The sequence below is a fragment of the Pseudochaenichthys georgianus genome, chromosome 13, assembly GCF_902827115.2.
Source record: "Pseudochaenichthys georgianus chromosome 13, fPseGeo1.2, whole genome shotgun sequence".
NCBI lineage: Eukaryota > Metazoa > Chordata > Actinopteri > Perciformes > Channichthyidae > Pseudochaenichthys > Pseudochaenichthys georgianus.
Genome location: NC_047515.1, coordinates 4918885 through 4990973, shown reverse-complemented (window position 1 = coordinate 4990973; position 72089 = coordinate 4918885). Strand labels below are relative to the sequence as shown.

The 72089-nt window shown below is 41.5% G+C and overlaps 2 protein-coding genes across 2 annotated transcripts; one reads left to right on the top strand and one right to left on the bottom strand.

Annotated features, from left to right (window-relative positions):
- The first annotated feature begins 23463 nt into the window (after positions 1–23463).
- On the top strand, positions 23464–39162 carry kcnj13 (potassium inwardly rectifying channel subfamily J member 13). The gene is made up of 3 exons (XM_034097947.2): positions 23464–23695; positions 30510–31066; positions 35278–39162. The coding sequence occupies exons 2-3, from the start codon at positions 30550–30552 to the stop codon at positions 35850–35852; spliced, it is 1092 nt and encodes a 363-aa protein (XP_033953838.1). The 5' UTR covers positions 23464–23695; positions 30510–30549; the 3' UTR covers positions 35853–39162.
- Positions 39163–42042: 2880 nt separating this feature from the next.
- On the bottom strand, positions 42043–68336 carry efhd1 (EF-hand domain family, member D1). The gene is made up of 4 exons (XM_034098130.2): positions 67947–68336; positions 53346–53493; positions 48054–48188; positions 42043–47928 (listed from the first exon to the last, which is right to left on the bottom strand). Exons 1-4 carry the CDS (start codon positions 68228–68230, stop codon positions 47794–47796), a joined length of 702 nt encoding a protein of 233 aa, XP_033954021.1. The 5' UTR covers positions 68231–68336; the 3' UTR covers positions 42043–47793.
- Between the last annotated feature and the right edge of the window lie 3753 nt (positions 68337–72089).

Sequence of the window (72089 nt, the reverse complement as noted above, 5' to 3'; positions counted from 1 at the left end):
CCCAATTCTGGCTTTATTGCATTGGCTTCCAGTTCGGTTCAGAATAGATTTTAAACTCCTTTTATTTGTTGCCCTAAATGGGCTGGCTCCTGCCTATATAGCCGAACTCCTCCATCGCTACACCCCAGGCAGAGCCTTAAGGTCGGCTGATCAGCTGTTGTTGATAGTGCCTAAGACCAGGCTTAAAACCCGAGGGCATCAAGCTTTCGCAGCGGCTGGCCCCAGGCTCTGGAATACTTTGCCCCTCCATGTGAGGTCGGCCCAGACCCTGGAGGGTTTTAAATCAACACTTAAAACTCACTTTTTCTCTTTGGCTTTTGTTTAATTATCTATTTATTCATTTATTTATTCATTTAGTTATTTATTTATTAATTTAGTTCTTTATTTTAATATTTATAACATAACATAGGATTTCACAAAGTATTTTTAAAATAGTTTATACATTATTCAAATATAGGAATAGTAGATAGGATTACTTAAAATATAGTACCTTATATTTCATATTTTTTCCCTTTAGACCCTTGCGGTTTATTCTTAAAAATCCTTACCCTTACCCACCCCCCATTTTCCCTCTGCTGGTCTATGGCCTTGTAGAGGGTAACGGGGTACAGAGTCGCTTAGATAAGCGGGGGAGTGCATCTGACGAAGAGATAGGTTGTTGTGCTCCCTCTCTCTGTTTCTTATCCTATATCTAATAGAACTGCTCGGGTCTTGATTGAGTGGGGAAGTTCATGAGATCTTTCTAGAGGGTTATCAAGAATAACTTTTATCCAATGACCTTTCCCCTCTCTGTCTGTGTCTGTGTATTCTCTTGTTTCGATTAACCCAGCCAAATCGTTTTTCTTGTTTTGTATCTATATCTACGCCGGGATCCGGAGTCGAGGCTGATCCTCTTGCTGCAGTCCTGTGTCTTGGGTCCTCTATCCTGAGTTCTGGATTAAGTCGTGGAATTCGGGTCGTGGCTGAACCTGTCTCTGCGGTCCTGCCTTGGGTCTCGTCATGCTGCTTCCCTGATGGCTTCCACAGGATTGTAGCTGACATCCTCGTGGATTTATCTTCTTATTACAGACACATGCATTTCCTAACATTCGGTCTATATGCTGTAAAATGTATTATCTTTTCGATTTACACACGGCATCTATTGCACGTCTGTCCGTCCTGGGAGAGGGATCCCTCCTCTGTTGCTCTCCCTGAGGTTTCTCCCATGTTCCCCTTAAACTGTGGGTTTTCTCTGGAAGTGTTTCCTTGTACGATGTGAGGGTCTAAGGATAGAGGGTGTTGTTTTTCACATACTGATATTCTGAACAATCTGTGCTGTTGTATTTGCTGTAAAGTGTCTCTACTGTAGGCTATTTGTATTTTATGTACAGCACTTTGGCTCGACCAAAAATCGTTTATAAATGTGCTATATAAATAAAAATTGATTTGATTTGATATTCAAATAACAGTAAAACTATGAAAATTCATTCTGCATAATGGTTTATTAGAATACTTAAGAAAAATTAAGAAAGGATAGTCTCAACCAACTAATGCCACCGCATTATTCTAAACTGTGATTGGCTGATTGGTCAAGGCTTGTGATCAAGTTAGACAGGCGTTAAAGCCATGGATGTATTAAGAGAACTGTACACAGCGTCAGAGGCGGGGCTTGTTCATTCCTATGAGAGTTGCTCAGTGGCGCATGAAGCCAACATGGCCTGCCTCTTGAGAGACCAAAATGTCACAAAAGTACCTGTAGGGGAGAGTGGGGTAAGAGGAGCCAGTAGGTAAGTTGACCCACCCCTAGGGAACTGTGCACATTGTTTGTCATATGACCATACATTCAGGAAGCACCCATCATAAAGATTGACAGAAGACATCCTGAAATAAAGATTGTTGTTGTTGTTGTCATTTGACTATCGAATGTTTCCTTGGCTAGAAGACAACATACCTGTACAGTAGGTGAACATTTACTAAACGTACCCCACTCTCCGCTATGTGGCAAAAGTACCCGTATGTGGGCTCATAGAGAATGTTCAGTTGAGTTTTCCTTAAGACCTGCTCCGATCTCACGCTTTCGGCTCAGTCAGATGAATCGAGAGAAAAAATAGCTCTCGATTCAGCTTTTAGCACATTTTTCAACTGTTAGACAGTAATAATTCAAATAAGGGCTATAATTGTTCATACTGGGTAGTTGATTTAGCTAAAAAGAAATAATCCGCTGATTTAAAGACATCTCTTTCCCAATGTAAGTCAATGGGAAAACGTTTTTATGGGCCCAGTGACCTCACGGACTGATACGGAAGTTATATTATCGCCGTTTGGCCACTATGAAAATGCGGTTGTTGAAGCAAATTTACGTAGTGGCCAAATGGCGGCAATACCACTTCCATGTCAGTCTGTGACGTCATTGGCCCAAAAAATACTTTTTAATATTGACTTACATTGGGAAAGACAACACTGTATCCAGTTCTCTGTATACTGTACATCCATGCCTAATTTATTTATTTATTAAACCCAGTTTAGTAAGAAAGTGTACTGCAGAGTTTGTGGTAAATATTGGTGGGTTCATTACTCTAAGCGAAACATTGAGCTGTATGAAACCTGTAGTCAGCACAATTACTATGTTCCTTTAGTGAACCATGCTGAAATGTGAACATACAGTATATATGGCCATTTTGACATTTACTGATACAGAAGTAGCTTGTCAATATGAGTTTGTGGGTCATTGTAAGATTCCCATAACAACAAAATGACTTTGGTCTTAGGTTTTCAGAACAAATGCACATTTCATTTATATTATTTTTGATGTGTAAACCTAACTTTTTGCTTTGACATAATCAGGCAATGATAACGTGTAACTGAAAGCAAGGCTCAGTGAGACAGTTTGATATATGGAAAAATAATAGCAGGGTTAACCTTAAACACTGTATGAGAAAATGCACGTGGCCGCAAACATACAGTTTAATAATAATATTTATCAAGAAAATATTTTTGGAAAAGGGCAGTTTTTTCTGTGACAAAACCATATTCTACAGGAATAAATAGGGGCCTCACAGGTTTTACAAGTGAGTAGTCATGTTACCAAAATAGTCTGGATACGTGTTCGGGTTTTTCCTATTTGACATGCATATAGTTTTATTTTGCCTCAAGCTTTGTTGACTGTCTCCCTCAAAGGAAACAAAGTTCAATGTGTTTTGTAGACGAATGCTGCTGTTTCTATTAAACTTATTTCATTCTGAAGGGGGTTATTCTAGCCAGGACTATATTTCTACTCTAGTTTGTGTGTGGGTGGCTTTAAACAGCACTCATTCTATCCCTGACCCAGCTTGCTTTCATCAGCGTCTGCTCCATGCCGATAGGCTTGCTAAACCCCTGACCACTTATCAGCAAATCAATAATGTCTTTTTAAAAATAAACTGCCCAGTGCAGTTTTCCACCAATCAATGAAGCTCAGCCTTACTCCCACAGCATTGGTTGACACTGATACTCAACAGACACAGCAGACATTTGCCATGCTTCAATCCAACTGTTTAGAAAACCAGGCACAAACATTTATCATGGAGCAAACAAAGAAATGTCAACTCAATGTTGTTTTAAATAATACAAATTCACTGGAAAAAGTCTTCAATCAATGAGTGGCTTGGAAAAACTATGGTGACACATAATTGGAGACCCAGGGCTAAAATAACCCACTAATGCCCCTTTCACACCAACGCAGTTCCCGCTCCGTGCTAGAGCTTTTCTGGTTGGGAACCGGTTTTTCTTTTGAGCCCCCGTTTTGTTCACACCGCCCAGAGCCCGACTGGTGCTGCCTCTGCTGCGTCATGACGTTACCGTTTACGTTGCTGATTTTCTCCCCAACGGCGTCGGGTCGATGACCGTGTTGCTTTTAATCATACGAAGCCAGATTAAATTAAATAACTACTTCTCAACCCTTGTACTTTTCTCTAGAGTGCCGTGGTTCATTGATCATATGTGATTCAGCGGCATTTACCGACCGCTGCAGTGCTGCCCGCTGTTTGGCATCACAACGCTGTTATGAAAGTTTCTCTGGTATAACAAACATTCCACTGTAGCGCCGGTACGTTAATGGGAAACCCTACATGTTTGAGCACCCTCTAGGAAACGTCAAGCAGCACCCCCAAAAGAAAATCTCTGGCCGCGGCACATGACGGTTTTGTGTGCCCTCCCATGAAAATCATATGCCCTCTCTGTAGATTTGTTCTGGCGCCAGGTCTGTATATAAACATCTAAGTTTTTCGTTCCCCGCCACTTTTGTACATATAAAAACGCCACTGGATCTTACATTAAAAATTACATTAGAAAACTGTATATTTCCCTTTTCCTAAACAATGAAATAAGAAAAAAAGAAACACATTTTGTTGTCAGTTGCCGAGCAACAGTGTTCACGTAACGTACAACACTTGAAAGCCAATTATTATCATAGATGTGCCGCAAATAGGACTACCAAATTAATTTAAAGGAAGTAACGCTAACGTTACGTTAATAGTACCATTTAAAATAAAAAACTTACTTGGGGTCCTTAACTTTGCTCCATGTTGGACAGCGATCCTCCAGACTGTTTTTCTGTTCCAGCACACGGCCTCCTGTCGGTGTGCTACGGCTACTATTAACGTAGCTATTATAGTAAGGTGCTGGTATATATATATTGATTTTTAATCAGATTAATCACAGCTTAAAAATGTATTAATCACGATTAATCACCATTCGAACTATGTCCAAAATATGCCATTTCTTTATGTATATTGTTGTGGGAATGGAAAGATAAATGAAAGAAGGCGGATATATCCATTTAACATACAGTATCTATGTTTATTATAAAATTGTTCTGCATGTCAAAATGAAAGACAACCCACACACCTATCAATCATCAAACCGTGGGGTCTTAATTCATTACGTGTTGATTTCTATCAACGGGGAGTACTTCAGGAAAGTCGACAGGGGGGGGGGCTAGTGGAGTACTTCGTGACCACAGAGTGTGAAAGTTGTGATCAGCTGTTTTAGCGCAGTTCTCCAGTGAAGGGGGGAGTCTCCCTCCGCAGCCGGTTGGCGTAGTTTTGGCACAGTTCCGTTGTACAGACCGACGTTAACAGCAGCCCTGTCTGTGCACACGGAGACCGACTCTGTCGTCCGGTGATCTAACCGCCTTCTGGAAAAGCTCCACAGGTACGTCAGATTACGCACATAACCTGCGTACCAGTTATGTGCACCCCTGAACCAGAGCCATATTATTACTATTATATGGCTCTGCCCTGTACTACAGCAAACGTATTCTCCGTCGGGACTTCCTGCAACAACACCACGCCGTTATCAAAGATGTTCTATTGAGAAGACGATCACTACGTGACAAAAGTTTTCAAAACCGTGGCTACTGAAATCAATCTTACTAACTGCTGTCTGTGCAATTTACTCCGCGCGAGTTGGCAGACTTTATTTTGCTTACTTTAACATCATTTTTCATGGTGGGGCTAAGCCATTTCTTGGTATGGGTGTAGCCTACCCCAGCCATACCCTGGCGCTGCCACTGGTGGCACGTATGGGGCGGGCCATTCTGCACATGCGTTAAATGCGTTAAATATTTTAACGCAATTAATTAAAAAAATTAATTACCGCCGTTAACGCGATAATTTTGACAGCACTAATATATATATATATATATATATATATATATATATTAGGGCTGTCAAGTTAAATTAACGCCACTAATTATTTTAACGGGATTAACGCATGTGTATATTTTGTCCTCGGCCGCCCCGTAGTTTCAGAGTGCATCGAGTTTAAAATATCATCTACAAGCTGATGCTGACAGCCCCGATCCTGCCGCCCGCTTGCGGCAGACGACACTTCCACGCTCACCGGCAGGCACCGACTGGCCATCGGGAGGACCGGGAGGGTGTGTGTATGTGTGGTGAGAGCGAGCGAGAGAGATAACGGGCACACCTTATGTGTATTGTTGTTGTTAGCATCTGGTGCTAGCTAGCTGCGCTAACGGATATAAGGAGCTGTTTAAATGAAAACAGAGGAGCGACATTTCGCCGACAACTGCGCCAAGCACTTTACTTTATGCAGGTAGCCAGACAGTGGGACATTGCACGAAAAGTCAGCACACTCAGCATGGATAGTGCCCGCAACATGATTGCAGCGTCCAGGCAGCTCCCGTTCGAGCATATGCCTGAGTTCACACTTCCCGATTCCCGATTTTCGCGGGAGATTCCCGAGTTCATAGCCCTCTCCCAGTTTCCTCCCGGGATCATATTTCTCCCGCATTTCTCCCGATTTCTGACAAAATCAGATTTACACACGACTGTTTCCACTCTGACTTTATTACAGCTACACCATTGTTTGGTTTCCATGGTAGCGCGTCTCTTTAGTAGGGTGCGCAACTAGATAGTCACAGAAAAACAGAACAAGAATGGACAACTCGACCCTCTGTTGAGTTGCACATAGCTCCAACGATCCATCACAGTGTCTCTCTACACACACACACACACACACACACACACACACACACACACACACACACACACACACACACACACACACAAACTTTGTATTTTATTATTGTATTGTATGAGAGGTTGAATTGAGGCGGACATTTTTAATGTTCAGAGGTTGTTGTGTTTAATATTCATGAGAATATTTGTCATTGATCAAATGATAATAAACAAACATTTGCATAGAGCATATTTGTCCACTTATATGTTGATAAGAGTATTATCCCTCTAAGGAACATTTAGAACAGATAGAAAATGTGCGATTAAATTGCGATTAATCGCGATTAACTATGGACAATCATGCGATTAATCGCGATTACATATTTTAATCGACTGACAGCCCTAATATATATATATATATTTATATATATATATACTGTGCTTTTTTTGGACTATTCGACGCTCCCTTTGTCCTCTGCCTGTTCGTCTTGTTTCATGTGCAGTCAGAGAGCAGGAGTTTGAGGCCAAGAACCTTGTTGTTATTTAGCCCTATGTATTTGCAATTAGCTTTTGCTATGTTTTGCCCTTAAGAGTGATTATTTTGTTCTTCTTTAAGTAAAGACTTTTAGATTTTTGAACTTTGAGTCATTGCATTTGAGACCAAGTATTTGTGTCGCGTCCCCAACATATGTACTTACATCTTTCTCTAATGGCATTGCCAACAATGTGTGAATGAGTGAGTATGTTGATCACTGCTGATGAGCAGGAGGTATGAACATGTCAGTGAATTGGTGAATGCCAGCTCCTGCTCAAAGACTAGAAAAGCACTATATAAATGCATTTACCATATACTGTAGTATTCAACCATGTTCCTGGATGTATTTTAGGACACAGATTTGCTTCTTGTAATTTTAAGAAGCAAAGTTCTTGATAGTAGCTGGTAGGAAAACGCATTTCAGCACTTTTTCTTCAAACAGAAAGACCAGGGGGGCGGGGTGTGCACATTAATATGATAGGAGAGAATTTGAGGCCAGAAAGATGATGAAAAATAAAGCAACCCAACTTCCTGCTGGCTTAGTGGACTCAGGAGCAAACCACACCATTCCAGTCTTTCCCGTCATTTCCTCTGTCTCCTCTCTCCCACTCAAACACACACAGCTGCATTTTTTTTCTCCGACAAATACATTTCCAGTCATTACCAGGATCAGGAGCAGATGCCTTTTTTCCCCAAGTTTGTTATTTTCTTTGAAATGTTTGAATGTGATCCAACACAACAAGTAATTATTAAATGCCTCGAATAACACAGAATTTTTGAATCTTTTTTCTCTATCCTGGTAATCTCGAAATCATGAAACACTCAATAAATGATTACTTCGATGAATTCAGTGAATAGCTTTTTTTGGAACATCCAGACCTCGTCTCCATGTGGATTTCAGCTCTAAAAACACTCAACAGCAGAGTTTCTAAGCGTCATTCAGGACAGGAAGTACATCTTGGGGGTCTGAAATCCCACCAAGCTGCCTAAAGTACGGAGCCCTGGAGGGTTCGCAGAGAGAAAAATAAATGAAACGAGGCCACGCTTTATTAATTTGTGCTCACGATATACTTTCTCGTTCGCACAAGATACTTTCTTATGGTTAGAAACTGCCCGATTATTACGCCATATTATTAGTTTTATGAAAAAGATGTCCGGTCGCCAGGGTGTGTGTGTGTGTGTGTATGTTTGTGTGTGTGTCTGTGTGTGTGTGTATGTGTGGGCATTTGTTTTCAGAAGATATTATGATAGTGGCGTTCGTTCCGGTGCACTCCGACAGCATTTAGCACTAGCCTACGAGATTAAGATTAAACAAACTTCTTTCACATGGGAATACACATAGATGTGTGTAAATTACTGTTCATGGTAATTTGAAAACAAATGCGGGTGTCGGACACACACATACACCAAACACACACACACACACACACACACACACACACACACACCATGTAGCATTTCACGTTCCCATAGCAACAACAACTTCCTGTCAACAGCGTAAACTCGCCTTCAAAATAAAAGCATCTAAATAAAACAGAAAGTTAACCTAAATTACATGTAAGACATATACAACTGCAACGAAAGTAAGAGGTGTGTGTGTGTGTGTGTGTGTGTGTGTGTGTGTGTGTGTGTGTGTGTGTGTGTGTGTGTGTGTGTGTGTGTGTGTGTGTGTGTGTGTGTGTGTGTGTGTGTGTGTGTGTGTGTGTGTGTGTGTGTGTGTGTGTGTGTGTGTGTGTGTGTGTGTGTGTGTGTGTGTGTGTGTGTGTGTGTGTGTGTGTGTGTGTGTGTGTGTGTGTGTGTGTGTGTGTGTGTGTGTGAGAGTGTGTGTGTGAGAGAGAGAGAAACGTAGCAGCCTCGATCTCTATTCAGCTGTTCTGAAGGTAAACACAGTGAAGGCGCAGCAGGTGTGGTTTCAATGTACAACAGAGTGTACAAATGCTCTGTAGTCTCACGGTTATTGTTATTGTGCAATATTTAGCAGATTTAACATATATTGTTTTACAAATCAATGTGCATCACCCACAGGCTAAACTCCCCTTCAAAACAGCACATTTCTCAATCATGACCAAATGTCCGGCTGCAGCTTGTTCAGCGATATAAAGAACCAGTGTCTAGATCAGAGGAAAGAGCCAGTGATCAAATTACCCAGCATTCATTAGAATCAGCAATGAGGGTTCTCCTTTTACAGTGGAGCGGGAAGAAAAGTCAGAAAGAGTCATGGAGTAAAGAGTTAGGCCTGTTGCACCTAAGCACACTCTCAATAACAGTAATATTCTTTAATACAGTGCACAACTAATGTAAATAATATCCTGCTTTTATATTGGGTTAACTGAATATTGGCCCGTCAATAGTGTTTTATTTGTCAGACAGTTTATTGATATGTTATCTTCAAGGTCATCTGTATATTTGTTACTCTCTAATGCTGTTTTATTTCTATTTCTATTTTGAGATGTTTCTATTTTCGAATTGTTTATTTACTCTTTTAATTTCAAATTATGTGAAATGCCTTGTTTTGCTTTATGCTGCTGCAACAAAAATAATTCCCAATTTGGGATCAATAAAGTAAATGTTATCTTGTCTTTTCTTATAATGCAGTAATTCTAACGCAATGCAAACACCGCAGCTACACACACGTTCAGATTCAGTCTCCACAGGTGGGGTTGGAGACAAATGGAGAGGGCATGCATGAGCCAGGCTCAGTTCAATAGGGTTCGGAAATGTCAAAGCAACGTTTGTCTATGAAACGCATTCCAACACCAGAGGGGAAGCAGACCGGGGGATGTGTCTTGGTCTAGTCTGGCGTTACTGTGACCTCAGTGACACTGCAATGTGAGCTTAACATATTAGAAGTACGATGCATTCCATAGGTTATCATAGGATAGTGTGGGACTATGAGGGGTGAACTGAATTTCTGCTGATTACATGTTTTCAATGTTGTGCCGTATATATGCAGCTTCAGTGGGCCCCCCACGAATTGTAATGTAGGGTGCTTTTCCATAAGGAGAGAGAAGTACATGAAGTAACGATAAGTGTTCATTATAACTAATGGTATGTGATAATAATGTATCTGTTGCTTTAGACTCTACGAGGAGGTTGGTTGAGGAGTATGTGCCCTCGGGAGCAGTTATTCTGTAGATGTGGAGAGCTGATAAGAACAGCTGATAAGAGTGACATCCACAGACAAAGGCAGCAGGAAATTCTGATTAAGCATGCCTGAGAGGAGTGAATGGCAGGGTGTATGAGAAATAAACTATAGGCCTAAGCATTAAATAGAAGCCTTCCTGACTGAAGAATGGCCAACAGTAACAAAAACAAAAACAAAACAGACAGAAGAAATACACTTGAAGAAACGACACAGTAAATAGGATAGATCCAGAAATGCAAACTTCAAAACGGTAAGGAAAGAAAACACACGCTGTGATATTATAACAGGAAGCCCGCTGGCTTTCTAGTGTCCTTAATAGATGGAGTCAGTTTGGCTGTAGTTCAGCCCCTCGTAGAAAAAGTGGGCTGGAGAACAATTATCACAGAGTAGAAAGAAGAAAATAGCCAATAAAAGTAGACATTGATACGGCTTTTTCCAATTGACATACAGTAGGAAAGAGACTTCTGTAAATCAGGGGATATTCTTTTTAACAAACTGCCCAGTACAAACACTTGCATAGCCCTAATTTAAATCATGTCATCCTATTAAAAAGACTAGAGCTTTGAATTGGCATGAAGGGAACCGCTTTAAGCTGGTTAAGGTCCTACCTTAAAGGTGTACGATCCTTGTTCCGAATAATCCAACTTCCCGGAAATGTATTTTTAGTGTCTGTCTACGCCGGGAGCTTTAGTCGTGGCTGTCCCTGTCACTGTGGTCCCGCCTGACGCTCACCTTACTACTTCTTTGATGGCTCCCACAGGATTGTTGACATCCACCTGGAGCCATCTTCTTATTTATAGAAACATGTATTTTCAAGCATTTGGACGACCTATGTTGTAAATGTATTATCTTTTCAATTTACACACGACACATCCATTGCACATCCGTCCGTCCTGGGAGGTTTCTTCCATTTCCCCCCATTAACTGTGGGGTTTCTTTGGAAGTGTTGACTTGTCCGATGTGAGGGTCTAAGGACAGAGGGTGGTGTATTCATATTCTGTACACACTGTAAAGTCCACTGAGACTCATGTAAAATGTGTGATATTGGGCTAAATAAATAACCTTTCATTGATTGATCATAATGTGTATCCAGTCCTATTCATACATCCACTCTTTCATGTTCCTCGACAGATGCAGGGCAAGACACGATATGAAGTTTGCTTGGGCCTTAAGGAGTTGTACAATGTATTCACTGACAACATTCCCTGCCTAGATAAAGCCAAGCATGGCGCTGCCAAGTAATTAGAGGGCCATTGAACCATTGAACCCAGCCTGGTATCAATGTCGTACAGTGATACAACAATAACACCTTATCTGCAACAAGGTGCTCTCATCCAAAAAAATATATTTGTTTTAACAATGATTGGTACATTTTTCTTAAAGGCACAGACAGATTATTGTCCTGCAGAAAGGAGCACTATAGCCTCCTTTGATACTGTTAATTTTGGTGATGGCAGTGGACCTGAATAGCCTGTGTCTTTTATGTCCTTTGGACCTACTGAACAATGAGTCGAGACAGTGGCCAAATGCAACACGCTAAATAATTCAGCGACGGACCAGCATGACATGAGCTGTACCTGCTCAGCTGAAGCTCTGAAGTGTCATTAGCACCACAGAGGATCGTATTACTGCCAGCCTCAGCAGCCTGGCGTCTCCACTGATTGGGGGATATGCATATGTGATGCCACTGCAACCACTCCTGTTCCTGTGAGGCAAGGTGGGGTGGGATAGTGGTGAAACCAACTGGTTTACAGCGGGCAGAGTCATATGCACTGATCCTTTGGTTCTGAAGTGTGTGTGCATCTCACTTGCACACACACTATGTATGAAGCATGTGTGTTCTTACTGAAGGGTGAAGTCAGAAACAGTGACCTGGAACCCCACCACTGGGTTTGCAGATAGCTTGTGCCCTTGTGTCCAAGCAGTACTGCCACACCATATGTGGAAGGTGGAGAGGGCATGTTTGACAGACCCCCCTCTTCCTCTGCTGCAGCCAGGACAGCCTCTGACTGCCTTCACCCATCCAGGACACACACAGGTTAGAAACGCACACACGGATGTGAATTGTTAAGAGAGCTCAGGTCACTAACCAGGTGGATAGAAACAAAACAAACAACTAACTGCATAATCAACCTGATGGGTGCGGCAGGTGAACTGTCTTCTTGACCTTCATGTCCACACACACACACACACACACACACACACACACACACACACACACACACACACACACACACACACACACACACACACACACACACACACACACACACACACACACACACACACACACACACACACACACACACACATACCATGTATACATCACTTCAGGGGACATTACATTGACTGACATGCATTTCCTGGAGACTTATCCTAACCTTAACCATAACCAACACATGCCTAACCCTTAACCTTAACCTTACCCTAACCCTAATCCTAAACGTAACCAAGTCTTCACCCTAAAATTAATGATTCCCCTCCAATGTGTCCCCATAAGGGAAGCCAGTCCCCACACGTGACTATGTAAACAGATGTAGGTCCCCACAAGTATAGTAATGCTAGACCACACACACACACACACACACACACACACACACACACACACACACACACACGCACGCACACGCACACACACACACACACACACACACACACACACACACACACACACACACACACCTCCAAGTAGCAGAAAAGTAGCTTCTCAGTTTCATTGCTGTTCCTTGCCTCGTAACACTTGCTTTCCCTCTGCAGAAATCAATAACCAGAGTCTGCTCCTCTCTCTGGTGGTTGAGGTAACTCAGTGGAACGAGGTGAGGCTGTCCCTGAGGCCTGGTTCAAAATAATAAGGATGTTTCTATTTAGTATAAAGTTGGAGCTCGAGGACTTTACAGTAAGTGCTGAGACTGAACCTGTGAAACAAGGAGAAAAGTGGAACAAGCTCTCCACAAACACATACAGCCTGCAAACAACGTTTTGCCTTAGACTTCCGCCAATCGTAGACCAGGCTGAACTATTTAGAGCCCCGGTGAATGTTCAACACATTACCTGCTCCCTCTTTAAAGGGGCCCTATTATACTCATGTTCAGGTATTTGTATTTGTATGCCTCTCCTGTGACATGTCTCCATGCTTTACTGCCTGTGCTGTGGCACCTCTTTTCACCCTCTGTCTGAAACCAGAGCCCAGTCTGCTCTGATTGGTTAGCTGAAAAGCTCTGTTGTGATTGGGCAACCGATTAGAGATGTCCCGACTCTTAGCCTCACATACAATGTGTTGGAGCGCTTACCAAAAGAAGTGCAATTGATACATAGTGATGTCACTATGTTCCGAAAGTAAACAATGGAGACCAGGGGCGAGTTTACATGTTACATGACCATTTACATGTTCAAAAACCTATAGAACACACTACAGGAAAGGGTTTGAATGTCAATCCTCCAGCCACCAGGCATTTTGTGAGAATAATATTAAACATGTATTAAATTGACAGATGCTAACAAGTTTTCATTTGACAGTGTATGCTACAGCGTTATCAGTAGACCAGGGAGGAAGTGGTTTGAAAAATTGGCAAATTGAGCCTGAAAATATAATCTACTGATAAAAAAGTGGTGCAGAAATTAGTCCCAAACCTTCAAAGTCAATGTTTTTTTTCAAAATGGCGGTTGCTAACAAGCGGCTGAATGAGGCTACAACATACTCCAACACTGCACCACTCCATAGGAAGACACATTAGGCTCATCTGGCTTCACGGCAGCTTTGTAAGACCCTTTTAAGACCTCAACAAAGAAAAATGTAATGTTTCACATCATCAACGCATGCACTTCCGCTTGTAATCAATACGAACAGTAATATGGATCGTTTCTCCATACAGCTATGTATGTGTGAAATGTGAAAATATTAAATTACCATCAACAATGTTGAATCTTCTTTTTCAAACGTGTCTTTATCTTAAATATGCCACCATTGTTCCATATTAAGTGTCTTTGGGTTCAAGAAAAGCGCTATAGAAATAAAATGTATTATTAGTGCGAATGCTGTTTACAGCATTCCACTATAGTACTTCAAAACTTTATTCTTCCCCTTAAACTTATTATTTCAGCCAATACTTTGGCACTCCATAACTTCAGCCTGTTCAGGAATCGATGGGAAACCTTCAACTTTTTCAAAATATTTCATACTTTTTGAAATATTCAGCTTTTTAAACTCTTTTTTTTACATTGAAGTCAATGGGAAGAGCCTTAAAATCAGCCAATACTTTAGCTCTCCATAACTTCAGCTTACTTTCAGCTACAGAAACCATTCAAATATTAAACTATTCAGCCTTTTCAGCAATTGATAAGAAACCTTCAACTTTTTCAAAAATATTTCATACTTTTTGAAATATTCAGCTTTTTAATTCTCAAAATGCTCAAAATTCTCCCCCAAAAATATTTTAAACTTGCCATACTTCCCAAACCCTACACTCCTCAGACATATTTTTTCATGGAAAACGTAGGAAAACCTCTCCTAGGTTCAGTGGCGGTTCTAGACCAGTTTGACTGGGGGGGCCACTGGGGGGCCAGTTATTTTCTGAGGGTGGCACAATAAATGCAGGACGAAAAAGAGAACTAGACAGTATGAAGTAATTGCGCATAAGAAAACAATGCAATACAGATATTGGTATTTGTTTCAGTACACTTATTTATTTCAGATATATCTTATAGTTATTACTGTTAGCTTCAGCTTAAGTTATAGTACCATATTTGCACTAACACCATATCATATTTATATAAAAATAAAGGCAATGAACAGTTACATCTCTACTTTATATAAGGGTGTCTGCATCCCAGGCTGTTGTTTCCTTCCCAAAATCTCACATTACAAACAAAAATTGCGGTTTTTGGCAAACCGATCAACAAGTTTACGCAACAAGAGTACCAGAAAATATACATTTTTAAATCCACAGAAAAGGATTTAATGTAAAAGTCTACAAATCTTAAATGTTGACTTTAAATGAAATAAAATACATGGATATAGATAGAAAACATAGATTTCAGATGTATTATTTCTAGGGCTGTCAGTCGATTAAAATATTTAATCGCGATTAATCGCATGATTGTCCATAGTTAATCGCGATTAATCGCAAATTAATCGCACATTTTTTATCTGTTCTAAATGTACCTTAGAGGAATATTTTTCTAGTTTTTAATACTCTTATCAACATATGAGTGGACAAATATGCTTTATGCTAATGTTTATTATCATTTGAACAATGACAAATATTCTCATGAATATTAAACACAACAACCTCTGAACATTACAAATATTCGCCTCAATTCAACCTGGAACCTCTCATACAATACAGTGTGTGTGTGTGTGTGTGTGTGTGTGTGTGTGTGTGTGTGTGTGTGTGTGTGTGTGTGTGTGTGTGTGTGTGTGTGTGTGTGTGTGTGTGTGTGTGTGTGTGTGTGTGTGTGTGTGTGTGTGTGTGTGTGTGTGTGTGTGTGTGTGTGTGTGTGTGTGTGTGTGTGTGTGTGTGTGTGTGTGTGTGTGTGTGTGTGTGTGTGTGTGTGTGTGTGAGATCGTTGGAGCTATGTGCAACTCAAGGCATATGCTCGAACGGGAGCTGCCTGGACGCTGTGATCATGTTGCTGCAATCATGTTGCTGCAATCATGAGTGTGCTGACTTCTCGTACAATGTCCCGCTGTCTGCTTCCTGCATAAAGTCAAGTGCTCGGCGCAGTTGTGTGGAAAGGGCGCTCCTCTGTTTTCATTTAAACAGCTCCTTATATCCGTTAGCGCAGCTAGCTAGCACCAGATGCTAACAACAACAATAGCCGCGTTCACACTGCGGTACGGTAATGCACGTAAGGTCTCTCTCTCGCTCGCTCGGGCCACACACACACACCCTCCCGGTCCTCCCGATGGCCAGTCGGTGCCTGCCGGTGAGCGTGGAAGTGTGGTCTGCCACAAGCGGGCGGCAGGAGCGGGGCTGTCAACAGCATCAGCTTGTAGATGGTATTTTAAACTCGATGCGCTCTGAAACTACGGGGCGGCCGAGGAAAAAAAAAACACATGCGTTAATCGCGTTAAAATAATTAGTGGCGTTAATTTTTTTTTGCGTTAACGCGTTATTAACGCGTTAACTTGACAGCCCTAATTATTTCCCATAAGCACAGATACGTAGGCTATTTAACAAACATGAAGACTGAATACAGAATGCACACCTGTTCTGCACGCGCACTAATCAGTTTAGTCTATTCCGTCACATTTCTAATAAACGTGATATCTGGAAAACACACAGATTTACATATAAAAATAAAGGCAATGAACAGTTACATCTCTACATAAGGGTGTCTGCATCCCAGGCTGTAGTTTCCTTCCCAAAATCTCACATTACAGCAACAAAATCCTGCGGTCTTTGTGATTTTTGGCAAACCGATCAATAAATAAGTCAAGATTCAAAGCCTTTGACCTCCTTGACTCAATACTAAGCAGACCCAGATTGTTCAGTCTCTCATCAGTTATGGTGGATCTGAGAAAAGTTTTGACCAGCTTCAATGTAGAAAAACTACGCTCACAGGAAGCAGAACTGACTGGGATTGCGACTGCTATTTTGCAGAGTCTGAAGAGCTCAAAAAACACTTCTTTATAAGGCTAGATGAACTGAACAAGCTCCACTGTACTATCAGGTCTCTGCATCCCAGTCTTTATTTTCCTATCTAAAATTCTGCTGAACTGATGTAGTTCATGCCCCAAGTCCTCAATATTTGCATCATACAACTGAGCAAATGAAAACAGAGTTGTCTCCTTCAGAAATGCATTACTTTTGGGGTTAAGAGCTTGGATGCTATTCATCATGTCACAGTTTGTGTTTGAAAACCGTCTATTAAGCTCATTGAGCATCTGATCAATGACAGGGTAGAAAAAGGCTGTACGAAACCCGTGTTTCTGTCTCCCTCTGTCCAACAGTAGTCAGTAAGAAGCTTTCAGCAGGTTTAGAGCTCAGTCATCTTTGTCGTTTTGCTGCTGGCTGTATTGCAGTATCACATTGCTCAGAAATGTTCAACACTTCATCCCACAAGTTATCAAAAAATGACTCCTGCCTGAAGTCATTCAATGTCTGAACTAAATATCCAACTAAATCCACAGCCTTTGAAAGGTCAAGGGATGAAGACTGTAACATGTCAGAGAGAAATGTTGTTTCTGCAAACACTTTACGGAATGTTACAAGATGCACAATGAATTCTATATCCAACTGTGCCAGCAGACCACGTGCCTCAATAGATCTCTCACCATTGCGTTCTTGGGCTATGTCTTGTAGTACTCGCTTGAGGGCCGGTAATCTATCCATAATGTTAATGTTTCCATTATGCTACAATGATGGGGAGTTGTCTTTTCTCTTACTGTGCCACAGAACAACACAAACACTTGTATTTGTATTGTTATTATTTTTAAAGTAAAGTAACTTGTTACTAGTTACTTTTATAATTTAGTAACTAATAAAGTAACTTGTTACTTTTTTGAGAGCAGTAACTATAACTATTACTAGTTACTTTTTAAAAGTAACTTGCCCAACACTGGTAATAAATCATAATTTTTTCATTTTTTTCACTTTTCATTTTTAGGGGGGCCACAGGGGGGTCAGAGGCCAGTGTTAGGGGGGCACTGACCCCCCCCTGCCCCCCCCCCCCCTAGAACCGCCCCTGCCTAGGTTGGAAAATAAAAATAAAATAAGAAAAAATATTAGACAAAATGCCTCTTGAGGGCATGAAGTGACAAAAACGTTCAACATTCCTCCATTGAAGCCCATTGTAATTTCAGGCAGATATTTCCTCACGGTAGCAGCCGCACACCTTTAGTTAAACTGCCAAAAAGGCCACATTATTAACCCAAAACTACACAAAAATTAAACTTCAGCCATAAATGCATCTAAGCGTAGTATTATTCAGCTATTTCAGGACATCAAGGCTATACATGTTGTTGTTTATACCTTTTTTAAACCTTTTCTTTGAAATATTAAGCTTTTTCTGCATTTTTTTTGCTAAAAGCAGCTACCATTCAGCTAATAACACATTCAGCTTTTTCTGCATTTTCAGCTAAATTCAGCCATAAATGTTTACAGTTTACAGCATTCGCACGCATTTTCTGCAGGAAATGCATTTTCTAGTTATATTGAGTACTTGGAGTAATTTACCCAGAGTGGTTTGCCCAAAGCATTCCACATTGGGTGGAATAGGTAATGTGGATAAAAAGGCATAACTGGCATAACAGCTCCCTCTTCTGGCATTACCTAAATATTGAGGCTCGTGTTTGTATTTGAGACATGGGCTCGTTGGACGGCAAGAACAGGACAGGTTATCACAATGTCTCTCTGGGTTTTTCATTTCCTTTGGACCATGGTCTTCACTTTAAAAAACAAAAGAAAAATTATGCAATCTGACTATCACGCTGAGGTCTTCACCAACCATTCATTATTTTAAGTCGAGGCCAAGAACACAACTTTTTTCAGCTGCTTACTCAGAAGTCTTTTTACTTATTTTAGCACCTACTGTATTTACAATGTCCTTTTTAAACTATTCTGTATCTCTTTTATGCATGATTTTTAGGAATCAGTTATTCCATTGTCTTTATGTATTGTGTTCCTTTCTTTTGTCTTCTTATTAAGAGTTAATGATGATATAAGTAAAGCACTTTGAATTGCCTCTGTGTCTGAAAATGTGCTATATCAATAAACGTACCTTACCTGCTATGAGTGAATTCATCCTGACAAACAGACAGCATAAAAAGGTCCCGCAGCTCAGGCAGAAATCACTCAGCAAGGCATCCGTGTTCTGCTGTGATCTCCTGCTGAACAATGTTTTAATATGTTTTTATGAATTATTACTCTCTACAGTGTCTTTGAGTTTCTCAAAAAAGCGCTCTATAAATAAAATGCATTATTATTATTATTATTAATGTGTGTCCTTTCAAACAATACATTCTGCTCTGCAGTGCTGCCCACATGGACTAAGCTTCTTTAAAAGTTCCACTTTGGAACCACACACAGGGTGGTATGTAAACTACATTCGCACAACTCAATGGTCAGCACCGACCTCCTCTCCTGCAGGGAAACTCCTCGGGGTATTTAAAGTGAGTAAAGAAAAGAAGTTGACACCAGGCTGAACAGTACAAGTTAGCTGCCCTCTGGATCGTGATCTGGGTGTGGTGACTCGTGGTTGGGCGTGATCTGAAAGGTGCTCTGTTGCAGAGGGTTAGGGTCCTTAACTAAAACACACTGAAACCACTAGAGGTCAGCCAAGACAATACTTTCAGGTATGTTGCTCCTGAAGAAGTCCACGATGAAGCCTTTTCAGAACCAGAATCAGCTCCTGGTTCAGATCGTACCAGGCCATAGGGACACGGCTGCTGAGCTTCCGACTTAGCCTTTTGCAATTCTCCTTCTTGGATTGGTTCTAGAAACGTCAACATATTTTAGAGGAACAATAGAAGAGACAAAATGACTCACCACTTTTCACGAGCACGTTTACCCGGGGAAGGTCTTCACCTTCATCGCAAAAGCAGGAATTTGGTGACTGCTTTCGGACCATGAAGTTTGAGGAACAGGAAGTGGAGACGAGGCAGGAGACTTCATGCCACAGGAAAAAACTTAATTTTTAGGTTTTACGAGAGACAAGGCCAACAGAACTTCACGATACCCAACATACAAGGATCCAACAATGACTCAAGAGAAAAACCAAGACTTAAATCTGAACTAATTATGGGAAGAAGTGCAGAACAGGTGGTTGCAGGGCTGATGGGGAACAGCTAGAACTAGTCAGGCCAGGACCGACAATCAAAACAGGCGGGAAACACATAAAGACAGGAATTAAAGGGAAACATAAAACAGAAGGAAAAAGTTAATACATGCTTGAATTTACGCTTAAAAAATTGATAAAAATCATGAAACTGTTAATATGTGGAAATGATCCTGCTGGACAAAATGTGTAAATATCATAAATGTGTATTGGCTACATTTGACTCACTGAAATGCTATTGAGGGTGAATAGTATTAGCATTAACACTTTTGTAAGGTGATAATATGTTGTGTAGATTAATGAATTTAATATTAATATTACATTGTAAAAATGTAATTATAGCTACATAAATGTACTTTAATATCTCTGTAGGTGGGCTGGCCAAAACAAATGGACAGATTTGGAGCAAAGCAAAAGCTATGAATCACCAAAGTCAAAAAGTCTCATGCTCTCACATGTACTCAAAGCTCCTTCAAGCCACTAATTTGCCCCCTGAGGAAAACAGGACAAGAGGGAGAGAGTGGAACAGTGTTACAGTGAAGGGGCCACACTTTCCCAGAAGTAGGTGAAGGACCCCTCTCTCACTCTTCAGACTAATGAGAGAGAACGAAGGCAGAGCTAGAGTAAAGCAGCTACAGCGCCTCACGGTGTGACGTTGTCATCTACCACCTCCACAGAACCTCTGCAGGACAACAGAGGGGGCAGAGGGGCCGGCACACTCTCACTAATGTCTCACCCACTGCTTACGGTGGTATTATTCTCATTGTTAACAAGGATCATAGCATCCGTAACGTACTAACTATAGCCGTTAGCTGCTGTGTCCCCTCTGTATGGACACACTGCTGATGAGGCCTAACATGTCGTTTGTCCTGAGGCCGGCAGTGGAGGAAAGGTCACGGGCCGTTAGAATCTAAAGGGGTCAGACTCATTTCCTGTCCTGATAGCATGAGACTGTCTAATTATCAGAGCTTCCACAGTGAGTAGATCTTGTGGATAAAGCCTAAAGGTTTGTAGAGGGAGGACTGAACTTTGGAAACATTAGGTTCTTTTAGGTTAAGAAGAACTTTCCGTGACCCCTATCTCCCCTAAATGATGTTAGCGTGTTTTCTGAAGTCAGTCTGCTGTAGCTGATCACACAATACAGGTGTTTACTGTGTGGGGAGGTACTTACATCCTTTAAGTCAAAGGACGAATATCTCCTTGTAAAAAATATAGAAAAAATTGATAAAGTGTAATAAAGTAATACTATTGTAAATCAAATTAAAAAGTAACACAATGTAGAAATGTCTAAAATAAAAACAATCATAAAACTCAAATGTACTCAAACATTTTTGTATTAATCGTCCAGCTGTATCATCAATAAACTGTAATTTAATTTATTACAACACATTATATTTTATAAACGGGTGTGTTTTATGCTAAAATCATTATTATTAACTTGTAAAGCTGTAAGATACATTACATGAAATAATGTATCTCTTTAGAATTGTAGAGAACTATAAAGTGGCTTGAAATGAAAATACTAATAAGTACTTTAAGTACTTTAAATGTGCACGTAAGTACAATACTTGACTTTGGTACTTTCACCACTGATAACTGCATACCTGCAGTTCTTCAGATGAATTGATTTCTCAGCATAATACTGAACATAATACTGAACACATAATACTGAACACATAATACTGAACATAATACTGAACTGAATACTGAACATAATACTGAACTGAATACTGAACATAATACTGAACTGAATACTGAACATAATACTGAACACATAATACTGAACATAATACTGAACTGAATACTGAACATAATACTGAACTGAATACTGAACATAATACTGAACTGAATACTGAACATAATACTGAACTGAATACTGAACATAATACTGAACTGAATACTGAACATAATACTGAACTGAATACTGAACATAATACTGAACATAATACTGAACTGAACATAATACTGAACTCACGAGGTGGAGTGGTCAGCAGTTCGATCCCCAGCCTTCGCAGCCAACATGATGATGTGTCCTTAGGCCAGATAATTGCTCTCAAGTGTGTGAATGGATGTTAGTCTCCCTGAGCAGGTGGCACCTCGGGCAGCCTCTGACTCAATGAGTGTGAATGTGTGAATGCTGGCTTGTATATGTAGAAGCACTTCAAGGGGTTGCAAGGACCAGACAACCACTACAATGTGTCTATCTGGTCAACATGTAGCATATATTGAGTTTATGAGTTATGCTTACATCCCTATTTGTGTTCGTTTTACTGTACGCTTCAAACAAAGACAATATTATGTGAATGAAAACAAGTGAATGCTGTTTGTCTTACATCGTGGAAAGTGATCTTCACGGCTTTGTGTGATATCGTCTCCAGTGTTAGTTTTCAGTGTCCAGTTTGAGCAACATTTACACTGTTCATTTTAATCTGCTAAATATCTCTCTCAAACATTGGGTACAGATTTACTAAACTTTATTTAATTCAGAGTAAAGTATTAATAAAACGAATCCTTACAAGCCATTTGTATTCTTACTGAACAGAAATGACGACCAAACGACAATAAGTTACCGAATCCTTTATCCTTACCGAAACACCCTTTTTAGGAAGCGTCATCTCATCGGATTTCATTTGATGTCATTTCCTGCTTGGCTGGCGTAAGAACAAAGTCACAGATTGACCGTCCTGCTACTCAGAGGACAAACACCGTGATGACCTTTGACCTCCCGTCATGTGGCTCTACTGTTATTAAGTCACCAGTAGTGAACTCATTGGCTAATATGTGGTCTCTTTAACAAAATAACGTTTTGGACCAATAATATTCAATCTTTGACGTAATATTGAGTATTGTAAGACTAATATAGAGAATCCATTAAGAGTCAGGCAAAAACATAACTACAATTAAATAAAGAACAACTACAGAGAAACATTTATGTTTTCTTTACTAAACCATGTACTGATGCAAGACCATGTGCATGCAGGGGTTCCTATGGTTACACTAGTTGTTTAATAGAAACAAATGCATAAAAAAAGGACTATCGGCGAAAATATCTAAATTAAAACAATTATAATGTATGATGCTGGAGTAAAAGAGAACACCAGAATTGCTTTCAATCCTGTTGCACAGCCAAGTGTAGTTTAAACTCTCAATTTATTTTTAATTCCAGTGGTCACGGCTTAACATGTGTGCAATTATGCATAAAACATCTCCATTAGAGCAGAACAATGAATCTAAATGGGTTCAGTTGATACAATCGCAATGAGTTATTTCTTCCAAATCCTTTATTACCATTACAGTCTGTATCTCAACAAAAGGTTGAGATACAGAAACATGTGCACACACCTTTACACCACCTTATCAGCCAACCCAACTTTTACACAGCTGCAGCAACTACGGGACACCAACCAGCAACAAGCAGCCCTTTGAATGAACTGTGACAAGGTGTTGTTCTTCCCCCCCCCCCCCCCCCCCCCTCTGTCGTCTGTCTTCTGGGAACACTAATAGGCTCCATGCAGGGTAATGTGACCAATTGAATCATCCTCGCCCCGGAGCTGGAGGCTGCAGATCGGAGCAGCACAGAGCGCCGCGCTCAGTCCGGCTCCCACACCAGGAACACGCTCTCCGGGGTGACATCACTTTCTGCTTGGGATTCATCTGGGATTTTACAACCCGTCCTCCAAGGAACTATAGTGACACTCTTTTTCCAATTGCCTCGGCCCCTTTGCCCACTTGGCAGACCTCAGACCAGCTCTTGGGTGAAAAGGTCAGAGGGCCCCTGTTTAGCCCTGACCGCAGCTCGAGGTGAGTACATGGCCCGGCCGTTTGACCAGTCAGATTAGTGATCTGTGTGTGTGTGTCTGAGCAAGGGAAATCAAATATCCCATCATGTATTTTGGTAATTACAATACATTCAGGAACGAATGGATTTCCTAACTATTTTTTAACAGCTAAAAGCCATTTATTTTACTCAGATGTGTTTAACAAGCTGGGACTAATCCAGAATCCAAGTTGATACGACTTGATCAAGAGTAGTTTTTCTATTGCAGACATTTGTATTGTATGATAATGTGGCTTTAACAATGAATAGAAGAACAGCTGCAGATCGAATGTTACATAAAACGTTCTGCACCCCTCCGAGTAGGCGATGAACTTTTCCACAAGCTTGCTCTCTTAACTTCTGCGTTAGCACGAATAGCTAAGAGACAGGGAAAATGGCTGACTAGGCACCGTCACGGGTAGTCATCTTCACTCGGAGATGTCTTTCCTTCAGCCTCAGGGACTTCTCCAACAAAGTGTTGTTTGTTTGCAGTGTGATATCTTTTAAATAAGTCACAGGAATGAAAAACTGTAAATCTGTTCACACAAGTTAATTATACTTACAGTTGAAGTTAGAGATTCAACATTTTACTAATACAATAATAAATGTCAAGTATCAAATATACGCATGTGTGAAAGTAAACACAAATACAGTAAAGGGATATAAGACAAAAACAACACATGATAAATGTATACATTTCTCAATTTATAATCATTTCTAGGCTCAAAAGTTCACGAGTTGGAAAACAACTCATTAAAGGCATCATATACACACTGCTGACAGATGTGTGTCCTTGTCATTAGTGTGAATCCTAAAAAGGCATTTTATAAACCTATTTGCATTAGTAGATAGGTACTTAAGTAAAAGCTATACTGTCATTTTTTAATTGCATTGCTAAAGTTAACAAAGAAGCCCTGTTTAAAAGCAAAGAAGAAATACTAATGCAGGAGTATTGGTACCTTGAAAGGATAACTACAACTTATTTTGAATAGAAGTAGAGTAAGGACATGGTTAGCCTAGCTTAGCATACAGACTAAAAGCTAGCCTGGCATTGTCCAAACGGAAAAAATAGAAGTAGCAACACCTCTAAACATCACTGATTCACATGTAGGATTCAATTGGCTTGATTCAAACTCTGTGTGTTCTTCAACAAGCCAATCAGGAAGGGATGTGGGCATTAAAGCAAATTGAAGTAGTGGCAAAACGGTGGTACCAAAACTTCCGTGTCAGTAACATGAGGTCATTTGGGCCCCAAAATACTTTTCCCATTGACTTACATTGGTAACGAGACATCTGAACACTTGGATAACGCTCATTTAAAACATTGAGTCCTCAAAGTTGTAAAACGGGTTGAAAACTGAAACCACAGTTATTTGGAAACTCCAATTCATTGATTCATTGGACTGAGCCGAGACAGCAGTGATGCTGCGGATTGAAGGCGGGGTTTAAGGAGATTTCGCATGCCCTATTGGCCTAATGTATGTGGGAGATTGCTGAATGATTCAATATCTTATTTTAAGAGGCCAATTGGCTAATGCAACAAGAAAACAACTTTCCTGGGAATAAACCGGCCCGCCTCCTAATGCTTTATCCAGTTCTCTTTATACATCAACTGTCATAGTGTGCAGCTTCCTGGTTTGGCACCAATAACTTTAACTCGCAATTCAAGCTGAATTTGGATTTGCTGAACAGAAGTGTTGGACAGATACACTGACACCTTACATGCACGTGAGCCCCATGTCCTGACTTCCGCTCTGTTGCTTTCCTCAGACATGAGACTAATATTTATATTTGTGTCTCACAAACAAAGGAAGCCTTGCATAAAGAGTCGGTGTGATCACTGACTGATGCAGTGACATGTCTGGCATACTACTGAGGTCCAGCACATGGCTCTCATGTGACCACCTTGCTGTCTCTCTCACCCAGCCACATCACAGAGACGAACATTTTAACTAAATCAAATCCAGACTCACCCGACGCACTCCTCATAACCCTTCTATTGCTTCAGCTTATTCCAAAAGAAATGCTCAGTTCTTCCCCGCTTGGTTCAACACACAGAGTGCTCCAATGTTGATCATGCTGTCCCAATGTAATCATAACTACTGAGCTGATTCACGTTGTTTACATGTCTTACTCAATGAAGACCCGAACCAAGTCACTTTTGCATTTGTGTTTCAAAGTCTAGAAATCTTAAGAATTTCAATAAACGTAACGTTTTTCGTAATGCATACTTTACCAACAATGTTAATGGAAATGTGATCAATCTTTATTTGTACATCTTATTTGAACTGAAGCTCTCATTCTACCTGCTTTTGTATTTTAAGGATAGCTCACAGTGAATGCATGAAAGAAGCACCAATTGCTTAAAAGAATGCATACGTAAAATGCGAGTAGATGTATATTGTAATTGGGGAACAGGAAGAGTGGAGAGCCATGCAGTGCAGTAAGTTTAAAGCTCCCTGCAGATGAAAGACACATTCCTACTCTGCATGTTGCTGTGTTCCTCAGACAGATTCCCAGCTGGGACCTGCTCTAATCTCCTGGCAACAATATTGACATAGAAATAGAAACTCTGACGAGTACAGGACTCTAGCTGTCGCTTCTCAGGACTGCCTCCATATACATCTGGTGCTTGGAGTTCCTCCACAAACATATGTCCTGTTTAAATTAGATGCATGGTGATTCTGTATATACAGCTTAACATTGGGATTTAAAGGAACAGTTTCACATTGTGGGAACTATGTTAAAATGATGCTTAATATTTTACCCAATCCTAAAGGGAAATGTGTCCTTGCTAGCTACTTCTGACCAAGATCAATCAAGAGTAAAAGTATTGTATGGTTTTAAGGTTGATTGGCTCTTTTGGTGCCACTACGTAAATGGTCCATTTCTCAATAAGATTAGAAAGTGATATTCCTTTTGCATCAAGAATGCAGGGTTAACTCAGCTCTGACTTGAACACCAATTACTCGCTACTCACTCATTAACCCTAACCCTAACCCTAACCCTAACCCTAACCCTAACCTCCCCACATTCTGAGAAATCATGCCGCTCTTTATTTCATTGAATACATTTGACAGAAGCCAATCACATTGTGCGATCAGAAAGAAAAGGTGTGCTTGCTAACAGATGATGCCTATGATAATCACATACAAAGGCTCTATAGTAAACAACAACAGACGACAACATGAAAAACCTTTTGATCGAAATGTGTCATTCTAAACAATATTAAAACGTTATTGCAGTGAAATGTTTAAATGTTACTTTAAACGTAAGCCTATTAATACTGCTACCTATACTGTTGGTACATGTGACTACGGTTGGTCAAGTATAGTCCGGCTGTTCCACTGTTAACACACGTCCATGGACTGTTTCCCAGCCTGCATGAATGTGCTCACTACACTGCATTGCAATGGTCCAAATGGATTATAGATTATGCAATCTGCTAATATTTCATACAGATTTTTCAACATTTGCTGCATACATTGCTGTATTTTAAATGTGGGACTCAACTGAGCAATAAAAGCAACTTCAGAGTCTATATTTCTGCTAGTAAAATGCAAAGATTAAAGGTCACCTATTATGCAAAATCCACTTTTTCATGTCTTTTATTCATCAACATGTGTCCCCTCTTCTTCATGTCTCTTCTACATCAACATGTGTCCCCTCTTCTCCATGTCTCTTCTACATCAACATGTGTCCCCTCTTCTTCATGTCTCTTCTACATCAACATGTGTCCCCTCTTCTTCATGTCTCTTCTACATCAACATGTGTCCCCTCTTCTCCATGTCTCTTCTACATCAACATGTGTCCCCTCTTCTCCATGTCTCTTCTTCATGTCTCTTCTACATAAACATGTGTCCCCTCTTCTTCATGTCTCTTCTACATCAACATGTGTCCCCTCTTCTTCATGTCTCTGCTACATCAACATGTGTCCCCTCTTCTTCATGTCTCTTCTACATCAACATGTGTCCCCTCTTCTTCATGTCTCTGCTACATCAACATGTGTCCCCTCTTCTTCATGTCTATTCTACATCAACATGTGTCCCCTCTTCTTCATGTCTCTGCTACATCAACATGTGTCCCCTCTTCTTCATGTCTCTTCTACATCAACATGTGTCCCCTCTTCTCCATGTCCCTTCTTCATGTCTCTTCTACATCAACATGTGTCCCCTCTTCTTCATGTCTCTTCTACATCAACATGTGTCCCTTCTTCTTCATGTCTCTTCTACATCAACATGTGTCCCCTCTTCTTCATGTCTCTTCTACATCAACATGTGTCCCCTCTTCTTCATGTCTCTTCTACATAAACATGTGTCCCCTCTTCTCCATGTCTCTTCTACATCAGCATGTGTCCCCTCTTCTTCATGTCTCTTCTACATCAACATGTGTCCCCTCTTCTTCATGTCTCTTCTACATCAACATGTGTCCCCTCTTCTTCATGTCTCTTCTACATCAACATGTGTCCCCTCTTCTTCATGTCTCTTCTACATAAACATGTGTCCCCTCTTCTCCATGTCTCTTCTACATCAGCATGTGTCCCCTCTTCTTCATGTCTCTTCTACATCAACATGTGTCCCCTATTCTTCATGTCTCTTCTACATCAACATGTGTCCTCTCTTCTTGATGTCTCTTCTACATCAACATGTGTCCCCTCTTCTTCATGTCTCTTCTACATCAACATGTGTCCCCTCTTCTCCATGTCTCTTCTACATCAGCATGTGTCCCCTCTTCTTCATGTCTCTTCTACATCAACATGTGTCCTCTCTTCTTCATGTCTCTTCTACATCAACATGTGTCCCCTCTTCTTCATGTCTCCTCTACATCAGCATGTGTCCCCTCTTCTTCATGTCTCTTCTACATCAACATGTGTCCCCTCTTCTTCATGTCTCTTCTACATCAACATGTGTCCCCTCTTCTTCATGTCTCTTCTACATCAACATGTGTCCCCCTCTTCTTCATGTCTCTTCTACATCAACATGTGTCCCCTCTTCTTCATGTCTCCTCTACATCAACATGTGTCCCCTCTTCTTCATGTCTCTTCTACATCAACATGTGTCCCCTCTTCTTCATGTCTCTGCTACATCAACATGTGTCCCCTCTTCTTCATGTCTCTTCTACATCAACATGTGTCCCCTCTTCTTCATGTCTCTGCTACATCAACATGTGTCCCTTCTTCTTCATGTCTCTTCTACATCAACATGTGTCCCCTCTTCTTCATGTCTCTGCTACATCAACATGTGTCCCCTCTTCTTCATGTCTCTTCTACATCAACATGTGTCCCCTCTTCTCCATGTCCCTTCTTCATGTCTCTTCTACATAAACATGTGTCCCCTCTTCTTCATGTCTCTTCTACATCAACATGTGTCCCCTCTTCTTCATGTCTCTTCTACATCAACATGTGTCCCTTCTTCTTCATGTCTCTTCTACATCAACATGTGTCCCCTCTTCTTCATGTCTCTTCTACATCAACATGTGTCCCCTCTTCTTCATGTCTCTTCTACATCAACATGTGTCCCCTCTTCTTCATGTCTCTTCTACATCAACATGTGTCCCCTCTTCTTCATGTCTCTTCTACATAAACATGTGTCCCCTCTTCTCCATGTCTCTTCTACATCAGCATGTGTCCCCTCTTCTTCATGTCTCTTCTACATCAACATGTGTCCCCTATTCTTCATGTCTCTTCTACATCAACATGTGTCCTCTCTTCTTCATGTCTCTTCTACATCAACATGTGTCCCCTCTTCTTCATGTCTCTTCTACATCAACATGTGTCCCCTCTTCTCCATGTCTCTTCTACATCAGCATGTGTCCCCTCTTCTTCATGTCTCTTCTACATCAACATGTGTCCCCTCTTCTTCATGTCTCTTCTACATCAAGCATGTGTCCCCTCTTCTTCATGTCTCTTCTACATCAACATGTGTCCCCTCTTCTTCATGTCTCTTCTACATCAACATGTGTCCACTCTTCTCCATGTCTCTTCTACATCAACATGTGTCCCTTCTTCTTCATGTCTCTTCTACATCAACATGTGTCCCCTCTTCTTCATGTCTCTTCTACATCAACATGTGTCCCCTCTTCTTCATGTCTCTTCTACATCAGCATGTGTCCCCTCTTCTTCATGTCTCTTCTACATCAACATGTGTCCCCTCTTCTTCATGTCTCTTCTACATCAACATGTGCCCCCTCTTCTCCATGTCTCTTCTACATCAACATGTGTCCCCTCTTCTTCATGTCTCTTCTGCATCAACATGTGTCCCCTCTTCTTCACGTCTCTTCTACATCAACATGTGTCCCCTCTTCTTCATGTCTCTTCTACATCAACATGTGTCCCCTCTTCTCCATGTCTCTTCTACGTACATCAACATGTGTCCCCTCTTCTTCATGTCTCTTCTACATCAACATGTGTCCACTCTTCTCCATGTCTCTTCTACATCAACATGTGTCCCCTCTGTGTAAAGAGATTCTGAAAGTTTCAGGAACAAAGATTCTCTCTCTTTTTGTCCTGATCCATTTCTATAAAAACCTGTCTGAAAATGAGCTGATCAGATGTTGGCTACTTTATGATGTCATGTCGTGGTTGACCATCTTAATGTTAGATTATGGAAATGTGTATTAGGAAGATCAGAAATTGGAAAGAAATGATGAATGAAAAGCCCTTTGTTGAGGACTGTTTTTCATGTTATGTTTCTAAAATTAAAATCGCAATCAATTCGGCAGGAAAGATACATGGAAAGAACGATACTGAAGATTCTGACAGATACGATCCTATCCCTGTTTGCATTGTTGTCATTTCAGGATCATCCTGACTCAACTTGCTTGAGGTCTTCCCACAACCATGACAACCAAGTCCAACAGCAGCGTTCTGGTAGGCAAGCCTTCCTCCTCTCCTCTCTTGGCCACGCCGACCCGCCAGCGCCTAGTCACCAAAGACGGACACTGTGCCCTTCGCCCGCCAATGTGCTCTCCAGGCTCGTGGCGCAGGGCCCTGAGCAGAGCCTGGGTGCTGGCCCTGCAGGACCTGTGGGGACTGTTGGTGGGTCTGCGCTGGAGATGGGTCCTGATGGCCTTCTGCGCCTCCTTCCTGGCCCACTGGCTGCTGTTTGCCTGCCTTTGGTACTTACTGGCCCACCTGAACGGAGACCTGGCTGTGCTAGATCATGATGCCCCCCCACTGGGGCATGTGGTTTGTGTGAAGCATATAACCAGCTTCACCGCCGCCTTTTCTTTCTCCCTGGAGACACAGCTGACCATCGGCTACGGCACCATGTTCCCCAGTGGGGACTGCCCAAGTGCTATAGCACTACTGGCTGTTCAGATGCTGCTGGGGCTCATGCTGGAGGCATTCATCACAGGTACAACTCTCCTCTTACTAAAGCTTTCTCTGAACAAACGCTGGGTCCCAGTTTCATTTATAAGTTCAATGTACACAATGGGAGCCTAACCTCTGTCTATAACAGAAGCTAATCACCATACTGGACATATTTCCTTGACATTACATTTGTAAGTTCATTGTTTTAAAGACGCATGCAATATGTGACATCTGCTGGGCGACGGTTGGTATTATATTTTTACCGAATTATCATCTGTAAGATAAACAGTTCATATAATAGCAGTCTCAAAGCTGTGATTAGGTGTATTATAAAACAAATCACAGGGTGGCTGATCATCCCAATATGAACAAGATTGTTCTGGGGAGAAAAAAGGGAGAAAATGAATCTAGTTTTAAAGAATGGGAGTGCGTTGTTGTGGAAGTTATAACATTCTATTTGATTATATTCTTCTGTTCTATTTCTTTGAAACTTATCTACAGCTGGAAGTGGTTTGATATTTGTAATAGATCGTTTAAGAGCTGCCACGGAAAAGGGGCCCCAGGCTGGCTACTCCTGTCTGTATCCATGCATTTGGGTTGAATGGTTTCTCATTCACTTTAAATATAGAGTTATGCCAGATGGGGTGAGAGTGGAAGGAGATCATTTGAGGTTGAGTATGTGATGTGCTTTACCCAAGGCAGCAATAATATTCAGAACAGGAAGCTCCTTACATATGTTCTGTTCCATACCAAAAACAGGCACAATTGGATATGTGTGTCTGGTATCAGATATATTGAAGCTAGTGGTAAGAATCTTGGGCATCAAGCCCTCTCTATTGTTTGTATATTGAATTGACTGCTGTATTCTGGGTAAACGGGTGTCATGGCAGATAGGGAATTTCCAGCAGGATTGGGGGGGGGGGGGGGGGGCTTAAAGAGAGTATCCAGCTCCTCTTAATGCTATTTAATAACTGGTTATAATTGAGGTTGAATGTATCATTTTGGGTTGCTTGATACTTGGATTACAAGTTATTTAATGGATTTGGTTGTTTGGTTATATGTTTAAACCAATCATTAAAGTAACCAGAAATCTGTTCTGATCGAATGGATGGATGAATGAATGAATGGATGGATGAATGGATGGATGGGTGAATGGATGGATGAATAGATGGATGGATGAATGGATGGATGGATGGATGAATGGATGGATGAATGGATGGATGGGTGAATGGATGGATGCCTAGCTGGCTGGCTGACATGGCTGGATGGCTGGCTTCTGGCTGGCTGCCTGGCTTGCTGCCTGGCTGGCTGGCTGGCTGCCTGGATGGATGCCTGAATGGCTGGCTGGATGGCTGCCCTGCCTGGCTTGCTGGCTGGCTTTCTGGCTGGCTGCCTGGCTGGCATGGCGGCTGGCTGCCTGGCTGGCTTGCCGGCTGGCTGCATGGCTTGCTGGCTGGCTGCTGGCTGGCTGGCTGGCTGCCTGGCTGGATTGCTGGCTGCCTGGCTGGCTGGCTGGCTGGCTGGCTGCCTGGCTTGCTGGCTGCCTCGCCTGGCTGCCTGCCTCCTGCCTTCCTGGCTTGCTGGCTGCCTGGTTGCTGCTGGCTGGTCTGCTGGCTGGCTGGGCTGCTGGCTGCCTGGCTGGCTGGATGGCTGGCTGTCTGGCTTGCTGGCTGACATGGCTGGATGGATCCATGGAGGGATGGCTGAATTTATGGATGACTGGATGGATGGCTTGATTGATGATAATTTTCACATTCTTGCCTATACAGTAGCTGGTTGCCCCTCCTTAAGCAATAGACCGTTCTTGAAAACAACTCATAATTGCAGTTTAATGACCTGATAACATTTAAAACTGGAAGCAATGTAAAGATGGCCACAAAAGCACCATATGGGCTCATATTTGCATCAACTGTTATGTTGGACTTGATATATATATTCACATTGTACAGTACAGCATCTCCATTCCTTTTAATACACAGTATTAGAGAAATGTGATCTTGCAGTGTACAGACGGTAATGAATGGAAGAATGTTTGGTATGTAAACCTCTTCAAGCTCTACCCAGTTCATCACGAGGACAGTTCTAGAAATTGGGGATTTAAGGTGTATGGGTTAGGTTAGGGGAGCTTTGTGTGGGGCACTAGCTCTCTGGGATAACCTTCTAAAAACCCCAAGGAAATACATAACATATTTGTAAAAGCCCTGTTATGAAATAAGGGAAATTAAAAAAAATAATAATAAAAAAACTGGGGGAGTCAGTCCCCGAGGCGCTGGCAGGGTTAGGTTAGGGGAAAAGCGCAGCGCTCCGAAGGGGTTAGGTAAGAAATAAGGGTCCCCTGTCACCATCTAGTGGTGACAGGGGAGAGGCACGGGCACATGCTGCACATGTCTTTTCATCATTAAAACCAATGCTGTAATACATGTTGTGTTTAGACTTTTAAGGGGTAATGTTGTCCTGTTTTTCACATGGGAATTCAAATACTACACCAGAAGGGAGGGAAGGAATGAAAGAGGCGGTTTAAATATGGATGTCAAATATGATGGCAGGGAGAGAAGTAGACAGGGTGGGGAGGGTCCAACAGGTTCAAAGGGTGGAAAGGGTTTAAGATTAGGTAAGCAGGTAGGGAATGGTTAGGGTTTGGATAGAGAGAAGGGAGAGGTTGGAGGGATTAAGGTTTGGAAAGTTAAGATTAGGTGAGCGGGAAAAGAGAGGTTATATTGGAGAGGGGAAGAGTGACATGGGACTGAGAGCTCTGCGCCTGGTGTATCTGCACTTGATGGGTGCTGCCGGGGTGTGATAGCACTTACTGGGTAGGGCAACAGGTGAGGTTAAGGGAGGATAGCCAGATCCAATGATTTGTGGATATTCAGGTACTAATAGGGGAAAGCCCGTTATACTATTAGGTCGGGTAAGCCATACCAGTCAACTCTTTCTGGGTAGGGGGGGCAGCAGGTGAGGTTAAGGCTATTTATTGAAACGGCAGGTACTGGAGGGGGGAGGCCCGGTCCACTAGTGGGTTGGGGGAGCCCTGTAAGTCCTGGGGTGATGGGGTTCCCGTTAGAGTCAAGAGCTAATGGTCTTAAAATGACTCTAAGACGTTTGGTGGGTCTTGCCAGGGTAGGATAGAGTTGGCTAGGGAGGGGGACAAGTAAGGTTAAAGGGGGACAGCCAGATCCACTAATTGGTGGAGAGGCAGGTGTGACTGAAAGGGGGGGGGGGGGGGGGTCGGTCCACTGGGTGGTGGAGGGGCCCGTGTTAGATATAACTAAGGGGGGGCAGGCAAGTTCCAAGGTTGGTGGGGGGGTCCATGTCAAATGAAGATGAGGGTGATGATTAATGGGCCGGGGAGGGAGTGATAGAGGAGGAAGAGAGGGGATAGTGGTGATACCTGAAGGGAAGGCTACGGGGGGTGGAACGGAATAACCGAGGGGGTTCAGGTCGCTGTGGCAGTGGTGGAAAAGAAAGAGGGTTAGAAATGTCCAAAGGAGGGGTAGGAGTGTGGGGGTCTGAAGGGTTTAACAGGGAGTGTAAGGTAGCAATAGATGAAGAGGTGAGTTTCTAATTATAACGTTGACGGGCTGTGTCATATGAGTCCCTGCTAAAGGGAGCCAGGCTGAGACTGAGGTCCTGGAGGATGTTAGTGTAATGTTGTAGGAGGATGTCCAGGTTACGGTTCATCCAGAATTGTGTGTTTTCTTTCACCAGATGTAATACTGCATTATTAGGGGCTGCTGGTTTAATAAATGAAGTTAACAATTGGACTTTCTTAGCCATACCGGGTGGGGGAGACCAGGGTTAGGGTTAGTAAGGTTTCAGTAAGCTTGAGACAAACTAATAATCTGAAAGATAAAGCATTTTCATTGATTACTTAAAGGCTGGACAGAAAACCTTACATCATGGGGATATTTGAGCATTTAATTATTTTTATAAGATGGTATGACATATTTTGTTGGAAGCATACTGACCACTCTAGTCTACAGCCTACAAGGCCTCCACTTATATTCAATCTTGCCCCATTAGTTATCATATTTTTACACTAATACCCACCCATGTGGGCCTATAGCTGTGGCAGGGACACAATGCAGCCAACGAAACAAAACCAATGGCAAACCATATTATTATTTACATTTCCTTAATTTGGTGCCTCTTTTGAGCCTCTAGAACATTTTAAAGTATAATCTCTGCTGTTAATGTATCTTGTGCTTTTTGAGACAAGCATTCTAATTGTTAAAAAATATTTTTTTTAACTTTCAGGTGCATTTGTAGCTAAGATTGCGCGTCCCCAGAAGCGAGCAGGAGCCATCCAGTTCAGCCCCCAGGTGGTGGTGGGCCAACACCAGGGCCAGACGTGCCTCATGCTACGAGCCAGCAACCTGCTGCAGCGACCTCTAATGGACGTAAGAGTGTGCGCCGTGCTCTACGAGGAGCATGAAGGTCAGGCCCTGCACCAAACCTCTCTGGACTTCCACTTGGATCATCTAGGCCAGCAGCCCTGTCCCTTCTTCATCTTCCCACTCACCTTTTACCACCCCCTGGACCGCCGGAGCCCCCTCTATCCTGCCCTGTGTGAGGGCACTTCCAACCATTTTGAGTTGGTGGTCTTCCTATCAGCCTTGCAGGAGGGAACTGGTGACTCCTGCCAGAAGAGGACCTCCTACCTGCGCCAAGAAATCCTGTTTGACCGTTGCTTTGTGCCCGCCTTGGGGCTGGATGCTCGGGGGAGATACATGGTGAGCACCCAGCACTTTGAAACGACCCACTCAAAGGAGCCTTTGAACAAGGAATGTGTTGTGCAAATCAACGGAGATGGCAGCGACAGAATGGAGTGATGCTGCGGGAGACGTCCAATAGGAACAGAGGGCTGTTTCTGAGGGATGACTAGGGAAGGTAACAATGGGGTAGATATGTTTTGTCAGAAGGTACTTGATTTAATTTGGTAAATCTGAATGTGTGTCTTAACATTTGAAATTAAAATGTGTATCAGACATGGGTGCTGCTTTGGACTGCCTCACTCCAATCACTTGAAGTCCCGAGTGGTCCACCTGGGTATTATCTCCCACTGATTTCTCACTTTATATCCAGTTGTGTTTGTTGGATTCATGGGCAGAGGTTGGGTTTTATTTGCCTTGCTCTGGTCATAGGTTCATATGGCAAAATATACTCTTTGAGTTATTAACTGAGAGCCACATTATGGCTGTTGGCATTGAGGGGCTAGATATTTCCATCAGGAGTTGGTAGAGACCAACATTTTTTTATTTATATAGCCCAATAGAGAGGCGAAGTTTCCTCCCTTTCCGGTGGACCTCATGGGACCTTATTTCGGACAATTATGTATTGAAGTCAATGGGGAGAGAAAACGTATCTTTCGATCCCGTTTGAATTGTGCCACGAATTACACATATGATGTTTGTCAATCTTAAAAGATAATTTCCATGTCAAAAATGTCACAGTTTGTCATAAAACTGTTGAAATATAAGACTATGATAAATACGCAACTAGAAAGACTACAAATCCCAGAATCCCGGTCTCGCATGCTGGCTCTTACGGAACCGATTAACTCCCCTGTTGTGTATGCACAGCTCTCAACATGCCCAGACTCGTAGTGATTTGCTCCTCTTTTAATACTTTCCGCCTCGCTCTGAAAGAAAGAAGTGAAATGTTCCAACGTGACGGCCGTCTTGGTGTGTGGTGCGAGATGGGAGATGTAGTTCATTGAGCGGTTTCACACAAAAAAAAGTGTTACTTCACAGTTTTACGACACATTTTATTTTTTTGACTTGCAAAATGATCTTTTAAATTGACAAACATCATATGTGTAATTCGTGGCACAATTCAAACGGGATCGAAAGAAAATCTTTCTCTCTCCATTGACTTCAATACATACTTTTTCCGAAATAAGGTCCCATGGAGGTCCCCCGGAAGGGGAGGGGCTTCGGCTCTCTATGGAGGTCCACCGGAAAGGGAGGGACTTCGCCTCTCCATATCACAAATGTTCCTCAGGGGGCTTTATAATCGGTGCAGTGAACAACACCCAACACCTTACTGAAAAGGTTTGATCAATCATAACACACCTTAACATATTCAATTTAAGAATATGGCTTTAATTCAGAGTTAATCATGTAGTGTGTACATTTTCAAATGAGCCATAAATTAAGTTGTACCAAATACCCCCCTCAAAACTAAAAACCCTGGTATAATGCAAATACATTTTTGCCAAATATGGTTACTGTCATTTTAAGTACGTCTTATCATTCTAATATATGTATTCAAGTATTACTTTTTCTGATAAGTTTGTTTAAACTTTGAGACAATAGAACCACGAGTGTTCCAATCGTTTCCGGGTATTAGAATTAATTCCTGCACCACTCAATTGACAACTGCTTTGGGTGAAGTCCCACTCGCACTGGCCCTCTGCAAAACTACCGTGAGAAAAGATAGTGAGTCACTGTAATGTATGCTCCCTAGTTAACACCTGTTTAAAGAGTCATAATAATATAAGAAGTACCATAATGATTTGCCATGTTAAAATGTTCTACTCTCCAGGCACGTGTTACCTTACAGTTTCATCATGTCTCCTTTCATTGTAGTCAATCATTTGGTGCAGTTTGGTAATGCAGTGCTAGTTCTCATGAGATACTGAAACACATTGAACTCCATTCAAATGTCCATCATCTGGACGTAGCAACTGAGCCATCCATGACTTCTGTTATTACATTTGCTAAAAGACTGGACTTATAGTAAAACAGAGGGAGGGAGTTAAAAAAGGATTTTAAAAAATAAGGAAAAGGTTGCAATGAAGTTTGATTATCTGAACGTTTGAGGTGTCCACAATTGGATTCAGCCAATGCTAACAAACACATTGTTTTTCCTACCAGCTTAGGTTAGTGCTAATAAATAAGTACTTACAAGTGAAGAGGGTTTTGGTCATAGATCCAAGTATTTGGCAACTGTTGTCCTCCCTATGCAGCTAAAGGAAAAGTCAGTTGGATTTATCCTCTGGAGAACGTAAATGTATGTCAAACTTTCATAAGAATTCCTCTTATTGTTTTTGAAATAGTTCAGTGTGGACAAAAACAAAAACAGTCAACAGACGAACATTTACAAATTATAAAGTGTTTTTTTGGAAAACGCCAGGCGACATGGATGTGTCGTAGTCAGAGGGTTAAACACTATTATTGTCCTTAAACCTGTTGTGGATTACATGGCATTTAAGTAGTTCAACAATACATTACACTGGTGGAATTGTTATGTTGTTATGATACTGTGATGAATACTTTCCACTTAAGATAATGATAACTATTTTTGGCACAGAAGGTTACATTAAGTTGCATTAAAGCTAACTTTTTAACTGAACATGGAGTTAGAAGGAATGGCAGTTATATTGAAAGTGTTGAAGGAGCAAGAAATAAAAAGGAAGTGACCGTTTGCAATGACTCATCTGCCTTCTCTCTAAAGGGCATTCGTGATGAATGATTTCCTCTACTGATGTTTGTGTTTTGAAATTCCACTGTCAATGTTAAGCTGCTAAGGTTATCCATTGAAAGCCTTATGGAACAAAGACATCCATGTCTTAAAGTGAGCTATATAACATTAGACTGACCTGCATGAAATGACATATGGCTCTCATAGAATGACTTACTTATGATTTGTAGATTAATGCTTTTATTTTGAAAAATCATTGCTTAAATCTTTATGCAAAAGCTTAAATCAATGTGTTGTGTTCATATTGTACATTCAAATTTGTATAGGATTAGCGAAGAAAGTTAGGAAATTAGGAAGCAGTGTGTTTTTATTTGGAGTATTTCCCTTTAAAGGCTGTTTATATATAGAGAATCACTTTGTTATCTATATGGTTTAAAATAAATCATGTAGCATCTTCAGACATACGAGAGGAATTGTTCCACAACATGTGATTGTAAAAGGATGAGATCTCAATGTATCTCAGATGCTTCAGTGCCTTTGTACAGTGTACATTCCATGAAATAAATATTTTCTAAACAAGCTTTAAAGGGAAGCTTCTTTCATTTAGCTTGTGGACTCCTACATTATTGCTACCGTGGTGTGTGCTGACCTGAATGAGGATGTGCTTCTCCCTGCTGGTGTAAGGTTGGTACACGGCAGGCTTTTCCTGAAATCATCTTTAAATGTGTGACATCCATTTGACCTAATCAACTCCAGATGTACAGTACCATACATTAGGCATACATTACATTCTTAATCACCTTTCTGTCCATCAGATGTGTCCAATGTGTTTCAATACAATAAGGCCTACAACCCCTGAGATTCACAAGCTATTCACAAATATGAAACAGTAACTGCTGACAGAAACCTGAGCGGAAACAGTAAAGTTGTCGAAGCTGAACATTAAAGTGGAATATCCTTATTCCGGAAAAAAGTTAGCACTTGGGTTCCCTCATCTCAAAGTAATTTTTAGTTAACACAAGTATTTCACATTTTGTTTTAAGACAAAGAATAAGTCAGTAAATACCCCACTGTTGAAGGTCTGAATCGTGTGTGTCTTAAAAATCGCAGTTTCTAACAAGTGACTAAATGAGACTGCTAAACATCATCAAGCCAGACACCTATCATGTCGTGAATGACATGATAGGTCTATGTTAGCTTTTTAATTATGTTGATTACATTCATGCTTCACCTATTCTAAAAGTGGTGTCAATATCTGGAGATTGTTTTTCTGAACACATCATGTAAGTATCTTAAACATGTGTTTAGCACGGAGCTTTATTCATCATTTCTGCACCACTCAATGGGAGAACACACTGTCGGGCATCTTCACTTGTTTAATCTTTAACCATTCTAAAAGCTAAAGTTGAAGGACTTGTAGGACAGTTAGTAAGAATACAGACAATTATCTACCATACTTGTTGTTGGATGTAGTGTCACATCTAAGAAATTAAGGAGACGAAGGGCATTAAACTATAACAATATGTCAATGGTGAAGTCGATCAATTCTTAAGAAAATTCAAAATATAATCAAATAAGAGAAGAGAAAAAACAATTCAAACGTCCTCACGTCCTGATTACAGAACACTTCTTTTGTGTGCTCTCTTCATAGAATGCTGGAGTTGCCCTTTCACAAAACAGATTAAAACCACCAACTCTTATTACATTCAAAACGTAATTAATGGCTTATGATACGGTTGCTGTTTGTCTGCTCGTTAATCTGCCTGAGTGTTTTCAGCTGTGTGTGTGATTATGTAAATGAGCTGTGTGGTTGCCCCAACATCATTGGCTGTCCATCTCCTGGTCCGCCTCGGAAGATGGTGATTGGATTGACGTCTCGCAGCGCACAGCCGGCGCACACCTGCTGGGGAGGAGCACAAAGGCCGCGGACTATCACCACTCTGGAGGCTCTGCTGAGGAACAGACGCCTCTCGCTACTTGCTCTTAGAGAATTCTGTTAACTGTGGTAAAACTCGTATGTAGTGTGTAGAGTAGCTTAGTTAGTGTTGAGAGTATAGTTTCTGATGTTGTGACTGTTGCCCTTAGTTTAGCTGTGTTGTGTATAGATTATTCGGTTAGTTGTACCACTGTTAAAGTGAGGTTTTGTTTCGTTCTTTATTTAGTATATTAGTATTTATTTTCCCTCTATGCCTTTAGACTCCTTTTGAGTTCTACTTTTGTTTACTTATAAACTTGTGTGCCCTTGTGGCTCTTTTGTTTGTTTCAGGCTGCCTGCCTGCCATTTTGTTTACATTACATTGCATTTAGCAGACGCTTTTATCCAAAGCGACTTACAATAAGTGCGTTCGACCAACAAGATATAAACTTGAAGAAAACAGAATCATATAAGTACATCAGGCTTCATAGAGCAAAAACATTTCAAGTGCTACTCAACTGGCTTTAGATAAGCCAGTCCTTTATTAGTATATAAGTGCTTTGTTAATAGTTCTATCGCTCGAAGTGGAGTCGAAAGAGATGAGTTTTCAGTCTGGAAGGTGTGTAAGCTATCTGCTGTCCTGATGTCAATGGGAGCTCATTCCACCATTTTGGAGCCAGGATAGCAAACCCACGTGTTTTTGCTGATGGGAACTTGGGTCCCCTTCGCAGCGAGGGTGCAGCGAGCCGTTTGGTTGATGCAGAGCGGAGTGCACGTTCTGTGGTGTACGGTTTAACCATGTCCTGGATGTAGGAAGGGCCAGATCCATTCGCAGCATGCACGCAAGTACCAGTGTCTTGAAGTGGATTCTAGCAGTTACCGGAAGCCAGTGAAGGGAGCGGAGGAGCGGCGTGGTGTGGGAGAATTTAGGAACGTTGAAGACCAGACGAGCCGCTGCATTCTGGATGAGCTGCAGAGGTCGGATGGCACATGCAGGTAGACCAGCCAGGAGGGAGTTGCAGTAGTCTAGGCGTGAGATGACGAGAGCCTGGACCAGAACCTGCGTGGCTTTCTGGGTCAGCTGGGGACGTATCCTCCTGATGTTGTAAAGCGTGTATCTGCAGCAGCGGGTTGTAGCAGCGATGTTTGCAGTGAAGGACAGGTTGTTATCTAGGATCACACCCAAATTCCTTGCAGTCTGAGTCGGGGAAACAACAGAGGTGCCGATGTTGATAGTCAGGTCAAGAGTGGGACAATATTTTCCCGGAAGGAAAAGCAGTTCAGTTTTGTCAAGGTTGAGCTTGAGGTGATGAGCGGACATCCACTGAGATGTCAGCTAGACAAGCAGAGATGCGTGCGACGACCTGGGTCGCTGTTTACCGCTGATACTTAAAATAAATCACTTATTATACCAATACCAATCTGGTTGTGTTTCTTCCCTTTAGTTCCCCTAGCCTAATAGGGAACGTAACAGCTTACCACTACACTGTATTTATAAATGCATTAATTATTTTAATATATTCCTGGTTTATACCAATTACCCAGATGCGTTATTATTTCCATGACACTGGAAGTCCTGTTTCTCCATGCAGCTCATGTAAAAGGAGCCTTTAAAGGGCCTGAAGGTGTCGCTCTTACATCACTACCTACAGTACAGAGTATGAGTAATGAGGTTGATTCAGTATTTCTTATCAGTTTTATTTATGCTTTATTGCAATCAAGTCAAACTTCCATTCTGACAGAACATTACAACACAATATCTTTACAAGTGCCCAAAAATATATCTCACTGACTTTTATTATATTTGGCAACTTATAAGTCTCTGCTAAAACAAATAACAATATATAGTGTTTTATTCATGAAAAAATACATTGTCAATTTCCACAACAAATACCGAAGAAGGTATGAGATCCGTACAGTAGTTTTGTTATATGATACCTTGAACATGCTTCAACTCAAATACATTGAGTAAATAACGGACCAGATAAATGACCTGCATAAACACTGCTTAGGTCAGTTCAGCTTTTCCAGGCCTGTGAGTCAATGGTTGGGTTTCAAAACTGAAATGACACAATGTGTCAAACAGTGGTGTTTCAGGTGTAGGGACGGAGCTCTTACTTATACTTCTTTAATATCAGGACAGTACGTTTGTTTTTTAATGGACTCCTGTTCCAAAGCTGAGAAACTCTGACATAGGCAGCGTCAAGGTGTGCGGTTGACGTTAAACGCTAAAAACAAAAACATCCAAGGATGAAGAAGGATCATGTACACAGAAACATGTGTTGATAGGTTACAGAGTTGGAGTCAGGACATGAGCCTAATATAAGCTGCCTGTAAATGAAAAGCAGTAAAACACTCTGCGCTGGCTGTGCTATTGGTTTCTCATGGAGAGGGGCGCCAGTCGACTAGGCGGGAGATCAACTGGCGTCGCGCAACGCTCAAAATGGCCACCAAGCACTACACTCAAAGTCAAGGTGACAGCTATATGATGCTGTGCTAGCTAGCAGGGAAGGTAACTAACTAGCTGTTTTAAACGCAAGGCGAGCTCAAAAATACACTAGCCAACACCACAAAAGCTCACTGACGCATCCTAATATTATGTTACTTAACTGTATTTAAACAGAAATGTCAACACTTACGCCCAACAACTGGAGTGCAGGTTGCTTGATAGTTGTTAAGCACTGTTTTTTTTGTATCTCTGTGCAGTTAAAACAGTCACCCCTAAAACCATAAGGGATTTTAACAATGACAGTCTAAGTTCAAAAATGGCTCTGAACTTTATAGGTGCTGGTAGATGTGCTTTTCAGTTTGGACTTAGCCAAGCTAGCTGTTTTACCGAGCTTCCAGTCCTAATGCTAAACTAAGCTAGCTACATCCCAACTCCAGATCTGTACTTAACACACAAACATGAGAATAACATTATTTCACTCTCTGAAAAAAAGAATTTGGAATTCTCCAAAATATGGAGCCATTCCTTTCAGTAACACATCTCTCTTTTTAAGCTAGTGCTAATGACATAGCTGCATACTGTAGCAAAGCTATTAAAAACACTTGTTGCACACTGAGGTCTTGGTGTCTGTTACTACTAATCTCACATTAGAAAAATATATTAGAGATGTATTGGGACCACATCATGAAGAGAGATATGCATAATAAGAGTTTTACTGACATGGAGATTTACTGAGGGGGCAGCTGGACTGGAACTTTAAATGTAGTGTAATGAATCTGAGCAGCACCAGGGCTTTGTTCTAATATTGAAGTGTCCTACTTGAAATTGCTACATGTCTTAGTGTGTGGCATGCTGTGACTGAGAGTTGAGGAATGAGTCTATAACCCCAGAAATGTGTCAGCATTTCACCAATGGAAAAGATATCATGGCTTTTTGTGGAGGGAGCCCTTGTAATGCTAACTTCCAAATTAGCTTCCAAATGATGTGATCACTGCATAACTCTGTCCAGGAGAAAAGCATTGAGACTGGGAGAGTCATGCTGACCCCTTCTGTTGTTTTTTAAAGAACCCTGAATGGGGATACTGCATACATAATCTCAAGTAGGGAACGTAGTCACAAACGCAGTACTGGAGTGGACAGTGGGCAGTTCAAGCATAACGTGTGCATTTCAATAGGTGGTCACATTAAAGAGGCACTCCACAGCAGTAGGTACAGCCTGTGAAAACAGCTAAATATATTTGAAAGGTCTAAGGGAGCTTTGTCAAGCCTTATTGTCACTAGACAACAATTTCCTAAATTAGAATTTGTTCCACTTGTTATGCCGATTGAATCAATCAATTCCACTGTGCAATCTATATTGACAGAGAAATTCTCCTGGTGCAAAATATACTGTGCTTTCTGTATCGCCAAGTGTCATCAGACATGTCAATAAAGTAGTTGGGAGGAAAAGAAGAACTACTGTACAGGAGAGTCTTCCGCTTTCGAACTTCCGTGTTCTTTTGGCTTTTTCAGTTATATTTCTAATACCGAAAATAGTATCCCATAATCAAAGGGCAGAAGTTTTTACATGACAGATATTTTGCTGATATTTAATCGAGCCAGAGAACATTGTCAAAGAAATGCAGGAGACTGGGAACTACATTTACCATCAACACTGATGGGACCTCCACAGACAAAGGTGCTGAATTATATAATGATATTATCTCCGTCATAACAAGAAGCTTGAGGTACAAACTTAGTTAGTGGAGTTTAAAAGAGCTATGGGGGGGAGGGTCTTAAAGATTATGACATGCATTGCATTCTGGGGAATGTAGGATCCAGTGTTGACAAGTATTTCTAATAGCTGTCTTTTGTACGTTTTTTTTTTAGTGCAATGCTAAATAACTACAATACCTCTTTTAAACCCACACTACACCTGCTTTGAGAAACTACAAATTAAACTACAATATAAATTCTTATGTCACAGTGTGTAACTCGTCAGAGTGTCAGTTTAAAATAAATGCTTAATCAACACCGACAATTCTTTTAGCATTGCCTATCCATAAAGACTAAACCAGACTGAGCTAGTGATTCCTATTAACTTTTCTGTTATTTCTTCAAGAAATTAAACTTAAAGGGGACCCATCATGCATGCAAAATGCACTCTTGTACATCTTTTATACATGAATGTGTCCCCGGTGTGTCAGGGAACTCACCAAGTGTCAGAAAATACAACCCTTTCTCTTTTCCTCCATACCCAAATCTCTAAAAACGGGCCTGCAACAGATCTGATACAGACTGCTCCGCTTAGTGGTCAATTCTCCACCTATCAGGGGAATGAGAGGTTGGGCCACGGCCGGCCATTGCCGCTCGAAAGCGCTGGAGACGCTGTAGTACATATGCCAGGCCTGTAAGTGGCGCTGTAGTCTGCCACAAAAGCAGCAAAGAAGACTTCCCTTGCATGGTTGCTATGGTTTCCCTTCTGTTTATTCTCCGCTGTGGCTCTTTTTTTCCCTCCCCGAGGCAAGCGTTTGCGCCTCCTGCTTTAAAACAAATGAATATATAATCATATGTAAGGGATAATGTGCAGCGACGCGGTCATTATGGGGAAAAGAACACCGACAGGCTGATCAGGAGCCCGACGCGAAGCGGAGGGATCTAGATCGGCATCCGTCTGCTTGGGTCCCGCTTATTACACACGGCCACATTCTCAACAAAGTAACGATATGACTCCCAATATTAATTGAAATGCTTTTATGGATTTAGAAAATTATTTTATTGATTAAAAAAATAGTTGTATTGATTTAAATTTACATGCATCCGCTAAGAAAGATAGTCCGTTGTTACTGTTTGAACTAATGTCGCAACGGCAGGAACTGCTTCAATAGTGTTTTGGAGGAGCTTTTTGATTACAGATTTCAAAACATTGTTGCTTGCTTTAAAAGTAGCACAATTCATTATGTCAAACCTTGGAAAGTATCTAGATATCCCTGCCCTAATGCCAAAGGAACTGGCAACTGAATATGTGTCGCTGTTTGATGTCTATGTCTGGACCGCTGCGTAAAAAGTAGGGTTTCTGCCCCATTACTTCTCTTCTTACTTCAATAAGAATAAAACACGGAGGGAGATCTCTTTTTCTCCCCCTCTTCTGACAGCCCAGCAGCTGATCTCAGAGCACGCTCCCCTCTCCTGCAGGGGGGCGTGGTCAGCTGCAGCTCACAGAATCAGCCCCCTGCAAAAACAGGGCTGGAAAGAGCAAATGGAGCGAAATGAGGCATGGTTAAAATGCAGGATCTGTTTGGTATTTTGAAATAAAACTATATTTATATACTTTATATAGGTATGGCCCTACAATATATTGTTCAAATGTAGCATGATATGTCCCCTTTAAAGGCTTGGATCAAGCATCAGTCACTGTCTTTGGATATTCTATGTTGCGGGATATTTCTAATATTGATCTAATTGATATGGAAAATATCTAAATTGATTTAAAATATATAAGATTATATAGCTTACATAAGACACTTGCATTGCATGCATTGCATGCTCTTGAAACAGAATATTGAACTACACCATAATCAAATTCACATGACAACTTATTCCTTGTGCAAATGCTTGGTTCATTAGAATGTAGGTCCTAAAAACAGAATGACAAGCCAAGGTATAGAAACCCTGGAACAACAGGAAAACATGCTTAAATAGATACAAGCCGTCCCTGCATCTTCAATCTTAACATGTGCTTTTACCATCAGACTTTAACTTCAGTCCCCTTTTCTAATGCCTGCTTTAGGGATAACAACAGAAGCAACAGGTGAAAAAAAACATGAAAGGAATCAAATGAAAAGGGTTTATTTGCTTTCTTTCTAAGGGTGAGATAGCGTGGGCTGGAGGTAACGTTAAAACATGTGGGGGAGTTTGTGCTATTAAAGAACAGACATATTGTTTGTAAAGAAAGTTGAAGGACTTAAGTGCCACGAAAATCTCAAAATGCCTGCTTTTGTGTGGATTGAACAAACAAAATACAACATGTGCTCTCCAGGCTGTTTCAGGCCAGAATAGCAATTTTCCCCTGCTTCCACTTTATGCTATGCTAAGCTAACAACTGCTTCACTCAGGTTGTGTACACACAAACATGGGACAGGTATCTCATCTCACTCTTCAAAAAAAAATAGCACTAAGTTTAACTAAATATAACCACCCTGATTTTGAAAACAGGTGGTCATTTTAAGATTTGGGGCACAATATTGAAACCATGGAGTGTTCTTTGTGTGGCTCAAATCTACAGACTGTATATTATTTATGAAAACCATCAGAGTACACCCTGTTGAGTGTTGGATCAGTCAACTGAGCCAAAGGTAAAGGACCAATGTTGAGCTTCATTTTCCACCAACAAATGTGTCCATACTATGAGATGTCAAGACTTACTATTATGCTAATACTGTGAAGCAATTATTCTACTACTATATTATTGTATTCATCACAGGTTGACAGTGTTAACTGAATAATACGATATTTTAACAACAACTATGAGCTGTAACATTAAATCAAAAACGCTTCACAAACAACATATGTAGGACAGACTGATGACAGCTTAACTCTGCCTAAACAAGTCACATTCCCTCAAAATGAAAACTTCCAGTTCTTGTACAGACGGACAGAACAATTCCACAGTAATGCACAGTTTATCTATGATACTTCCATGAGTTTGGAGATATCACTTCATATTTCCTTATACATCTGAATGTGTGTGTTTGCCTTATTGCTTTCTGTGGGACAGCTGCAGAAAGTCTGGAATTAATAAACCTTGCCTGTGACATGTGTTATGAGGCATTTTCAAGTATTTAAGTGAGTGTTAACTTTAATGAAACTTGCTATGTTTGTTAATTAGTCCCACATTTTGAGCAATGCCACTGATTAAAGTGTAAGTGGAATGAAAAGCTATTCCTAAAAATGTCAGTAACACTGACTGTGCATGTCAGGATTGTTATGTGCCTCCTGTGGCGGGTCATGAACAGAAGGTGGATTGCAGCTGCTTGAAGGCGGCTTGCCTCTCTTTTTTCTCCTCTTCCTGTCTCTTGCGTTCCTCTTTTTCCTCCCGAATCTCCGCCTCAAACTTGCTGCCCAGAGACAGAGCCTGCATCTGTCGACACAGAAAATCACGTGTTCTTTCCCATCAACACAAAATATCCCGAGTAGCCCTGCCTTACTTTCAGTTTCTGACTGAAGGTTAATGTTAGAGCAGATCACTGGACAAACATTGAGTACCTTGGCTTCAAAGAAGTCTTTGGCCCCCATCACTCCCTCCGTGGAGACGTTGATCTCGGAAAGCCTGGCCAGAGCCATCAGACCGCTCTCCTCCTGCAGCTCTCCAGCCGCCGCTCTCCGGAAGATCAGCAGGAACTGCAGAGGTTCAGTAACACTCAGAAAACAAGTTTTGCTGTGGGCATATTGTATGTAGTAATATACTTTTTGTTATAGAAGTGCTGCATATTTTAAAGCAGTGGTACGCAAAGTATAGCGCAACATTACTGTATGCATATGTTTATATGAGGTGTCAAAATCCCAGTTATAGGTATAAATGCTCATGTCTCTTCATTCCCCACGCCCAAAATAAATAAACAAATATACCAATTTTAGGAAAAGTAACGAAGTTGGAGCACTGTGGGTTTTGTATTAATAGAGTTACACATATTTCAAAACGCAAGTATAATAGCTGCAGTTTGCCTCCCTGTCAGAATGACAAAGATCCTCAGTGAAGCACAAGCACATGTTTCTCACTAAATTGTAAGTACAACTTATTAAAAAGATCAGTTCAATGCAACTAATGTCGTCTTAGTGTTATTGCTTGATGTTAAAAATAGGCGCATTCACACTGTGGTACTTTTCCCACAAAGGTTCATGCGAACTTAGTTCATGATCGCGTTCACACCAAAAAGAGCCGGTACTAAAAGTAGTTCATGCGACCCTTTTTACCCCCTCGAAAGTCCCTGCTAGAGAGCAGGGACTTTCGAGCGGCTCTTTTGTGAGAAAAGAGCTATATTTCTGATTGGCTGGCGGATTGCAAACCACGCCCGTAAAACTCCCAAAAAGTTTTGTGAAGCCGCCATTTTATTATCCTTGCATTAGCATTATTAGCATTAGCATTAGCCAAGCGCAGAAACGCAGAGAGACTAACTTATGGCAACACAAAATAAAACATGGGAGCGGTGGAGATGAGGAGGTGTCGGCGTTCTGGTGATTTACTCGGAATGCTTCCGTAGAAGCTGCCGGGAGTCCCAGCAGCTTCTACTGAAGCCAGTCCCCAACTCCGGGGACTTCCGGCCGGGGACTTTGGGCGGCAGTATACGCCGTGAAGTGGGTTGCGGCCTGCCAGTAAACCCAAAGCAGAAGAAGACGAAGTGACGTCAGTGGCTTCATTTGCCTAATCCACCCCCAGGGACTTTTTCTGGTGTGAACGCGATCTGTACTTAGTTCATGAGAACTAAAGAGTTCGCATGAACCTTTGTGGGAAAAGTACCGCAGTGTGAACGCGGCTATTGGTTTGCCATGAATTTAGTGATGGATTGTAAACATTTGAAATGTAGCATTTATTAAGTGTTTCTCAGTTACTGTTGTTTTAATAAATCAGACACTGATGTTGCAGCGCTGTACTGTATCTCTTTATATATCACTAGAGCATCTACATAATACACAATATAAAGAAAATACTAAATAGATTTAAATACTCTACAATATACAATTGCACTAGGCAACAGATAGAAATATACAGAGTATTAAATAATTAAAATAACAAATAAATGAGTGATCAAAACAATGGTACTGTTGTGGAGCACCTAATCCCAACAATCTTTGAAATTCCGAGCTTCTTTAAACGCAAAAGGTGTTGCTAAATGTATAAATGTCTGTCCATGCGCCTCACACAGGGAAACTATTACCTGTGTGTGAGGCGGAAATCACACACAGGGAATTTATGTGGCAGAGTTTATTTTGGACCTAGTAGATGTACTGACAAAATCCCTACTAGTAGCCATTAAGAACAAAAATGTCATCATTTCTGAGGAGGTTGTTTGGTCCATTCCGGGCAACACACTCCCTCAGACTATCGCTGATTTCCTGGACATTAAGGACACGGTTGAGTGTGCCAGCGCCGCAAGTTTAACCAGGCTGCTGGTGAAAGAAGCTGTAACCAGCGTCAAGTCAGCAGCTGCAATTCCCAGGCTGAGGGTTTTATGGAAAGTGAACACGTCACTTCCCACCACAGACTTGATGTCATTGTTGGTCACGCCATCCATATGTTGAGAACTATTGGGGCTAAGATGAAGGGTTTATTTCGATTTAGATTACGCAAAGAGAAAAGGGCTATGGAGACCTCCACTGATTGCCAAAAAGGGGATGACGTCAATGATGAAAAGAGCCACGAGTCATCTGGCCCCGCTAAAACCTCAGAGGTCAACTATACCGTCTTTCAAACCCGAGGGTCCAAGTCTACCCTCTCAAAAACCTCAGATCAAAGCTGCACTCTCTAATAGATCAGGGTCCGTACCTACAGTATATTCCCTAAAACCTCAGCCGCCTCAAGCGGATTAGAAGACCGCATTGGAAGCGATACATCCAGAATGGTCGAGGATATAATTACAAAATAATTTTTGAAAATCACAGAGCCCCTAATGGATAGTATGACCCAATGTGAGAGCGATCTTCTAAGAGCCGACACGGTCGAGGAGATTGCTGAACTCACTCAATTCATCGTCAAGGAGAACCTGGGAGCAAAGAGCAATTCAATGACTACCATTGAAGAAGTAGAAGCCGAGATCAAGCTGGGCGAGAAACATATATGCGGAAAGATCAAGGCCGTGTTGCCAAACTGACCATACATCGAATGCTGTCAGGGCTGAAGGCAACATTTTGCCCTGGAGCAAGAGCTAGCAGCGTGAATTCAGTGAGGGCTTTTGATAACGATATTGATGATTTGCTCACGGAGGAGGGTGATGGAGACCAGGACTGCAACGAAGTTTGTGTTTATCAGAGAATGAAAGACATATCCCTCGGCAAGAACCTGGTGTTCACAAAGCTTCTCAAAGAACTCCTCTACAATCACACCACGAGAGGGATGATGATACCTGAGTTTGCCCCAGGAGTTACAAAAATATTAGTTGCCCCACCGCCAGAGGATGTGAACCGTGAGATAACGAGGCAAGCGTGTCGCTTCTTGGGAGTGTTCGGGTGGTTTGTGAACAACGAGGCTGTCACACAAACTAGAAGGATGATATTGGCTTTCGAGGAGATTGAGGCGCCACCAACAATCACAGAAGAAGTGTCAGTGTCAACGAAAGCCAAAATGGAAGTCAAGGTTCTGGTTCAGAAACTGGTCACACGGATTTTTAAAAACGCAAAGGTGAACAACAACGTTGGAAACTCAGTCGGCATCGTGAGTGCCTGTTGGAGAATGTGTGGGCCAAAGTCGAGGGGGAAAGTTTCACAGTAAGCCTGGATACATTTCAGACCCTCGACAAGGAGGTTTACAAGGACCTGGTCAGGATTTGGGGCCGCGCAGAGTCCGTGCTCGTGATGTTCCACATGGAAGGATCGTCAGAAGAAAATGGTGTCGCGTCCATTTTCAAAGCTCGCCTGATGTGTCAACCAAAGAAGCGAGGAATTGTCTGCAAATTCTTCCGTTCTGTAGGCAAGGCCATCTGCAAGCCTTTCAGACGCAACTCTGAGCCCGTTTGGGTTCTTAAAAAGGGGCTTATTGAAATGTGGGGTCTTTAAAGGGGGTTATTGAAATGTGGCATCTATTGTAGGGTGGGATCTTAAGTTAGGGTGGTATGTGTGGGTGGGTTTATCATTTTGGGATTTACTCGGGTTCGCTCCGGTGTTCTCCCAAAATATTTGTGTGGGTGGGTTTTATTATTTTGGGTTTGCTCCCGGTTTTTCCCGCTCATCAGGAATGGAAGATTAACATCTCCCCCAAAAACTGCATGGTGTCAACCTCTTATATTGTAATTAATAAATGTTGAAAAGCATTTTTACTGTTTCTCTGTCTTTAGTTTACTGTTGAATCTGTTAATATGTAACACATGCTGAAGGTCTGCGATTTTAAGTTTCACTACAAAACATTTGTGTTTTATTGTGAGAAAAATACTCCGTTACAAGCAAAACAAATGAATGTTATACAAATATATAATAAATTGGGAAATGATATTGTCACAGCAGCTGTTTTGTCAAGTATTACACATGAGTGAAAGTATTACAAAGAGAGTATAAGATACAACTATAATAAAACAAAAAATGTACATGAACAGCAAATACATACAACATTATAATAGAATATACATATAGGCTTTTTTCCCCTCACAAATTGTTTTTGCGCTGATCAGGGGGTACTTGGCTACATTTTTCAAAGGGGGTACATTATTGAAAAAAGTTTGAGAACCACTGTTTTAAAGGATGGATGGATGTAAAAAGAGAACTGGATGCAGAGTTGAAGGTGGGGCCCGGTTCATTCATTTGAAAGTTGATAATTGGCGCATGAAGCCAAAATGGCATGACTGGAGAACAAAATTACCCAGATCTTCCCTGGAGTTACCAGCAATGTTCCGCATCACTGGGCCCAAAGACCTTGCGCACTTAGTCTAGCCTCCAATTCGCTCCGTCACGCATTGCTCAGTGAAATGAATAGAATAGCTCTGGTTTTAACTTGTTGTGCATTTCAAAACGTTGAGGCCCTACTAATTCAATTATGGGCAGTTTTTTTCCAATGTAAGTCAATGGGAAAATTGACTGGGCCCAAATGATTTGCCTTAACTGACACTACTTACATTTGTGTAAACACCCCTCTGTCTTCTTGGGGGCTTGGTAACATTACTTGAATCCATTCAAATTGGATTGAGAAGTTTTAATGTTCACAGCGGGAAAGCACCATATTTAGTAGAATGTCATGGACTTCTAAGCTCCAATGCAAAGGAGAACTTAAAAAAGGGAAGGACTCATCATGGGCGAGTGATGAATACGGAGGAGGAGTATGGCCAACAATGATAATCACACATTTTTTAACAATATTGAGATTGCAATTATTTATCACCATTCTTTTACATTTAGACTGCTTTAACTTTTATTTTGCATCCATAAATGTTAAAAGGTAAAGGTGGCGAGTAAAATGCCTCTGGATTGGGACTTTTCAACTAATTATTGCAATAACGACTATTGAGGTGTTTATAGTTTTGGCCATTAAGGAAATGTGCTGCCCCTTTTCCTGGGGGTTTGCACAATATCCACTGTTTTTCAGCACCATTTTCATTTGCTTTTTTGCCTGTTCCCGTAGTGGAGAGTGATCTTCTGTGGTGTGTGCGCTGTGCATTACAGACATCACATCCATACAGCATAATTTTGTGTGTACTGAAAATCATGTTGTTCAGATTATTAAATACTCTGCCCAAGAGTGACCCGTCTTAAGACAGCCAAATACTGAAAGTGTTGATGATAAAGGATCAGTTTTAGCTATCTGGAATGAAATGACTTGCATCATAACTAAAAGCCACACAGTACGGCAGCACTCACCTCTCTGAAGCTCAGCTTGCCATCAAAGTCTTCATCCACCTCCTTGATCATGTTCTTCAGGCCCAGGTGAGTCTGCGGGGCTCCCAGCTTCTCCATCATTAGCTTCAGTTCCATCAGGTCGATGAAGCCATCTTTACCAGTGTCATACCTACAAACCACACAGTGTGAGGTCAAAGTGAGCTGCAGCATGATGTTACACTAGGGCTGGGCAGTATGACCAAACTCATATCACAGTATTTGTCCTAATGATAACGGTATCACATGAACATGTATTTACATTTATACGTTTTGGCCCCACAAAGAATCCCCTGATCAGTGGTGGCCCTCATGTGTGCACATTTAAATGATTTTACTATGATTTATGATTGACCTTTAAACTTAGGTTCAGAATAAACAAATAAAACTAGTGCAATGTGGCTGGCACCGCACCATTATCCCTCAATATAGAGACTTAAGACATCTAACACTCCAAATAGCTACAATATGAACATCATAAAGACCCCCAGCATGTGCCGCTCGAGGCCCTTTGCCACTTTTTCAACGGTATTGCTGTATTTGAAAACTCATATCATACAGTATAAAGTTCACGCTATTCGGTATGAAGCGGCATACTGCCCAGCACGAAGTTACCATAGTATTTACACATGTAGTGATTATGTCCCTGTAATGTAATATCACATGTGGATCATCTGTTTGGACGATAAGTAAACTGTTCAAGGTGTGCTCAGAATCAACACAAAGCTCATTTTCGATGCAGTTTTTAAATACAGGTCGACTGAAAGACAGTAGTGAACATGATCAGACACAAGCTTCCTCTGTGCGGCAAAAAGTGAGCGATCACACATCATTGTATGTTGAAAACGGTCAGTTTGTAACCCTTACAAGGTATTTATATTCGCTCAAACGGTCATAAGATCCTGACATATCGATGAATAAAAACGTGTTTCTCTGCCTCCCAATGCTCCTTATTGCTTTTTCAAAATGCCAGTACGCCCAAAGAAACACAACCAGTTAGAGCTAAGAAGTCTAACAGCGTCTGTCACTGCTTGTGAACTCGGATTAGACAGCGCTGATCAAATGTGAATCTAGATGTTAATGTATTGCTTTTCATATCATCTCTAATGTTTTCAGAAACATAGCAGCAGTCCCAGTCATAAATGTGAATCCTTATTTAAGGCATACACGTTGACAAACAGGAACAAACTTTTTACTTGGGTGGCATTGGGATATATCTATATATATATATATATATATATATATATATATATATATATAATGGAGATGCAGTTATTTCCAGCATTCTTTATTTACCATTCATTCAAGTATGTTATGCTTTTTATCTGCTAATGTACAGGAGGAAGAGTGATAAACTGTCTTGTCTAGTTACATTTACTTACATAACAGTTAAAGTTTACATTCTAAAAAACATGGAGCATTTTTTCCCCTTTTATTCTTTTTTATGTCAATTTGCACATTTCATGGTGATGCTCAGCCTCTCCCCTTAACTCCTAACGGTCATCATCATGTCAACCACAACACAGAGAAATACTGAGAGAAGTGTGTGTGCAGTTGTTGATACATTGCTGACAGAGGGAACTAGAATACAGATTTAAGAAGTATCAGTTTTTGAGCATGTCATAAGCATGTTTTGTCTTGACTATATTACAACTATATTATAATAAAATATTATTGAATTGATTATGATTATTAGTAGAAGTAGTTTATTTGCATTAATTATATTTTAATCTTTTTGAGGCTAGTATTTGGCAGGAAATGCAGACGTATTCACCTGTAAACGCATACTGAACGACATACAAGGACATTGACCATTTACCTCACTGTATAAAAAAGTAACTGTTGATAATAATGATAAACTGGAATTATATTTGCAAAGTAGCCTACTTTGTTTCCAAAAAAAAAAATGTCACTCCTGTCGTTTGGGGGGGGCCTCATCTCACAAATGTCGCTTGGGGCCCCAAGTTGGCCAGGGGCGGCCCTGTTGATATGTAGAGAGAAGTTGTCAAAGGTGCTGCAGCCTTTACGTATTGAGGAGAAAAACGGAAGAGGAAGACCGCTGACGATCTTCAGTCATAATTCAATGGGGTATGTAATTTATTTCAGAAAACACTTTGTTATATTCCATGGAATGCTCTTAACGTGCCGATAGCAATGAATATATTAAATGCTTTGACAAAAAACACATACAAATGTTTAATCTGTGGAAGCTGTGGCGCTGTAAAAAGCACGACCAATCATCTGAGCCGGCTCGGCTAAAATAACTGGATGGCCTACCTGCCTGTCAGCCTTCCATCTGTGCACAAATTTATCTCGTGCGCTCATTGGTCATGTGTGCGTTCGTGTGTGTTGGAGGAGGGGCTCTGTGAGGAAGTCTGAAGGAAGGGGCAGATTTTTTCCGGTTTTGTATTTTCAAATTCTAGCGAACTCAAGCTGGTTTCTCCATTCTTACCTACCCTACCTTTAACTCATTTTAGGGTGCAGCTATATGTTTTATTTATTTCAAAGTGGGACCATTTTAATTATATATGTTTTCCTTCAAATGTGCAGAGGACTCCCCAAGTTCTGTGTTTAATTTATTTTAAAGTAGGCCTGTGTATTATTTGTAATTCTCCTCTTTGTTTCTTATTAGAGGTTAACAGTTTTATATAATGTAATAAATAATAAATGCAAAAAAACTGCAGTTTTTCTCTATGATATAACAATAAATACAAATGTATAAGCTATGAAATATGTTATAAGCTATGAAATATGTTTTGCGGCTCCAGACAAAAAATCGTTTTCGAAAAGGGAGCAAAATGGCTCTTTTGGTCAAAAAGGTTGCAGACCCCTGGATTAATGCATCATTAGGGTCAAAAACACTAAACTCACAACTTAAAATGAAAGTGTTTAGTTTATTTAATAAAAGAGAACATGTTCAATGTGACAGTAGATATAGATTAGTTGCAATTTGGTGCTATATTATATATATATATATATATATATATATATAAATAAATTATAAAAAATTATATATATTTATTTTTTTTAACACCTTGAATTTCAGGGGGCTTTTTGGGGGCTACCTTCCAAGACAATAGTAGGGGAAACACTGGTGTGAGCTGGGTTCATTTCCTGCTTGCTGCGTGGGGCCTGCGAGGCAGCGAGACATCGTGAATGGACGCGGGAAGGGGGGGATGCTGAGGGGGCTGCAGCACCCCCATCTGCGAGGCTCCACTAGCACCCGCATACTATGTATTCTTTGTTTCAAAAACTGTGTGTGAAGAAGCAGGAAATAAAATGTAACTCACCTTGTATACCACAAGGTGAGTTCCGGCAAGAGAGAAAGCCTTTGAGCTCCATACTGTTTCAGAAATAATCCTTGATAATCCATGATATGGCGTTTCATCACCGCAGAATCTGCCGGTAGAATCTCCCGCATGAGCTCAGCCCCCTCCTTTTTTTTTTTTTTTAAATCACATTTTTTTTTAAAGCTTTATACCACAAAGCAGCACTTTTGAAACAGGAAGTGAAATAGAGGGATATGAGGCATGGCTAGAATGGGTGATCTGTTTGGTATTTTGAGCAAAACACTTCATAGACATGTTTTTTATATATCTGAGACCTATGCTTTTGCCAGTGAGGAATTCGTTGTGTAGAACTCCCTTTGCATGTATTAACCCAAGACCTTATCTCGGGAATCACCAGAAACATGTCAGAAAAAAACCTTGATTTCGAGACAAGGGAGCCATGAAGTGCTAAATTGCTAACTCATTCCTCAGTTTAGGACTCATTCCTGCACCACTCCGTTTATTTCTCCCTCTCACTGCTGAACATCAGCTGACAGCACAGCTCTAGATTGCAGAGTTTCCTTGGTGACTGCACTTGGCTGAGAGACTTTCAAGCAGCCAGTCAATCACCAACTGGATGAGCCAGTGGCAAAGCCCATAGATAGGATGAGTATTTATAGAGACTCTCAGCAGCTCTGTGTGTGTGTGTGTGTGTGTGTGTGTGTGTGTGTGTGTGTGTGTGTGTGTGTGTGTGTGTGTGTGTGTGTGTGTGTGTGTGTGTGTGTGTGTGTGTGTGTGTGTGTGTGTGTGTGTGTGTGTGTGTGTGTGTGTGTGTGTGTGTGTGTGTGTGTGTGTGTGTGTGTGTGTGTGTGTGTGTGTGTGTGTGTGTGTGTGTGAGTGTGTGTGTGAGTGTGTGTGTGAGTGTGTGTGAGTGTGTGTTATCAGGCTTGCTTATTCCAGACAGAGGCTAATCTGTTCGTGCCAGAAACCAAGCCATTGTTTCATTTCAGCTCTTGAAAAAGGCCACAAGGACCTCGTCCCTCCTTGTTTTGTTTTTGAAAGCTCATTATTCTGTTAACAATCGGTTTGATATGACATCATCACATACTGAAACCCAGCCAAGCTTCAATGGACAAATCCCTTGGCTTAAAATGGTCTCACTGTCAAATGGTCAAGTGTTTTCCTGTCAAATACCCACATGCCCAAACAGTATGGAAAAAGATGATTGGTGTTTGAAATTCTTCTATCCTCACTGGTCTAAGACATTTCACCAAGGAAACACTTGGTGAGGAAACTGAAGAGGGACTCTTGAACTCAAATGAAGAGAAGAGGGCTAAAGCTTTCTTACACAGCACAAGTTTGTGGATTTCCCTCGCCGTCACTAACATTGGAAATTATGTCAGAGGAAAATGTCCTTTCCCAGCTTTCAGATGGTGTAGACCCAGTAGTCTAAGTGGCACATACTGTTGACTTGCCATCTCCTTCCGGAGATCCCCTGTCCCCACCACAAACGGGTCTTTGTGGGTCTCACAAACACACAAGAAGTAAAGTGTGCAATTTGACAACTGTGGTTTGCATCAGTGTTAAGACAACTGCACTGACAGCTGATCATCTGCCTGCTACATAGCATCATTTCTCAACACCCAACCGGCCAAATGCTGTATCAAAATGTAAAAAAGGTGCTTAGTATAGAATATAGAAGTTGCCTATGGTTGCCATTCGAGCCGCTGTAACCGTTTTTTTAGTGATCACAATTAGCCCTTCATTTGCATATGGACTGATTACGGCCAGAGGGAGGGCTTCCTCTATAGGCAGCATTCCAGTCCTTGGAACACAAAGGCACCCATACACTAATGTGGCTCTTCTTTGTGGGAGCGCAGGAATGCTAGAGGCAGACTAAAACAGGGTGTTCCTCTGCTGCTGGCTGACCACGAGCAGAGCAGGCTTCACTGTCATGGACAAACAGAAACACCACATTTCCTTACAGCGCTACACTCGTCAACAATGCCTTGACCCGTCCCATTGTGTATGTTTATCAATCCCTTTGCTTCTGTACTGGCAAAATGCAGTGCACTGAGTACCCAGGTGCTGCACTCATAATGGTCAAAAAGATGTGTGGAACGCTGGACAGTTCTCGCACTCAGAAGGGTTGAAGATGTTTGAATAGCTTTGAAACAGCCGATATAAAAGATAACGGCAGCTCAGAAGATGAAATGTCTGAAGAGTTCAGCCTGAAAGACAGATGAACGAGGATTTTCCAGGATGTAGTGTCGTACTTACTATCTATCGTAGACTATCGATTGGACTCACACTATTTCATGAATAATCCTAATGAATTGCCCTCACGCCCACGTACATGGTTAAATAGTCATTATTGGTACACAACATTTTTGCTCAAAAAGGAAAACACTAGTGCTGTAGCGACGCGTCGACGCGGAAATATGTCGTCGACGATATTTCCGCGTCGACGCGTCGCTACACACACGTGGGTCACCCAAAGCAACAAGCAGTTCTAGCTGTGGTGGCTACCATTAGCAGCTAGCATTTGCTCTTCGATTTTTACATAAAAATGGAATTATGGATTATAAATTCAAGACGTTAAAAACCTATGGATTAACCGATTCAGCCGCGTTTTTTCTCATTTGAATGCCATTGAACACGTCTTTTGATCAGATTGACAGCTACGGTGGTGAGACGATCTCCCTAGAAGCTCTGTAAAGGTACGTGTTGTGATGACTGTATTTGCTTCCCCTGTCGCGAGTCCGGATCACTCAGTGATGATACTATATACCTACATAATCTGTGAAGTCTCAGCTTTAATCGGATATATTGTATGTGCAGCTACGATAAGTAATAAGGGTACTTTTATCTTGAGTTCTGTGCCAATGTCTGTTAGCTTTTTTCGCTCAGGGGTCATTTAGATGCTTCTTATGAGACTTGTGTTTTGTTTTGGTAAACATGGTTTGTATCGTCAGTTAGCTGAGATCATTTACGTTAATCTGGTATAACATATTAATAGGTTCTTAAATATTAAGATCCCCTGAGACACAGTATCGTGAAAAAAAAAAAATGTTACATTACGTTTTTTTTACATTACGTTTTTTATGAATTGAACAACAGTAAAATAATCGTTAGATTAGTCGACTAATCGATCAAATAATCAACCGATTAATCGTTTTCAAAATAATCGTTTCCCCCCAGCCCTAGAAAACACGACATCCCATGACGCACCCTAACTGGACGTCTCCTTCATAAGAAAGCAGAATATGGAGCTTTAACTGAGTCTTCCATGTGTAAAGGTCAGTGTTTCTATACTGTAGCTGCCTGCTCTCATTTTCAGGAGATGTGATGAAGGTTAACACAGTGACCGGCCGTGCGTAAACTGCACTGGGCACTGACACGACACAGATTTATCACCATATCCTGCAGCCTTCAGATGCTGCAGGGATTTTTATTTAAGCTGAAGGAATTCACTCTAAAAGCAGCTGTTGGCAGCAGATAACGTCATAATCAGCCACATTCAATCATAGAACAATGCAGACTGATTTACTGACTTTCCTGCATGGTCCAATTTTGGTGGAGTGTTAATATCTGTGGTTATATAATCTTCTAAACAAGCCACAACTTAACATTGAGCGTGAACACATGGAATAGGTGCGCTGCTCCAGGATAACAAATAGCACTTCACCCCTGGGGATGGACCCTTTGAGTACTCTGGTGGTGACATACATACAGACTGACGGCCCCTACACACGGCGGCGTGCGTTGCCGCTTGGCGGTGGGCGTGTCTTGAGCTTGGGGAGTCGCCGCGAGCAACACGACCAATAACCAATCACATGAATGTCCCGCCCCGGACATACAAAGCAAAGCATTCATGCTACATCCATGCTGGCTAAATATACTGTCTATGCTTGCTAGCTGTCCATTCAAACGAAGTACACTGGATATAAACTCCCCAAACAAGCGAAAACCTACCAGTTTCCCCCACTGTCTTTGCCACCTCCCCCCATGCCTGGCTCCTCCGGTTTGTATCCCTGTATGTAAAGAGGGACTGGTCATAGAGTACCGGGTGATTCCCTACCGCCACGATCATTTTCTCCTCCTTTTGTTGACATATGGAAAATAACTGCGGTCTGGCTCTCCCAACATACACCCGGTTTGATTGGCTAGTGCTTGTACTGTCAGATTTTCATACGAGGGATTTGATTGGCTGACGCCTCCGTCGAGGTGGCGAGAGTAGAACATTGCTCTACTTTTGCAGCGAGCACCGCGAGAGAAGCTACGCTTTATTCCCACAATGCAGTTTGGCGAATCGTGACATCACCCCATTCAAAGTGAATGGGCAGAAGTGTTGAAGCGGCAACGCACGCCGCCGTGTGTAGGGGCCGTGAGTGATACACCAGACTTTCAACCTAGGTTTAGTCATGTGCCGAAGAAAAAAAGAAAATATGGATGCACGATATTGGATTTTTGCTAAGGCAAGGTGAAATCAATTATTTTCACAGGCAACATTTGACAAAAACTACTTTCTATCGTCACCCATACACGTGTACCGTTGCCATTTTCTTGTGAATGCCTTATTGGTAATGCGTATGTGTCTATCTCAACAATAGTAAAAAGTTAGTAAGAGGACTCCTCAGCTCCGACATTATTAAAACACTACTCCTAAAAAGGGAAGATCAACATCTAGGAAATCTTGGAGACGTTTTAATTATGTATGTTTCTGATAAGCTTTTTTCGAGCTTTTGATTCTGTTGGCACTTGCATTACCGTCTGTACAAAATAAATAAAGTAAAATGTAAAGCTTTGCATCTTCTTTTTTTTCCTGAATGTATCCAACATGCACCAGTCTTCTACCATAAGAATGCTATTTTAAAAAACAGATAAAACTAGCACAACAATGACTATCGGTATCAGCCTTTTTTTTATCAAATTACCGATAAAACTTTGGCTCTGATGCGACCGTTTCTCTGGCTGCAGTCACCACTCTGTGTACACGAGCAATGTCTCGCCCACAGCGCTATCTGATAGGCTATTACTGAAGTGTCAATCAACACTGAAGATTTTCCGGGCGGGAGCTAGCCAGAGAGGCGGGACCTTCTCAGATTACAGGCAGGTGCGAAAGAACGCAGACACAGACAGAAGCAAGCAGCAGCGCTGAGCGACAGAGCCATACATGTGTTTCGAAGGTAAGTCAGTTGAAAGCTGAAGTTGCAAAAACACCACGATCTTATGATCCAATTCTATCAGTTTCCCAGTTACACAGGAACGCGGGAAGTCAGTCAGAGTTGGGGGTGCGTGTAGCGTCTCGTCCACCGGGTCCGTCTGTGCCGCGGTTTTGGTCCGGCCTCGTCCGGCGCCATACCCTACCGGGCACGTTTCAGAAGCATTTCAGAAGCGGAGCGTCTTGCCTGCCGGCTCGCCGTTTTTGTTGATTCGTGTATATTTCGACAGGCTACTTTGTACAGACAAAGTTAATAATAATTGTAATATTCCAGTTATAAACGACATGAATCAAAGATGTGTTGCTGTATTTTATTGGTAAAAAAATGCATTCATCATCATAATTATTATAATGTACACAGTGCCTGTAAACCGGAGGAGAACGCTGGCATTTCTCCTCCTACTTGAAAGACTACGGAGGGATAGGGTCTGCAAAATGTGTTTGTGTGTGTATATATATATTTAAATATGCTATATATGCTCTGAACGTTCCACTTCCTGCCTGCCCGGCATTACCTTACGGCTGCGTCGCGTAGAAAAAAAGACTTCAATCCTATTTCGAGCGGAGCCCAGCGGCGAGACGCTTCTGGGACGCTTCTGAGCCATAACGCGGCACGTCTGGTGGAATAGCACCCATTGACTAGTGTCCGCAATCCTTGCGGACGCCGCGGTGTGGCTGTAACGTAGGGGTGGGCGATATGACGATATATATCATCGTGACGATATTAGGTTTCCACGATATGCTTTTTCAGAGATATCGTCCTATCGTGATAAAAAAATAAATACATTTTAAAAAAAATAGCGGGAGGGGAAGAGGTTCTCCGTGCGCGGCGCAGGGGGCTATGACAGCGGACGGAGAGCCTCTTCCCCTCCCGCTCCCCCAGCCTCACCTACTGATTTAAATGTCACCATATATCAAGCCCGATCGATTTTACAATGTCAGCGCACCTCTGCTTTCGTTCAGTCCGAGTTGTTTGACACGCTCCCAAAGTCCCCGCCCCCTTTTCAGCGAGGGGAAATACACTGTTGGCAGTCTGCACACACAGCAATAATGGACGGAGAGTCAGATTCTGATGTAGAATAATTAGATTTAGTCCCCAAAAAGAACTCTATATTTTGGATATAACACAACAGACACGGAGCAAACAAATGTAATTTGCAAAATGTGCAAAAAAGGAAATTTGAAACAAAGCGACAGATGGCAACACGTCGGGCTTACGAGACCACCTCAAACGCACGCACCAGAAAGAGCATGCCGAGACTGAGTGCAAGGTCCCCCGCGTGTGAATGCACAATCTACCGCAGCGACTGCACCAAAACAAACTACCATAGGGCAGGCATTTCCTAAAGGGGCTCCTTATGAAAAGACTAGCAAACGGTGGAAAGACATAACTGACGCGGTGGCGTTTTATGTTTTTCCCTTCAGTTATGCTAAAGTCTTTTATTACACTTAAAGTCTACTCTAAAGTTTACATTTTAATTGTTTGGCACTGACTTTTCCTCATTGATGTTTTACTTAGTTATGTTTTACCCTCCTTTTCATGTTTATTGATGTTCACTGCTCACTTGTTCATTCAGGGTTTCATTTCTGAAATAAAACCAGCTTGAAATGCTATGTTGGTCTGTTACTCCTTTTTGTTTTAGTTTCTGTTACTTGTAGGTGCTTGTACTGTTAAGTAACTTGAAAAATAACCATAATAACCGACATGAAAAAATATCGTGATATATATCGTCTATCGTGATACTGCTTGAAAATATCGTGATAAAATATTTTTCAATATCGCCCACCCCTACCGTAACGCGACGGACCCGGTGGAATCTAGGGGTAACTGTGGTGCGGAGGGGGGGCTGCGAGTGGAGCCTCGCAGTTGTTCAGGTTGATATGTGAAGCTCATTAGCTAGCCAACATGTATTTAGCAAATGTTTAGCAAAATATTAGAAGTGAGGCTACTAGACTAACCTTAGGTCTACTGTAATAGCCTCACTTCTAATAGTTTGCCAAACATTAGCTAGCACTAGTGTTTTGCAGTTACTAGCAGCTTATTGGGATTGTATGCTAGATAGACAGGCATTGTTTTGATATAATAAATTAAGCATTATTGTTAGTTAAGCATGTCAGCCTGCAGCCCCACTTCTTGTCTCTCTAACTCATTGCAGATGGCTGCACTAAAGAAAAGGACAGAGAGGAAACCAGTTGTAAGATGTTTAAAAGTTCATTAAACATAATATAGGCTATGCTTAAATGCATTTCAAAGAAGTTGTGTTGGAGTTTGTGTTATTCTACATTTTGACACCAAGATTTTCTGATTTTACTGCAAATGTCTATCGGTTCCAAATATCGGTTATCGGTCTCCTTGATTACCAATAATGGCTATCGGTCTTGAAAAAGCCATATCGGTCGATGCCTAGACAAAACTTATATTATTTTTCTTTCTCAGTGGGGAAATTAGTTTGAAGCTGAATCTTAAGCATTTCATGGCAAACACAATTACAGAAGTCATCACGAGACATATTTCTTTGCATATTTTACATGGATTCTGAAGGGCAAGGAATTAGAGTGGCATTAACACTGCAGTATATATCCACTATTTGTGTCAGTCAAGTTACACACCCTTCCTTTTAGAGAGTTGTATTCCACGTTGCCTGCAACAGTCTGGACTGAGGCTCATTGTTCTGCAGATTCCGTTTTAATTATAGATGCCTGAGCCCTTGGCACGAGGCAGCTCACTCTCTGCTAGTGTTGTTCTCCATCTCCTCCATTATTGCTCATTCAGTTCAGCTCAGGTCGGAAAGCTCACTGATGCAGTACAATAAAAAAGGAAGAAGCGCATTGTATGTATGTACATATTGTAAAAAAGGTACAAGATGCTCCTATTTGCCAATGATGTATGAACATAAAGCAGACCAAAAATCTAATTGGTACATCATTCAGGAAACATGTAAATCCGGACATACTTGCTCTAAATATTTCAAAACTCTTTATCCATTACAGATTGATTAAAAACTGAAATATGCCTTCAAACCAAAAGCTTTCAGAAGAGGAAAAGTGGGTCACCAGGCGGTGGATGCCCCGTGGGGATGTGGACTGTGTGAATGGGATCAGTGAAGAAAAAGAAGTGAGACTAAAGAGATTTGAAACCGGGGTAGCTGAATCTCCTACATGACAACCGAGTTAGGGGGTTGGAAACCAGGTTGTGTTTAAATGCAGCGGGTGGACCACAGCACAAAAGCTGGTCCACAAAGTCTGCTACAATTCCAGTCAATCTGCCCCATCAATCTAAGCTATAAGAAAGTATTGCTACACTTACTGGTATAAGGATTTATTTGACCGTGTTGGTTCTCAAAAATACATTATTCATCTCTGATCATTATGTTACATACGAAGATTCCTGCCAGCTGCTCAAACTGTGCCAAAAGTAGAGTGATGATTTTGGATGTTACAGGGACTAAATGCAAAGCAGATCCCACTGTTTGCATAACAAATATATTGAATTAACTCATAACATAAAGAATTAAATGTATTTTTGACTCCCCACTAGCTGAAGGTACTATTCATTTTAGACGCTCGGGTATGAAGACATGCGCCTGTGCGATAGAGTGGTGCAGGAATGAGTCCTAAACAGGAAATGAGTTAGCATGTCATCACTCCCAACCCAAGTCCAACTTTATCCTAGCGGCAACGACGTGAAATGCTCTGAGGAGTTCATAGCATTCCGTTGGCTATTTACTTCTGGCAATTGCATTAACGCTTTTAAAATAATGGTGGTGTTAATATGTGGATATTATTCTGCTCAATAAAACGTCTACAAAATCAGTGTAAATGTAAGCTAGCAAGCCAGCATGTAGGATAGTGATGAGTTGCTAGATTATGTGAGATAAAAGGCCTCTAGATTCCCTTCAATTATTGGTTATCTACTTTTAATATACATTTTTAAGTACAACATGTTTTTTTCTGACATTATGATAGTTTTCTGAATTAACTTTATCTCAGAATTCTTGTTTTACTGACCCACTACCATGAGTATAGATAACAAAATGCACCCGTGCAGATAAAACATCAAAGTTCAACATGCCACATTATCAAGGATAAAACATATCAAAACGATGTCCTGACGGCCATACTGCAGCCATCACACTGACAATGCTAACATGCTGTTGCTTAGCAGATATGGTGCTAAAATAAGAGGTTCACCATCTTAATACATCTCGGAAGACCAATCATTTTACAGGTAAAGAGTAGTGGAGGAACGAGTCCTAAAACCCTGAACCCGATTCCCTTGTCTCGAAGACAGCGTTTCATTGAATGTGTTTTTGTTTAAATTCCTGAAATAAGGTCTGCGATTTATACAAGCTTGCGAGATTTTCACATTTCGTTATACGAGATATACATCAGTGAACACCCAATCTGAAGCTTTAAAAAAAAAAAAAGTACATAAATCAGCGCTCGCTAACAAGTGGCTAATTGTCTAAAAGTCATCATGCAGCTAACCCGTCTGTCTTTTGCTTAGCGACAGTGACGTGAAGTCATGCGACCGTCGTGTGGGTTTTATAGCCTGACGTTAGCTTTTTACTTTGGTGATACATTTACATTTCAAAAATCAAACAATCGGTTTCAATATTTGATCTTATATTCTGCAATATTCAGAAATCCAATGAAAAATCCCATCCCTTGTTTTCCAAAGGGACCCCTTGCAATGATGACTTCCCAGTCGGCCAACACAAATGTGTCGCCACTAAACCACTCGATTTAGCCACAAACCAAAGTATTCAACTCATTACAATGGGGTGTTCAGAATTCTAGTTAAGATATACGAGTCTGAATCACTTGTGATTATATAAAGGTTAAAAAAAACAACTTCAACTGACAGCTCCAGATTTATTTTCCAGTCATCAAAGAACTGCAGTGATCAATTTTGACTCATGATAACAAAAGAGTCGTGACCCGAGATTCCAGAAGCATGCACACAATGATACTGCTGTCGCATGGCGGGTCTGCCCCTGAGGAACCTTCCAAAGACAATAGCTGCTCTCATTCTGGACTGAAAGCATACCAACACGCGATGACAGTCAACTATGAAGTCTCAGAATCAGCTTATGTCACCATCATCTGTTGAGTCAACATACTGTTAACACAATAATAACACTCGTTTGGGTTGAATCAATTTAAATATATTGTAATTTGCCAGAGCAGATGTGGTCGACTTTTTCCAAGCAACAATGTAAAAGTACTCCTGTTTAACAATCAAATGAGGGTTTACACTAATTAACTGCCACAGGGCCTAAGCATATTTTTTAGATGTGTTTTAAGATGATTTATTTGAATAACTCAGTGCGCAGGCTGGGTTTAGAAAGTGCGATTGAGAAAGAGAGAGGGAGAAAAAGCTTGTTGTGTGCCAAAACAGGCTTCACCTAAATGTTCTACTGACATCACCAGTGCTTCTCAGTTCAGATGTTCAACTAAAAGACCTCGAAGTCCACACACATTTATCATAACATGGATAACTGTTACATTCCGAGTTTAACTCAAGCCTCATGTTACACATACAACAAGAGTTCCAGGTCAATTTGACCAGCAAGTAAATCTAAAACAGCATGAAAACCAACATACTTTGCATACTTCCCTATCATATAAGCCTAGATAATTAAATATATTTGGATGTTTGACTGTTGGTCAAACAAAACCGTTTACATTACTGTATGGCATTATAATTAATGTAATGTTTTTTAATTTAGTGATAGACCTGGGACTCCATAGACTATTTCCTTTGCCCTGCACAGCATATCTTGGCCAGCTGCGGTTGTCAATTTTATAGGAGATGCGTAGCAAGCCACAGCCAGGTCTCTCCTCTGATCACGACACAACACGAGAGGTAGAGGGATAACATGTGGGCTACAAGCAACAAAGACTGCAGTAATGAGTCAGTGTGAATCTCCCACAAAGTGACAGCCTGCTTCACTGGGAGGCTTCAAGTCACAGCCGCATCTTAATCTCATCATGAGCTTCCCGCCTCACACGCTCATTCAGCCCAAATCCCCACGACTACGCATAAACATGTCGGACTGCGTTTGAGAGGACAACACGACGTCAGGTTACCGTTTGAACATCATCTCCATGTCCTTGATCTGCTTGCGGGAGAACTCCTTGAATTCCGTGTAGGGGTTGAAGACGCGGGTCAGCCGTGGAGCAGCGTTGCCCTCGTTGATGTCCTGCCTGCGGGTCAGTATCGCGGACAGCTCAGAGGACGAGTCTCCGCAGGCTCCATCGGCCTCCTGCGGCTTGGGTCGGACTGGACTGTGTTCTGGCTCCGGCCTCGGCTCGGTCTCCTGCGTAGCCGCCAGCCGGGACTGCAGCTTATTTGCCAGCTCGTTAGATGCCATGCTGAGAGAAGCACGCTGTTCACTGAGGCTTTCAGGGAGAATGGAGCCTGACAGCCGTCTCAAGTACCACTGTCAAACTGCCCGTGGCCCGCGGAGAAGAGAGAGACAGTCTTTCCGGTCACATGTTTTCAAAATAAGATGAGGAAAAATAAATAATATTATTTCGGCTTCCACATTTCTCGGCTGAACTATCAGGGCCTAGCTTTTAAACTGGACAAAAGGATGGGACATTTACTTTTTCAATTATAAAAGATAAAATAACAACAAAATAATAGTTTGAGATTTACCTCATGGCAGAATATACAAATTATTAGTACAAATAGGGTGAAGACATTTGTTTACTAAAAAAAGAATCGAACATTATAATAAATATATTATTCTAATATTAGTATGTCTTACATTCAGTGCTTGAATTGGGCCGGTACGCAGGTACAGGGGCGGCGCCAGGGGGGAGCTAGGGGGTGCCGAAGCACCCCCCAGGATTGCCAAAGCACCCCCTAAGCACCCCCAAGAAATATGTTTTTGTTTTTTTTCCGAAAATTATTATTATTTGTATTAAATTAAATCAGAAAAATTATTGATTACATCAATGCAAATGTGAAACAAATAAATGTTTGACCAAAAACATAAAGTCAACACAGGTGATATGATTAGGCCAATGGCCAGCACCCATTCGATGTTTGACCTAACCATAGGCTAAATTACGTTGTGACACTTGAGTGACTTCCTGTTAGCTGGAGCCCCAAATGATTTGCTAACAGCAAAGTGAAAAATTGATCGTTTTTTAGTCCTTAAACGTCCACGTGTGGACACTCAATCAAAACCACCTGAAAGCGAGAGGGATTCTGCACATAATAGGCCTTGTGAGTACAAGTAGCTTACTTCTGGGTCTGTTTCATTCAAGCTCTGCTCTGTGTGTGTAGCACAAGCCATTTTGTGTGCGTGCGCAAGCGAGCGAGAGAGAGAGCTCGCGCACCGGTGGGTATCTCTACCGGAGATCGTTGTGGTTAGCATCTGGTGCTAGCTAGCCAAGCTAACGGATATAAGGAGCTTTTTCAACAACAAGGTGGAGGGAGAACTCTCTCCTGTCAGACGGAGAGTCTCAGATAACCTCAGCTCAGGTGAAGTAAAGGACTCTCAGTATTTAGATAGTTAACTTTAGTCTAGTTATCTCAATGGGTCTCAAACGGTTTGTTTTAAAAGGGGAGTGATTTGTAAAATATCTATAAAGAAATAGAAAATCTGTTTACAGTTCTGTTTCATATGGGTGTTGTTGAGAGATGTATCCATAGATCTCTTAATGTTGCTCTCAAAGTGCACCAGATTGATGCTTTTAACTTCAATATTTAAAAAAAATCTTCCCGGGGAAGCATACCCTCAGACCCCACTAGAGGAGGTGAGGTCACTCCTAGAGGAGGTGAGGTCCACCCCCCACCTGTAAAAATAGCACTTTACCCCTGCTTACACATATGCCGTGAGCTGATTATCGAGCGTTCATTGTAACAGTCGCGGGTGCACTGTGTGTGCGTGTGGGGAGTGTTACAGTAGAAAATTCAACTGTAGCGCTGGTGCATTAATGGGAAACCCTTAATGTTTGAGCACCCTCTATGAAACGTCAAGCTACCCCACAGCACCCCCTAGAGAAAATCTCTGGCGCTGCCACTGATCGGGAGGACCGGGGTTGCGTTCCAATAGTCCATTTAGCTTAGGAACCTTCCTAACCAAGTGAAATGACCCGGAAGTACGTCAGTGGCAGCCATGTTAAGTGCCGTTCCAATTCTCCAAATGAAAGGAAAGGAGGTTTCAAACTTCCTTTATAACCTCCTTTAGCTTAGGAACCACTGGACCTCCCTTGACGAAAGGAGAGGAGAAAATGCTGCCCCACAATGCATTGCAGCCGCAGCATTTGCCGTCACTCAGTCGACCGTTCACGGAAACAACCGATTATGACCGAGAAATTATATCATGAACGTTACGGTGCTTATTAAGCATTTTAAAACGTATGTGGTAAGTTGCCAAAGTGCTTTGTTCTGAACGTTCATCAGTATTATAATCAAAAAGAGAAATATGAACGTTAGTTTTTACTGAAATGATCAAATAAAGTCAACATTTCACAGTCTTTACTGAGATGTGTGGGGTTTGTTCAACTTCTAAAAGATGTTTGAATGGTGATATACACATTTGTATTGATTTTAATATATTTTCATAGTTCATACAATCATACGTATTGGGATCATTTGTATTAATGTGGACCGGAGGGAGAGGGTGACGAGCATCAGTTTCACTTTCCTTTTTTATTTCAATTCCAACTTTGGTCATGAAGAATATGTTTCTCTGTTGTCCACGTTCATAAAGCAAAGCAACAGCATCAGAGCACGGTGCAGAGTCTCTAGATGAGTTTACAGTAGTCCCTCGTTCTTATTAAACATCCATGTTGTAGTCCGCTGTATAGAAAACTGTAGTTTCCATAGTTTCCCCACAGCAGCAGACGCACATTCATAACGTCGGCTGGCGCATCATAAACACGTCGGATAGTGAAAGTGCATTCGGATTCTCTAAAGTACCGCAGTCTCTTCTCCTAAATCCTTTTGAATAATCCTATCCACTATCCCTTAACCCCGTCACGTTTCATTCAGAGGTCAAGGAATAGACGATAGGGTTAGAATTTAGGAGCTGATTTTTGGATTATCGGAACGCAACCCGGGAGGTTTCCCGATGGCCTGGCCTATTAAGTGGCCTGCTGGCCTGAGGATTTTTGTATACGTTGTGAACGCAACGCTGCGTAAATGTGGGTCTGACTCTGCCTCACAGAGGGTGACTGGCTGTCTACATGATGTGGCCTGCCGACATGGCCACTTTCATACAGATCATAAATCAAAGCCCTTGATTGGTCTCTGTGTGTCATTCAAGCTCGGGAGGGTGTGTGTATGTGAGGCGCGAGCGAGCGAGAAAGCGCGCGCACCTGACCTGAGAGACTGGTAACTACAGTAAGGTAAAACGAGTGTTTAGATAGTTAACTTAGTCTAAGTTATCTCAGTGGGTCTCAAACGGCTCGGTCACCATTTATGTAAACACATATTTCCATTTGAGGGGGTAGTGATTAGTAAAATATGCATGAATAATAAAAATAAAATGTTAACTAGGTGAAAAAAGGTAAGATAAACTTTTAAAACTTGTTGAGAGCTAAAACTAGTCTTTGCTGCTGCCTCAAAGAGGAGCAGGAGGGAGAGGAGGGAGACAGGAGAGGCTGATTCAGGAGCACAGACACACTCACAACTATAAATGAACCAAAAACAAATAAATAAACAAGTTTCAATGTTTTTTCATATTGGATATGGTATGTTATTGGTTATGGCCATGTACTTATGATTTTATGATTATTTAAATGTATACAGTTCTGTTTCATATGGGTGTAGTCTCTTTATTTCCCCCTCAAAATGCACCAGATTGATGCATTTAAGTCCAACATTTTAAACAAATCTTACCGGGGGAGCATGCCCCCAGACCCCCGATAAGGATTTGAGGTCCACCCCCACTTAAAATATGTTCACATGAGGTTCCTAAATAGATTTGCAATTTTTTTTTAAATAGTAACCCATCTCATGTGTTTATTTTTGGGCAGTAGATTTAAACTAGAGGGCTATCACTATGGGCAGCAACGCTGTAAATATTGACAAATAAATCCAGCAAAATGGCACAAAAAACTGGTGTTGGCCTGACTGGGTGTATAATTCCCGGCCTGACTTATTGTCCCAGTCCGGCCCTGAATTTGACGCATGACAACAAATATGCCCAGCGTACCTATGACGCGCAGCAGCGATAGACTAGAGCAGAAAATACATCACATAGCGTTAGCATT

What these genes read in the sequence shown, in the direction of transcription:
- kcnj13 (XM_034097947.2), top strand. Translation starts at nt 30,550, where the DNA reads ATGACAACCAAGTCCAACAGCAGCGTTCTGGTAGGCAAGCCTTCCTCC. An exon ending in GCTGGAGGCATTCATCACAG is followed by an intron (nt 31,067 to 35,277) that starts GTACAACTCTCC and finishes TTTAACTTTCAG; the next exon opens with GTGCATTTGTAGCTAAGATT.
- efhd1 (XM_034098130.2), bottom strand. Translation starts at nt 68,230, where the DNA reads ATGGCATCTAACGAGCTGGCAAATAAGCTGCAGTCCCGGCTGGCGGCT. An exon ending in GCAAGCTGAGCTTCAGAGAG is followed by an intron (nt 48,189 to 53,345) that starts GTGAGTGCTGCC and finishes GAACCTCTGCAG; the next exon opens with TTCCTGCTGATCTTCCGGAG. An exon ending in AAGACTTCTTTGAAGCCAAG is followed by an intron (nt 47,929 to 48,053) that starts GTACTCAATGTT and finishes CTGTGTCGACAG; the next exon opens with ATGCAGGCTCTGTCTCTGGG.